The following is a 68,885-nucleotide window of genomic DNA, read 5'->3' as shown; positions in this document are numbered from 1 at the left end:
GACTCCTGACAGTCGGTGGCAACAGAGAGGAGCTCATCAAAAACTGAGACATGAACTCAAGTTGATTTTTAATTTTTTTTTTTTTACCCAAAACAAACTAGATGTGAATTTGTTTTTATCTTTGCCTTGAGCTCTTTTGACTTTTGATGGAGTCTGAACTTTGGATATTTCATCAGTGGAAGAAAATCATGATAATTCAAGTCCATAGAAACTGACTGATGTTATTGAAGTGAAGTGAATAAAGTGAAGGGAAGTTGAAGGGTTAAAATCACAGCTGAGGGGCTCTGTGGATTTGTACTTTTGTGTTTCCATCACAGCTGTTCAACAACAAGTGACAGTGTTACTTCACCACCAAGCTGAATGTGTTGTTGTGTTTCTGCATCATGGTGACACACTTTTTTAATCTGCTGTCACATTAAAATCCAGAGCAAGAAACTTTTCACTCAGAGAAACTGGTCTGAGAAGAAGTCTGGGAAAAATCATCATTCAGAAAAAAGAGTGAGAATAAATCAAAGATGAAGAGTTGAAGTGATGAAAACCTCTACACACAATACTGTTAGTATATTTGAGTTTTCACTTTTTCACTCAAATAAGATTTTTATTTTTCTGGTATTGTGTGTGTGCAGGGGACGGGAGATTGTGACGAGCTCACATGATCGATTGTTGAGTCTATTGATAACCTGGAACATGATCCAGGCAGTGTGATAGGTGTTGTAATCAGGAAGCCTCAGGAGACCAGAGGTGTAGAAGAGTGGGCCAGAGGGAGCAGTGAAGTCAGACCATGTTACTGCACCAACAACTTTCTTTTGTAAAGATGTAGTTTGATGAGAGAACTTGGGAAAGTGTGACACCATATGATATTGCAGTCGTTGATATGTGGTTGAAAAAGGATCAATATAGAGTGAGGAGAGCAGAGAGAGGAAGAAAATGTCTTCATTTGAAAAATAAACCTGTATATTTTGATTATTTGTTAATTAAAACATCAGTGAGACTCTTAAAGTTGATTAATTTGTAGATACCTCTGTGTCTTTAACGTTGAAAACCTCCCACTCAGAGGAAAACCACACAACATCCTGTGTGAGCCAAGGGGGCTGATGGGAGCTTTGAGGAGCCGTTACAAACCACATGGCCTCGTCTCAGCTCACAGCTCGTCCTTGTTTGTCCTCGGCTGCATCAGAGCTCCACTTCTCCCCAGGTTCACCAGAGGAAACACCACAGCACAAAATGCTTTTCCTCCCAGCTGCTGCTCTGTGCTGTCTGTGTTCAGGTGAGTGTTTCCACACAACCAGGAGCCAACACACTCAACCTGTCACTAACACTCACACACTCACCTTCATCTACCTGTCTGTGTCTCTACAGCGCTGGTTACCATGGCAGCAGAGGTGATGCTGATTCAGGACCAGTTATCATTGACCAGGAGAGTTAATGAAAATGTCTCATTCAGCTGTGGAGGAACTGAAGGGTGTGACAGTGTTGCAGTACTCTGGTACCAGAAGAAAGAGACAGAAACATTCAGACTGATTCTCTGGTTTGATAGAGATGATGGCAGCATAAACTCAGGTTACGGCCATCCTCAGGAAGATGATTTCACATCTGTTAAAAAGAACGGCTGGGAGTTGGAGATAAAGAAAGTTAAACCCTCTCATTCAGCCTCCTACTACTGCTCCTGTTATATTCTTGGTCCCCACAGTGAGAAAAGATCCGTGCCGCCTGTACAAAAACCTCCAGATGAACACAAGTCAAACAGTGGTAGTGACAGGAAGAGAGCAGTCGACCACAGACCACGTTCACATGTTTCACCTGCAGCTCAGACGCCTTTTCAAGACTTTTCTATGATATTGATTCATGTTTTCATCAGATATTTCAGCAGGTTTCCTGTTGTTCCCCACAGTGACGACAAAGAAGAAACACACAAGCTCAACGACAAAACAAGATGAAGACAAAACAAGAAAAACTACTAAAACAATAAGAGGTCTGGAGCTCTCCGGATGTTTGACCAGAAACCAAAGTATTGGACAAAGTGAAATGTGACCTGATGGTGGCGCCAGATGAAGATTCAGAGGTTCAGCAAAGTGAGCAGCTTCATCCTGAGGGGAACATGAACGTCTGAACCAGTTTCAATGGGAATATTTGTTGAGATATTTGAGTGTGAACAAAAAGGAAAAACAACAAGAGACCATGTCATGTTGATATGAACATTAGAGAAACACATGATGGAGCTGAAACATGATCCTGGTTCATAATGTGTCGCCTCAGCTGACACATTCAGCAGCAGCAGGTTTTTGTATTAGTCTTTCTCACTGTGGGAGCTGGAAACTACTACTACACCTTTGGCTCTGGGACTAAACTGTTTGTAACAGGTAAGAACAAACTTTTATTTTACTTCAGTTGTTTTATTGAAGAAGTTGAAAATGTGTTTGAAGTCAGAATTTCAAAGAAATATTAATTTTAACAAAAACATAAAACCTGAAGAGAAATTAATAAATTTGTTAATGTACATTAATCTGTAAATTTTCAAAATTTGAATTGCTTTTAATATTTTACCTGTCACATTTTACCAATGAATCAAATTATTTCTAGATTCAATGAAAATTGTACTCCACATTTTAAGTGTTTGAACTAAGACCGTGAGAGTTTTCAACACCGACTCCTTGAGTGTAAAAATATGCGTAAAATAAAAGGATTTGTTTTGAGTGGCTCTACACACAAATCAAAAAATTGTACAACTTCAAAAGTGTCACATATCTGTTGTAAAATGAAGCACTGCATTGAAAATATGTAATGTAATGAAAATTGATGAATATCAATACAATTTTTTTCTTGATGATTTATTGAAATACGAATATGAAAGAAAGAATCCGATAAATAAAATATATTGAAATGAAATAGATGAAATTAACTAGGTATAAATGTCTTACACGTCATGAGTAAAAGTGGAAAATATCAAATAGCCTACAACTTCATAACACAACACGACAAATGCAACTTTTCCAAGTAAAAATACAAATGTATAAAAATATTATAATTACACATATTGGATGATATTTAAAAATTAAGAAAGTAGATTAAATGTAAATAAGGAATTTTAATGATTTCGTATATATAATGTACGTGAATCTAGACTTTTATAATCATGTTACCTTAATTAACAGTAGCCTACAGTTGATTTGTAAAATCTTAAAACTATTGATCCTGAAAGTATGACAGCATTTTATATAGCAATTATATAACTTTTCTTTAATTAAATGTCATTAAGAAAATATAATTATTATGTGTATTTAATTAACACTGATTAATGTGTTTATAATTACATTAACTTTTGTAGCTAAAACTGTTCATCTAATCAAAATGAAAACATTTTATGCAACAAAACTAAGTTTTACTGTTTTAATGTAAGCTGGAACAAAACGCGGTAAAATAAATGGTCGTGTAAAATTAGCCAAAATTAATAAGTAGAAATATTTTAGTCTCTCTGTTTATGTTTGGTTAATTGAAATGGTTTGGTTATCTGAAATGTTTGGTTAATTGTGTATATTGATCTGTCTTAATTTAGATGATAATACATATACCTATTTGATCTGTTAGAATGAAACATTTAAAACGATTTAGATACAGTATATGAAAAAATACATGCACTTACAATACACTGTTTCAATATTCTTTTTACATATGTTGTCAGAAAATATCAATTTAAACAGGTTGATTTTCATAGTAAGGAAAATTATTATATGATTTCTACGATGATACGGTATATCTCACTGTTTATTTATTTGTGTTATTAAATAAATATATGAAAATAATGTGAAGACGATTTAAATAATATCAACTTTTCAAAATCATTCTCCATCTCTGCCTTTCTTGAAGTGGACTCCTCTGTGATGAAACAGTGAACACGTCCATGATACATGATGTGTAGATGCTGCAGCTCAGTAACTCTATGTACAGGTGAACCAGTGTGTGTGTGGACCTCTGTGCTGTATTGATGAGTAGTTGAGTGATCAGAGTCCATGTATTTTCCAGGATCAGACTGAAAGCAGTGCAGTGCTGGAAGCTGCTGTTGACTGTGTGAATGTGTGTCTGTGCTGCTTGTTGCTGCTGTCAAACTTCAGATGAGCAGGTGGTGAAGCCCGTGGTGAGCGTGTACCCAGCAGCAGCCAGAGCCCACCTGGAGGGGAAGAGCTCCCTGCTGTGTGTGGCCTCAGCCATGTCTCCTCCTCTGGTCCAGTTCTCCTGGAAAAGACACAAGGAGGACGGTGAGCCTTCCCCTGCTGATGGAGAGCAGCTGGAGCTCACAGAGTCGGGACGCTCCGCCGCCATCTTGCTGGTGGACCGGCCAGAGGACGCCACGTATAAATACCGCTGCTACGTGAAGCACGAGGGGGGCACGGTGGAGGCCCAAACACTACAAGGTGATGAAGGCTCGGTGACTGTGTTGAGCAGTGATTCAGCTTCATGTGGAGACGCTGTCACAGAGAGCAGAGCAGCAGAGCTCACACATTTCTCACTACAACTCCAAACATCCCACTCCTTTTCTGTTTCAGAGCTTCCAGCTCCAGCAGCTCCCTGTCCTCCAGAGAGAGAGTCAGCACGCCTGGCAGCTCTGCACCAAGCTGACTGTAAGATCACCTGCTGCCTCTCTGCAGGGACAGCTCCACTGCTCTGCTGCACTTAGGGCCCAATATCAGTCTGTTCACTTTCTGCTCATCACTGAGGGACTCAAACATACACTCCCTGATTGTGTTAGAGTGTCCAACAGCACAACAAAGCCCAGTCACAGAGCTTTCACTGCACCATCTGACTAACAACACCTGTTGGGGGCGCTGTACTCAATGTCTCCACTCATTCATATTTCTATACATGAAGAATGAATCTAATGAGTGAGTGAGGTCAAAGGTCACAGAAACAAAAACATCACTGAGTCCAACTTCAAACTGTGTGTTTTTCTTTCAGTGGTTTGAATTGTCAGCACCACTTGACAGCAGAAGGTGATGAAGGCTCGGTGACTGTGTTGAGCAGTGATTCAGCTTCATGTGGAGACTCTGTCACAGAGAGCAGAGCAGCAGAGCACTGACTGATTTCTTGTTGACTCCTTTTCTGTTGCAGTGCTTCTTCCCCTGGATCCTCTCCAGCCTCAGTGCAGGGTGAAGCTGCTCTGTCTGCTCTACACAGTGCTGATAGTGAAGAGTCTGCTGTACTGCTGTGGACTCTCTCTGCTGATGAGCCTCACAAACAAGGGACCGTCCACCAGCTGCACACGTGCTGACTGACTGTTTTCTGCTCCACTTTACTCTCCATCACATCTCATCACTTCATCTCATTTATCTCTTTCATCACAGATTCAAGTCTAATGTGTCTCTTCAATCACATGTTAGAAAATTATTACATCCAACATGTTTTTATTTATATTTTTTATATTCATGCTTAAGTAGATACAGGCGTTATGAGATCAAGTTCAGAGAGCCTATCACTGATCTGCAGCTACAGATAGAATACATGTCAAACACAAATATTTCCATTTGTTAAATTTAAACTCTTTATTGTTCTTTATCCACTTTTAATTGTGACTTATATATCAATATTTAATATTATACTTATATATCAACTTTACTGAATTATAATTTTTCTGGTAAATATCCTTTTGTCTATTGTTTAATTTACTTTCTTATTGTTCTCTTTAATATTTTCTGCAGTGTGGCTGTTGTCAAATTAATTCACTGTAAAATTCTCAATATATCAATAAATTGGAGTTTTTGCTTTTGATTAACAACTTTGTTTTTATTGAATCAAATTTAGTTTTAATATAAAATAATTGTAAACAGACTCAGTTATATTGATCAGATTTATTGACACTTGCAGCTCATTCAAAGATGGAGGTCCAGTCACACACATCCAGCATTGTGTTACTGTTGTGTTAAAAACAAAGTAAACAGCATTTTTCCACCTGTTTGAAATAAAAACACAGAAATTGTGTCTGTGTTAGTTTTACTGAACCATGAACCCAGTTCTTTAAGAGTCATGAGGCGACACTCACATGTGACCATGAACCAACACAAACCTGATGATGCGTTCAAATGCAGCAGGTTTCTGTTGTGTTTTTTACCTGTGAAAATAACTGGGTCATTTTTTCAGGATTTGTTGGGATCGTCTCAAAGTAATAATGTCAATATTCAGCAGAAGCTAATTCCACACAGCACTGAAGTGTTAACTGCACAGAGGTGTGTTGTTGTTGTAATTTGATTCATGTCACTCGACACAATCAGTCAACTCATGTCAGACTACAGAGTTTATCCTAACAGGCTGTGTGGGAGCACACAGGGAAGCAGTGGAGGAGATTTAACAACCAGTGGAGTCTGATTTATTTCATGTTTTAATGCTGTAAAACTGACTCTACTCCATGAGAGAGGATCTGCCAAAAATAATCAGATTTTTGAGTTTTTATCATTAAACTTAAACATGAAGCATCTTTATCAACTTTTACAGTGTGGACGTACAACTCTACGCTGATGACACTGATGTTTACACACACAAATAAAAAGGCAAATTTCAAAACCAGAAATATGAAATCATTTATGAGTCATTTGAAATATACAAGTTAAATAAATAACATTATTTACTTTAAATGAACACAAACGTAAACTTAGTATTTACAGGAAACGGAAAGTGTTTAACATTATACAGACAATACAACAACATTTAATGATGTTTTAAAGATCATGAAATGAATTAATTCAGATATTCATAAGTTTACATCTGACATGTTTTACTCTTCAAAATTAATTTCAAAATGTGTTGAAAATGATACAATTATGTAAATTTACTTCAGCAACTAAACAAAATGTAGAAATTGAGAGTTGTCTTTGATCAACTTGTAGAGACGTCACATCAGAAAACTCTCCTCTGTGTCCTGTTGGAGGCTCCTGACAAACAACCTGCACCAGTTGTGTAGCAGCTCTTTGTTGCAGGGGTCAAATGTAACGTGACCTTCGGCTGCTAAAACTCCACATCCCCATGACAACATGAGCTGGACCAGAGCTCCAGGTGGGTGGTGTTTGTGGGTCTGTGAGCTCAGATGAACTCTGTGTGGGTGGAGGGCTCAGTGGAAACAAGTGTCACTAATAGACAAACCACAGAGATGAGTGTGTTCATGAGTGTGTAGAGCAGCAGATATGAATCTGTTCTCACTAGTTATTAGGACGGACTGAAAAACTTCTGAGAACCAATCAACACTTCCTTTCCCGCAGCAGACGAACCGTGTGGCTTTCTGCTCTGCAGCCTCCACAACGTGAGCTGTGGCTTTTCACCTCAACAACACAACGACAGCTACAAACACACACTCTGATAAAGAGTCAATGCAGGAAGGATCTTTGTAATGTTACACAACATTTAGCAACTTGTAGATAATGTCACCTATGTATATTGTATTTACTTATATATTTGTATCAGTAAAGTTTCAAATTGATATTTCCAACTTAACCTGATGTTGAAGTAACTCACCTGCTGTTTTATTTGTGTGTGTAAACATCAGTGTCATCAGCACTGACTGAGAAATGTGTTAAAGATGTTTAATAATCAAGGTAAATGTCACATCGAGGCTCCTCAATCTGCTCAGGTCCCATTTTATTATCTGACTCTAATTCGTCCAGTGTTTTTAGTCTTTAGAGAGTTCACAAGAGACAAACTACAACCTGAAGACATTTTGACTGAGGTGTTGGTGGACGCACTATGTTAAATTGGGAAAGACTCACAGTCAAAGGCAACAAAGTAGAAATATTTAAACCAACAATTTGAAAAGATTATGATATTAAATTTAATCATATTCATTCAATATTAAAATTTTCTGGGTTTAGGTGATGTCACACCTATAGTCAATATTATATATAAGTATATAAATGAACATTATTTTTAGGAATCAAAATCATCAGTAATTATTCTTGATAATTGTGTTCATAATTAGGTCACCAAATTTTTTGACTATTGACACCCAAGGCAATTCTTTACTATTATGAAGCAATTTACACTTAAATGTTCATTAATCTGTAAATTATTCAAATCTGAATTGCTTTTTATATTTTACCTGTCACATTTTGCCAATGAATCAAATTATTTCTAGGTTCAATGAAAATTCTACTCCAAATTGTAAGTGTTTGACCTGAGACCATGAGAGTTTTCAACACCGACTGAGTGTAAAAATATACGTATAATAAAAGGATTTGTTTTGACTGGCTCTGATTGAAAAGAATTGGACAGTTTCAAAAGTGTCACATATCTGTTGTAAAATGAAGCACTGCATTGAAAATATGTAATGTAATGAAAATTGATCAATATCAATACAGTTTTATTTGATGATTTATTGAAATACAGAATAAAAAACAAAATCACATGATATTGAAATTAAACAATAACACTGAAAGAAAGAAAGAAAGAAAGAAAGAAAGAAAGAAAGAAAGAAAGAAAGAAAGAAAGAAAGAAAGAAGAGAAATTAAAGAGATGAAATTAAATATAAAATTCTGTTATAACAAATCATGAGTAAAAGTGCAAAATATAAAATACAACATCATAATACAACACGACAAATGCAACTTTACCAAGTAAAAATACAAATGTATAGGTATGTGTTTAACCCCTTAATGTCTTAGGGCCCAGCATGCATTAAAAGCAATGGGACCCACAGGCCAATTGGTTTTGAGGGGTTAATTTTTTAGGCTAATAGTAAAATCTGAAAATGAAGAGACACATTAGACTTGAATCTTTGACGAAAGAGATAAATGAGATGAAGTGATGAGATGTGATGGAGAGTAAAGTGGAGCAGAAAACAGTCAGTCAGCACGTGTGCAGCTGGTGGACGGTCCCTTGTTTGTGAGGCTCATCAGCAGAGAGAGTCCACAGCAGTACAGCAGACTCTTCACTATCAGCACTGTGTAGAGCAGACAGAGCAGCTTCACCCTGCACTGAGGCTGGAGAGGATCCAGGGGAAGAAGCACTGCAACAGAAAAGGAGTCAACAAGAAATCAGTCAGTGCTCTGCTGCTCTGCTCTCTGTGACAGAGTCTCCACATGAAGCTGAATCACTGCTCAACACAGTCACCAAGCCTTCATCACCTTCTGCTGTCAAGTGGTGCTGACAATTCAAACCACTGCAGCATCACTGAGAGAAAAACACACAGTTTGAAGTTGGACTCACTGATGTTTTTGTTTCTGTGACCTTTGACCTCACACACTCATTAGATTCATTCTTCATCTATAGAAATATGAATGAGTGGAGACATTGAGTACAGCGCCCCCAACAGGTGTTGTTAGTCAGATGGAGCAGTGAAAGCTCTGTGACTGGGCTTTGTTGTGCTGTTGGACACTCTAACACAATCAGGGAGTGTATGTTTGAGTCCCTCAGTGATGAGCAGAAAGTGAACAGACTGATATTGGGCCCTAAGTGCAGCAGAGCAGTGGAGCTGTCCCTGCAGAGAGGCAGCAGGTGATCTTACAGTCAGCTTGGTGCAGAGCTGCCAGGCGTGCTGACTCTCTCTCTGGAGGACAGGGAGCTGCTGGAGCTGGAAGCTCTGAAACAGAAAAGGAGTGGGATGTTTGGAGTTGTAGTGAGAAATGTGTGAGCTCTGCTGCTCTGCTCTCTGTGACAGCGTCTCCACATGAAGCTGAATCACTGCTCAACACAGTCACCGAGCCTTCATCACCTTGTAGTGTTTGGGCCTCCACCGTGCCCCCCTCGTGCTTCACGTAGCAGCGGTATTTATACGTGGCGTCCTCTGGCCGGTCCACCAGCAAGATGGCGGCGGAGCGTCCCGACTCTGTGAGCTCCAGCTGCTCTCCATCAGCAGGGGAAGGCTCACCGTCCTCCTTGTGTCTTTTCCAGGAGAACTGGACCAGAGGAGGAGACATGGCTGAGGCCACACACAGCAGGGAGCTCTTCCCCTCCAGGTGGGCTCTGGCTGCTGCTGGGTACACGCTCACCACGGGCTTCACCACCTGCTCATCTGAAGTTTGACAGCAGCAACAAGCAGCACAGACACACATTCACACAGTCAACAGCAGCTTCCAGCACTGCACTGCTTTCAGTCTGATCCTGGAAAATACATGGACTCTGATCACTCAACTACTCATCAATACAGCACAGAGGTCCACACACACACTGGTTCACCTGTACATAGAGTTACTGAGCTGCAGCATCTACACATCATGTATCATGGACGTGTTCACTGTTTCATCACAGAGGAGTCAACTTCAAGAAAGACAGAGATGGAAAATGATTTTTTAATTCTTTATATCATTTAAATTGTTACATTTGATCATTAAATAAATTTAGTTTTAGGTATATTTATACAAAAAATAAACTGTAAGATAGGGGGAGGCTGGCCAAAGTTTACGAATACATAATTTAAATTAACATGCCCACTTTAACTATTATAAAACAGCACTGGGAGGACGAGCTTGGTTTTGACATCTGACATTTTGGACGCAGCCTTGGATCGTGTACACTCTTCATCCATATGTGCACGTCACAGTCCTGTGACCCCCTGTGTCACAGATGCAAAATGCTTCCTGCGACTTTATACCATATGTTCTGGGGTTGCCCCAAATTAAATCGATTTTGGTCCTCTTTCTTTGATTTATTTTCTAAAATATTTAAGAAAACTGTTACTCCTTGTCCCCTTATGGCCATCTTTGGGGTAAACTCAGGAAACATATCCTTGACCTCCTGTCAGCGCAAGGCTTTGGCGTTCTCCTCCTTACTAGCACGGCGGTTGATTTTACTAAATTGGAAAAATTCTGCCCCACCCACCCACACACATCTTATCAAGAGTATCATGTGTAATCTCAAATTAGAAAAGATCAGGTAAACTGTTAATGGTGCTCTTCAGAACTTCCATGGGACGTGGGATGGCTTTATTGACTTTGTGAAGCGTTTAGATGGACTTCAGTTGGAGTGATAGGCTTTCAATCGGACCCACTGTAGCTATATGCCCTAGCTGAGGACGAGTGACTGAATGCACAACTGGACCCCCCACCCACAGCCCTTCCCCCTTGTCTTTGTTGTCCCTTCCTGTGTGTTTGTATTTGTGTCTTTTTTTTGTTTTGTTTGTTGGTTTGTTTTGTTTTATTTCATTTCATATTTCATTCTTTCATATGGTTATTTTATTTAACTTGCATTGTTTTGGTATGATTTGATTCTGTATGATCTTGGCATTGTTTTCACCTTGATATTTACAAATTTATTTTATTTAGATATTTTTTAAATGTTGAAGTGAATCCCTTGTGCCCTGACATTTGCTGTTAAAATGCATTCAAGGAAAACTCAATAAAAAGAATTTTGAAAGAAAGAAAAAATAAACTGTAAGATACACACTATAAAAGAAACATATTATCATAGAAATTAGTATAGGAATGTTCCATTAATCTGAAAATCAACGAGTTTAAATCATTATTTTTTTTCATTAAATATTGGAGAAGTGTGCATGTATTTCTTCTTATATTTACAATGTTTTCAGTGTGTGATTCAAACAGATCAAAAATATGTATAATTTGACGGATAAAGAATATACAGAACATACCAAACATTTTATGATTGCTATTTTTATTAGGTAATTATAGACTATAATAAACTCGTCATAATCATGTGATTAAAATATTTAAACCTAAACAAATTTAGATAAATTCTACATTAAAGAGGAACAGAAAGAAACATCTATATAATGACTAATTTTACATGACTCAGTTTGACTGCAGCATTTTTATTTTACATGAAAAATACAGTAAAATTTAGTTACATGCTCTGTTATATAAAATGGCTTCATATTGACGAAATTAATAGTTTGGAGATTTTTCAAATCAACTGTACTGTTAATTTAGGACACATAATTATAAAAGTTTAGATCAGCGTACATTATATAGGCTACACACAATAATTAAAAATTATTCTATAAATTACATTTTACCTTCTTTCTTAAATTTTGAATATCATCCAATATGTGTAATTATAACATGTAATATTTTTAACGAATTCCTCTGTTTCTTCTCAAGTTTTTTTTTTTTTTTTTGTAAATTCTGACCTCAAACACATTTTCAACTTCTTCAACAAAACAACTGAAGGAAAATAAAAGTTTGTTCTTACCTGTTACAAACAGTTTAGTCCCAGAGCCAAAGATGAGATGGTACCAGCCTCCCACAGTGAGAAAGACTAATACAAAAACCTGCTGCTGCTGAATGTGTCAGCTGAGGCGACACATTATGAACCAGGATCATGTTTCAGCTCCATCATGTGTTTCTCTAATGTTCATATCAACATGACATGGTCTCTTGTTGTTTTTCCTTTTTGTTCACACTCAAATATCTCAACAAATATTCCCATTGAAACTGGTTCAGACGTTCATGTTCCCCTCAGGATGAAGCTGCTCACTTTGCTGAACCTCTGAATCTTCATCTGGCGCCACCATCAGGTCACATTTCACTTTGTCCAATACTTTGGTTTATGGTCAAACATCCGGAGAGCTCCAGACCTCTTATTGTTTTAGTAGTTTTTCTTGTTTTGTCTTCATCTTGTTTTGTCGTTGAGCTTGTGTGTTTCTTCTTTGTCGTCACTGTGGGGAACAACAGGAAACCTGCTGAAATATCTGATGAAAACATGAATCAATATCATAGAAAAGTCTTGAAAAGGCGTCTGAGCTGCAGGTGAAACATGTGAACGTGGTCTGTGGTCGACTGCTCTCTTCCTGTCACTACCACTGTTTGACTTGTGTTCATCTGGAGGTTTTTGTACAGGCGGCACGGATCTTTTCTCACTGTGGGGAATCACAGGAGCAGTAGTAGGAGGCTGAATGAGAGTCTTTAACTGTCTTTATCTCCAACTCCCAGCCGTTCTTTTTCTTAACAGATGTAAAATCATCTTTCTGAGGATGGCGTGAGTATTCTCGGTCTATTTTGCCATTACTTCTATCAATATCAAGAATCACTGTGAATGTTTCCGTGTCTTTCTTCTGGTACCAGTATACATAATTATCACTGTCACACCGGTCAGTTCCTCCACAGCTGAATGAGACAGTTTCACCAACTCTCTTGGTCAATGATAACTGGTCCTGAATCAGCTTCACCTCTGCTGCCATGGTAACCAGCGCTGTAGAGACACAGACAGGTAGATGAAGGTGAGTGTGTGAGTGTTAGTGACAGGTTGAGTGTGTTGGCTCCTGGTTGTGTGGAAACACTCACCTGAACACAGACAGCACAGAGCAGCAGCTGGGAGGAAAAGCATTTTGTGCTGTGGTGTTTCCTCTGGTGAACCTGGGGAGAAGTGGAGCTCTGATGCAGCCGAGGACAAACAAGGACGAGCTGTGAGCTGAGACGAGGCCACGTGGTTTGTAACGGCTCCTCAAAGCTCCCATCAGCCCCCTTGGCTCACACAGGATGTTGTGTGGTTTTCTTCTGAGTGGGAGGTTTTTTCAAGGAGAAAGAAAAGTGACAAACTCTGGTGAGTGGATCAGAGAAAATGAAACATTAAGCAGGTTTTTTTTATTTTTTATATTGTATATAAACAATGTTGTGAATGTGCCCACAACATCCTATGTAAAGTTCTGTTTGCTGATGACACCAACTTGCTCCTGTCCAAAACATGGAGATGGAGAAAGTGGAGACTTGGTTCAAATGCAACAAATTATCACTCAACATCAATAAAACAAATTACATTGAATTTCTTTCCATCAGAAATCAAAGTAACACAGTTTATATCCATCTCAACATGAGAAATCTTGGGAGTAAAGTCAACTAAATATTTTGGTGTCCACATTGATGTATTAATTAACAAATTATCAAAATATACAGGTTTCTTTTTCAAATGAAGACATTTTCTTCCTCTCTCTGCTCTCCTCACTCTATATTGATCCTTTTTCAACCACATATCAACGACTGCAATATCATATGGTGTCACACTTTCCCAAGTTCTCTCATCAAACTACATCTTTACAAAAGAAAGTTGTTGGTGCAGTAACATGGTCTGACTTCACTGCTCCCTCTGGCCCACTCTTCTACACCTCTGGTCTCCTGAGGCTTCCTGATTACAACACCTATCACACTGCCTGGATCATGTTCCAGGTTATCAATAGACTCAACAATCGATCATGTGAGCTCGTCACAATCTCCTGTCTCCTGCACACAAACAATACCAGGAAAATAAAAATCTAATTTGAGGGAAAAAGTGAAAACTCAAATGCACTATAGCCTGAGTATTGTGTGTAGAGGTTTTCATCACTTCAACTCTTCATCTTTGATTTATTCTCACTCTTTATTCTGAATGATGATTTTTCCCAGACTTCTTCTCAGACCAGTTTCTCTGAGTGAAAAGTTTCTTGCTCTGGATTTTAATGTGACAGCAGAAAAAAAAAATGTGTGTCACCATGATGCAGAAACACAACAACACATTCAGCTTGGTGGTGAAGTAACACTGTCACTTGTTGTTGAACAGCTGTGACAGAAACACAAAAGTACAAATCCACAGAGCCCCTCAGCTGTGATTTTAACCCTTCAACTTCCCTTCACTTTATTCACTTCACTTCAATAACATCAGTCAGTTTCTATGGACTTGAATTATCATGATTTTCTTCCACTGATGAAATATCCAGTTCAGACTCCATCTGCTGCACCATTTTATTAACGTTTCCCCAAACTTCAGCCCCACATGTTTATTTTCTTAACGTTTTGAATGATAAGTGTGAAGACGAAGCCAGAGGACGGTCCTGTGAAGTGTCCGACTGAATCCACATGTCCCCCCTCTGGACCTGCAGACTGGACCTTTGTCTGGACCAGTGTCGATGCTCATTGTGTCAAATCCATCACACAAACACAGTGGGAGGAGTCGTGGACTGATGTGGCTCCTGTCTACGACTGTGAAGAGATGATTTTCACCACGTGACCAGAACACACAGTCGCTCTTCAAACAGTTGTTCAAGGTGAAAATGATCCGACTGCTCAGAGTCACAGATTGTGTCTGGGATGAACTGTGATGAAAGAAAAGCTCAGCAGCACCAGGAGATCACACATCCTCAGAAACAGAGTCAACGATAGAAACAGAAATCCTGTTCAAAGTGGTGGAACTGACTCTGACACTGATCACACACTTCTTAAAGGAGCAGTCCGTCACTTTGTCTGCTTTGTTTTCACTCTGTGTTTCTCCATTTAAACAAGATTTAACAATATTGTTTCAGTGAAAAGAAGAAAATAAGCTGATGTTTGTATTTATATATGATTTGAAAAGAATATAAACAAATTCACATCTAGTTTATTTTGGGTGAAAGGTTTTGATGAGCTCCTCTCTGTTGCCACCGACTGTCAGGAGTCAAACCTTCACACTGCTGCTCTCTGCTGGACTGGTTGAGACAACACACTGCTTCATCTCCACACACTTCCTGTCTTCTTCACTTGTAGACTGTATTTCTTACAGTTGTATATTGTTTATTATTGTTGATGTAAATCACACACAGGATGAAACTAAACTGTCTGTAGATGTCCATTGTATAAACATGCTGACGACACGGTGCTGGTTGGTCTTTTGTCGTCATGGTAACACAGTTAATCAGTGGACATGTTGTCACTACAGTGGTGAGCTGACCAAGTGTGGTGAGGACAGTGTCCTGGTTATTGATGGAAATGAGACTAAGGAGCTGGTTATTGGGAGACACCACAGCACCTGTCTTTATTTTCCTCTGTTTGATCATCGTCCTGTCGATGTGGTGGAGCAGTTCAAGTGTTTAACAACTCTTTTATTAGAAATAATAATAATAAAGTTTCTAAATCCCAACACCACAGCCGTTGTGAAAAAGCCACATCAGCAGCTCCGTCCCCTCCACCATCAGAAAACAGCAGCCTCCCCCTCCCCCTCCTCACCACCTTTTACTGGCACCATTGAGTCTGTTTTATCCTATGGCCTCACCTCCTGGTTCAGCAGCTACACACTGTGCTGCTGTGTGTCGACTATTTACACTTTACTGAAAGCACTTTAACACACTGAGCTCAGGCTGATGTTCCACCGATATGTCTCATGTTTTTATGTTATCTGTTCTCATTATGTTCTTATTCTAATGTACGAAGTGGACAAGGAACGACAAAAAGAGAAATCTTGAATCTTATTCATTAGAGCAACAGGAGCAGCAGAGGACTCCATTTATAGAAGACATCTAATTAAAGGTGGAGTCAGTGTGATTTACATCAAATATATGGTAATGATAAAATGTACAGCTGTAAAATTAATAAACTAATAAAAATTTAGTCTACAAGTGGAAGTGTGTGTAGATGAAGCAGTGTGTTGTCTCAACCAGCAGAGAGCAGCAGTGTGAAGGTTTGACTCCTGATAGTCGGTGGCAACAGAGAGGAGCTCATCAAAAACTGAGACATGAACACAAGTTGTTTTTTAATTTTTTTTTTTTACCCAAAACAAACTAGATGTGAATTTGCTTTTACCTTTGTCTTGAGCTCTTTTGACTTTTGATGGAGTCTGAACTTTGGATATTTCATCAGTGGAAGAAAATCATGATAATTCAAGTCCATAGAAACTGTCTGATGTTACTGAAGTGAAGTGAATAAAGTGAAGGGAAGTTGAAGGGTTAAAATCACAGCTGAGGGGCTCTGTGGATTTGTACTTTTGTGTTTCCGTCACAGCTGTTCAACAACAAGTGACAGTGTTACTTCACCAATGTGTTGCTGAGTTTCTGCATCATGGTGACACACTTTTTAAAAAATCTGCTGTCACATTAAAATCCAGAACAAGAAACTTTTCACTCACAGAAACTGGTCTGAGAAGAAGTCTGGGAAAAATCATCATTCAGAATAAAGAGTGAGAATAAATCAAAGATGAAGAGTTGAATTGATGAAACTTCTACACACAATACTCAGGCTATAGTGCATTTGAGTTTTCACTTTTCCCCCAAATTGAGATTTATTTTCCTGGTATTGTTTGTGTGCAGGAGACAGGAGATTGAGACGAGCTCACATGATCGATTGTTGAGTCTATTGATAACCTGGAACATGATCCAGGCAGTGTGATAGGTGTTGTAATCAGGAAGCCTCAGGAGACCAGAGGTGTAGAAGAGTGGGCCAGAGGGAGCAGTGAAGTCAGACCATGTTACTGCACCAACAACTTTCTTTTGTAAAGATGTAGTTTGATGAGAGAACTTGGGAAAGTGTGACACCATATGATATTACAGTCGTTGATATGTGGTTGAAGAAGGGATCAATATAGAGTGAGGAGAGCAGAGAGAGGAAGAAAATGTCGGTATCTTCAATTGAAAAATAAACCTGTATAATTTGTTAATTAAAACATCAATGAGACTCTTAAAGTTAATTAATTTATGGATACCAAGACATTTAGTTGATTTTACTCCCTGTGTCCTTAACGTTGAAAACCTCCCACTCAGAGGAAAACCACACAACATCCTGTGTGAGCCAAGGGGGCTGATGGGAGCTTTGAGGAGCCGTTACAAAGCACGTGGCCTCGTCTCAGCTCACAGCTCGTCCTTGTTTGTCCTCGGCTGCATCAGAGCTCCACTTCTCCCCAGGTTCACCAGAGGAAACACCACAGCACAAAATGCTTTTCCTCCCAGCTGCTGCTCTGTGCTGTCTGTGTTCAGGTGAGTGTTTCCACACAACCAGGAGCCAACACACTCAACCTGTCACTAACACTCACACACTCACCTTCACCTACCTGTCTGTGTCTCTACAGCGCTGGTTACCATGGCAGCAGAGGTGATGCTGATTCAGGACCAGTTATCATTGACCAGGAGAGTTGGTGATACTGTCTCATTCAGCTGTGGAGTACCTGACTGGTGTAATTATGTATACTGGTACCAGAAGAGAGAGATGGAAACATTCAGACTGATTTTCTGGATTAAAAGAGATGACGGCACCAAAGGGTCAGGTTACGGCCATCCTCAGAAAGATGATTTCACATCTGTTAAAAAGAACGGCTGGGAGTTGGAGATAAAGAAAGTTAAACCCTCTCATTCAGCCTCCTACTACTGCTCCTGTTGGAAGAGAGTTCCCCACAGTGAGAAAAGATCCGTGCCGCCTGTACAAAAACCTCCAGATGAACACAAGTCAAACAGTGGTAGTGACAGGAAGAGAGCAGTCGACCACAGACCACGTTCACATGTTTCACCTGCAGCTCAGACGCCTTTTCAAGACTTTTCTATGATATTGATTCATGTTTTCATCAGATATTTCAGCAGGTTTCCTGTTGTTCCCCACAGTGACGACAAAGAAGAAACACACAAGCTCAACGACAAAACAAGATGAAGACAAAACAAGAACAACTACTAAAACAATAAGAGGTCTGGAGCTCTCCGGATGTTTGACCATAAACCAAAGTATTGGACAAAGTGAAATGTGACCTGATGGTGGCGCCAGATGAAGATTCAGAGGTTCAGCAAAGTGAGCAGCTTCATCCTGAGGGGAACATGAACGTCTGAACCAGTTTCAATGGGAATATTTGTTGAGATATTTGAGTGTGAACAAAAAGGAAAAACAACAAGAGACCATGTCATGTTGATATGAACATTAGAGAAACACATGATGGAGCTGAAACATGATCCTGGTTCATAATGTGTCGCCTCAGCTGACACATTCAGCAGCAGCAGGTTTTTGTATTAGTCTTTCTCACTGTGGAGGATCCTTGTCCCACCTCATCTTTGGCTCTGGGACTAAACTGTTTGTAACAGGTAAGAACAAACTTCTATTTTCCTTCATTTGTTTTATTGAAGAGGTTGAAAATGTGTTTGAAGTCAGAAATTCAAATAAATATTAATTTTAACAAAAATAAACATCTTTAGGAGAAATAGATGAATCTATTAAAATATCACACATATTGGATGATATTTAAAAATTAATAAAGTAGACTCAATTTAATGAATAGAAGGAAATATAATTATTCTGGATATACAATTAACGTTGATTTATACGTTTATAATTATGTTACCTTAACAGCACAGTTAATTTATAAAATGTTAGAACTGTTCATAATCAAAAATAAATACATTTTATACAACAGAGAATGTAACTAAATTTTTACAGTTGTTTTGATTTAGGCTTAAAAAAATATAGTAGTAAAATAAATGTTATATGAAATCAGTCAAAATTAATATAAAAGTATGTAAGTAGTATAAAGTATAAATATTTTAGTCTGTTTTTTCTCTTTATTTATCTAATATGAATGAAAATTAAAAAAAACATGAACATTTGGTTAATCCTGTATATTCTTGATCTGTCATTATTTATATGATAATAAATATTTTGATCTGCTAGAATGAGACACTTGAAACAATGTATGAAAAAGTCCATGCACACTTTTCCAATATTTTATTGTTGTCAGAAAATATCAATTTAAACAGGCTGATGTTCATAGGAACTTTTTTTAATAGAACTGCTATAGCCTATATCAAAGCGTTTTTTTTTAATTAATATTATTCTTGAAACTAAATAAATATATATAATAATGTGATGATATAATATCATTAAGATGATTTAGATAATGTGAAGATAAAATCATTTTCCATCTCTGTATTTTTTTATGTTGACTCCTCTCTGATTAAATAGTCCATGATACATGATGTGTAAATGCTACAATGCTGAATCATATGATTATGATGAATGTATCATAGCCTATAATTACCTCATGAAATTTAGGAAACATAAAATGTTTGGTTAGTTCTGTATATTCTTTATCTATCACAATTTATATAATAATAGCCTAAATATTTTTTGATCTGTTGAAAACATTGTCAATTTAAGAAAAACACATGCACCCTTTAATATTCAATTAATATGTTGTCAAAAAATATGAATTTAATGTTGATTTTAATATTAATGGAACATAATATCATTTCTATGATATTCTTCTAAGATGATATGTATATTTGATACTGTGTATCTTACAGTAGTAGTAGTTGTTGTTTTTGTATGATTATAGGCTACCTAACACTAAATTAATAAAATGTGAGAATGAAATATAAAAAAGACCATTTAAATAATGTAAAGATTTAAAAATATTTCTTCCATCTCTGTCTTTCTTGAAGTCGACTCCTCTGTGATGAAACAGTGAACACGTCCATGATACATGATGTGTAGATGCTGCAGCTCAGTAACTCTATGTACAGGTGAACCAGTGTGTGTGTGGACCTCTGTGCTGTATTGATGAGTAGTTGAGTGATCAGAGTCCATGTATTTTCCAGGATCAGACTGAAAGCAGTGCAGTGCTGGAAGCTGCTGTTGACTGTGTGAATGTGTGTCTGTGCTGCTTGTTGCTGCTGTCAAACTTCAGATGAGCAGGTGGTGAAGCCCGTGGTGAGCGTGTACCCAGCAGCAGCCAGAGCCCACCTGGAGGGGAAGAGCTCCCTGCTGTGTGTGGCCTCAGCCATGTCTCCTCCTCTGGTCCAGTTCTCCTGGAAAAGACACAAGGAGGACGGTGAGCCTTCCCCTGCTGATGGAGAGCAGCTGGAGCTCACAGAGTCGGGACGCTCCGCCGCCATCTTGCTGGTGGACCGGCCAGAGGACGCCACGTATAAATACCGCTGCTACGTGAAGCACGAGGGGGGCACGGTGGAGGCCCAAACACTACAAGGTGATGAAGGCTCGGTGACTGTGTTGAGCAGTGATTCAGCTTCATGTGGAGACGCTGTCACAGAGAGCAGAGCAGCAGAGCTCACACATTTCTCACTACAACTCCAAACATCCCACTCCTTTTCTGTTTCAGAGCTTCCAGCTCCAGCAGCTCCCTGTCCTCCAGAGAGAGAGTCAGCACGCCTGGCAGCTCTGCACCAAGCTGACTGTAAGATCACCTGCTGCCTCTCTGCAGGGACAGCTCCACTGCTCTGCTGCACTTAGGGCCCAATATCAGTCTGTTCACTTTCTGCTCATCACTGAGGGACTCAAACATACACTCCCTGATTGTGTTAGAGTGTCCAACAGCACAACAAAGCCCAGTCACAGAGCTTTCACTGCACCATCTGACTAACAACACCTGTTGGGGGCGCTGTACTCAATGTCTCCACTCATTCATATTTCTATACATGAAGAATGAATCTAATGAGTGTGTGAGGTCAAAGGTCACAGAAACAAACCCAGTGAGTCCAACTTCAAACTGTGTGTTTTTCTCTCAGTGATGCTGCAGTGGTTTGAATTGTCAGCACCACTTGACAGCAGAAGGTGATGAAGGCTTGGTGACTGTGTTGAGCAGTGATTCAGCTTCATGTGGAGACTCTGTCACAGAGAGCAGAGCAGCAGAGCACTGACTGATTTCTTGTTGACTCCTTTTCTGTTGCAGTGCTTCTTCCCCTGGATCCTCTCCAGCCTCAGTGCAGGGTGAAGCTGCTCTGTCTGCTCTACACAGTGCTGATAGTGAAGAGTCTGCTGTACTGCTGTGGACTCTCTCTGCTGATGAGCCTCACAAACAAGGGACCGTCCACCAGCTGCACACGTGCTGACTGACTGTTTTCTGCTCCACTTTACTCTCCATCACATCTCATCACTTCATCTCATTTATCTCTTTCATCACAGATTCAAGTCTAATGTGTCTCTTTACTCACATGTTAGAAATTATTACATCCAACATGTTTTTTATTTCATTTTTTATATTCATGCTTAAGTAGATACAGCTGTTATGAGATCACATTCAGTGAGTATATCACTGATCTGCAGCTGCAGATATAATACATGTCAAACACAAATATTTCCATTTGTTAAATTTAATCTCTTTATTGTTCTTTATCCACTTTGAATTGTGACCTATATATCAATATTCAATATTTTACTTTTATATCAACTTTACTGAGTTATAATTTTTTTCTGGTAAATATTATTTTTGTTTATTGCTTGTTTTACTTTCTTATGTTTCTTTTTAATATTTTCTGCAGAGTGTGGCTGTTGTCAAATTCATTCACTGTAAAATTCTCAATATATCAATAAATTGGAGTTTTTGCTTTTGATTAACAACTTTGTTTTTATTGAATCAAATTTAGTTTTAATATAAAATAATTGTAAACAGACTCAGTTATATTGATCAGATTTATTGACTCAAAGATGGAGGTCCAGTCACTCACATCCAACACTGTGTTACTGTTGTGTTAAAAACAAAGTAAACAGCATTTTTCCACCTGTTTGAAATAAAAACACAGAAATTGTGTCGGTGTTAGTTTTACTGAACCATGAACCCAGTTCTTTAAGAGTCATGAGGCGACACTCACATGTGACAGAACATGAGCCAACACAAACCTGATGGTGTGTTCAAATGCATAAATAACTGGGTCATTTTTTCAGGATTTGTTCGGATCGTCTCAAAGTAATAATGTCAATATTCAGCAGAAGCTAATCCCCCACAGCATTTAAGTGTTAACTGTACAGAGGTGTGTTGTTGTTGTGTTTTTATTCATGCCACTCAACACAATCAGTCAACTCATGTTCAGACTACAGAGTTTATCCTAACAGGCTGTGTGGGAGCACACAGGGGAGGAGATTTAACAACCAATGGAGTCTGATTTATTTCATGTTTGATATTATAAAGCTGATTCTACACCATGGGAGAGGATCTGCTAAAAAATAATCAGATTTGTGTGTTTCTATCATTAAACTTAAAGGGACAACGAGGAGTTTCTATTCGGTTATAAAAAAGTCTCACGTTAATGTGGATGAATCTCCGCTACCCACACATGTTAATGGGCCCATTTTCGATAAATATATCGTTCTGTCTCTATCGTTATTTTGTTATTATTAGTGGTGGCGGAAATGCTGGTCGAGCCGACCAGCATTTCCTTCGTGGCGAGTCATGAGAATAACGCAGCCAAATCGCCGTTTATGGTCAGAACTACGACGGTATGTGAACCTCTTTGAACCTCTGACTTTAATTATCGATGAATGAAAACATGAGTCCGTCTTGCGCCGGTCAAAGAATTTCACAGTGCGCGCGGAGGCTCATAAATGTAGTGTGAAAACGCTTCGCTTTTCCAAAACTCCTCGTTGTCCCTTTAAACATGAAGCATCTTTATCAACTTTTACACTGTGGACGTACAACTCTACGCTTATGACACTGTTGTTTACACACACAAATAAAAAGTCAAATTTCAAAACCAGAAATATGAAATCCTTTATGAGCCATTTGAAATATACAGGTTAAATACATAAAATTATTAACTTTAAATGAACACAAATGTAAACTCAGGACAGTATTTACAGGAAACTGAAAGTGTCACATTACAGTACAACAACATTTAATGATGTTTTAAAGATCATGAAATGAATTCATTCAGATATTCATAAGTTTACATCTGACATGTTTCAATCACAAAAAATAATTCTAAAATGTGTTGAAAATGATAGAAAATTACTGTAAATTTACTTCAGCAGCAACTAAACAAGACTGAAAGTTTTCTTTGATCAACTTGTAGAGACGTCACATCAGAAAACTCTCCTCTGTGTCCTGTTGGAGGCTCCTGACAAACAACCTGCACCAGTTGTGTAGCAGCTCTTTGTTGCAGGGGTCAAATGTAACGTGACCTTCGGCTGCTAAAACTCCACATCCCCATGACAACATGAGCTGGACCAGACCTCCAGGTGGGTGGTGTTTGTGGGTCTGTGAGCTCAGATGAACTCTGTGTGGGTGGAGGGCTCAGTGGAAACAAGTGTCACTAATAGACAAACCACAGAGATGAGTGTGTTCATGAGTGTGTAGAGCAGCAGATATGAATCTGTTCTCACTAGTTATTAGGACGGACTGAAAAACTTCTGAGAACCAATCAACACTTCCTTTCCTGCAGCAGACGAACCGTGTGGCTTTCTGCTCTGCAGCCTCCACAACGTGAGCTGTGGCTTTTCACCTCAACAACACAACGACAGCTACAAACACACACTCTGATAAAGAGACATTACAGGAAGGATCTTTGTAATGTTACACAACATTTAGCAGCTTGTAGATAATATCACATACGTATATTTGTATTTACTTGAAGTATCAGTAAAGTTTCCAATCACTTGTGAATAATTTCATGTTTCCAACTTTACCTGTGAAGTAACTCACCTGCTGTTTTATTTGTGTGTGTAAACATCAGTGTCATCAGCACTGACTGAGAAATTTGTTAAAGATGTTTAATAATCAAGGAAAATGTCACATTGAGGCTCCTCAATCTGCTCAGGTCCCATTTTATTATCTGACACTAATTCGTCCAGTGTTTTTAGTCTTTAGAGAGTTCACAAGAGACAAACTACAAACTGAAGACATTTTGACTGAGGTGGACGACGTTAAAACTGGGAAAGAGTCACAGACAAAGGCAACAAAGTAGAAATATTTAAACCAACAATTTGAAAAGATTTTGATATTAAATTTAATCATATTCGATATTAACATTTTCTGGGTTTAGGTGATGTCACACCTACAAGTCAATATTTTATATAAATGAACATCTTAGATATTCTCTTAGATATTCTCCTGTATATTTTTATGAATCAAAATCATCAGTAATTATTTTTGATAATTGTGTTTATAATTAGGTCACTAAATTATTTGACTATTGACATCCATGCAATTATTAAAAATTCTTCACTATTTTACATTTAAATGCATTTTACACTTAAATGTTCATTAATCTGTAAATTATCAAAATGTGAATTGCTTTTTATATTTCTCCTGTCACATTTTGCCAATGAATCAAATTATTTCTAGGTTCAATGAAAATTGTACTCCAAATTTGAAGTGTTTGAACTGAGACCATGAGAATTTTCAACACCGACTCCTTGAGTGTAAAAATCTGTGTATAATAAAAGGATTTGTTTTGACTGGCTCTGAATGAAAAAAATTGTACAGTTTCAAAAGTGTCACATGTCTGTTGTAAAATGAAGCACTGCATTGAAAATATGTAATGTAATGAAAATTGATCAATATCAATACAGTTTTTTTTCTTGATGATTTATTGAAACAAAGAATAAAAAACTAAATCACATGATATTGAAATTAAACAATAACACTGAAAGAAAGAAAGAATCCGATTAATAAAATATATTGAAATGAAAGAGATGAAATGAACCATACATCTCTGTTATAACATGTCATGAGTAAAAGTGGAAAATATAAAATACAACATCATAACACAACATGACAAATGCAACTTTACTATGTAAAAATACAAATGTATATGTGTTTAATTCTTTTAGGCCAATCATATAATCTGAAAATGAAGAAACACATCAGACTTGAATCTGTGATGAAAGAGATAAATGAGATGAAGTGATGAGATGTGATGGAGAGTAAAGTGGAGCAGAAAACAGTCAGTCAGCACGTGTGCAGCTGGTGGACGGTCCCTTGTTTGTGAGGCTCATCAGCAGAGAGAGTCCACAGCAGTACAGCAGACTCTTCACTATCAGCACTGTGTAGAGCAGACAGAGCAGCTTCACCCTGCACTGAGGCTGGAGAGGATCCAGGGGAAGAAGCACTGCAACAGAAAAGGAGTCAACAAGAAATCAGTCAGTGCTCTGCTGCTCTGCTCTCTGTGACAGAGTCTCCACATGAAGCTGAATCACTGCTCAACACAGTCACCAAGCCTTCATCACCTTCTGCTGTCAAGTGGTGCTGACAATTCAAACCACTGCAGCATCACTGAGAGAAAAACACACAGTTTGAAGTTGGACTCACTGAGGTTTTTGTTTCTGTGACCTTTGACCTCACTCACTCATTAGATTCATTCTTCATGTATAGAAATATGAATGAGTGGTGGAGACATTGAGTCCAGCGCCCCCAACAGGTGTTGTTAGTCAGATGGTGCAGTGAAAGCTCTGTGACTGGGCTTTGTTGTGCTGTTGGACACTCTAACACAATCAGGGAGTGTATGTTTGAGTCCCTCAGTGATGAGCAGAAAGTGAACAGACTGATATTGGGCCCTAAGTGCAGCAGAGCAGTGGAGCTGTCCCTGCAGAGAGGCAGCAGGTGATCTTACAGTCAGCTTGGTGCAGAGCTGCCAGGCGTGCTGACTCTCTCTCTGGAGGACAGGGAGCTGCTGGAGCTGGAAGCTCTGAAACAGAAAAGGAGTGGGATGTTTGGAGTTGTAGTGAGAAATGTGTGAGCTCTGCTGCTCTGCTCTCTGTGACAGCGTCTCCACATGAAGCTGAATCACTGCTCAACACAGTCACCGAGCCTTCATCACCTTGTAGTGTTTGGGCCTCCACCGTGCCCCCCTCGTGCTTCACGTAGCAGCGGTATTTATACGTGGCGTCCTCTGGCCGGTCCACCAGCAAGATGGCGGCGGAGCGTCCCGACTCTGTGAGCTCCAGCTGCTCTCCATCAGCAGGGGAAGGCTCACCGTCCTCCTTGTGTCTTTTCCAGGAGAACTGGACCAGAGGAGGAGACATGGCTGAGGCCACACACAGCAGGGAGCTCTTCCCCTCCAGGTGGGCTCTGGCTGCTGCTGGGTACACGCTCACCACGGGCTTCACCACCTGCTCAGCTGAAGTTTGACAGCAGCAACAAGCAGCACAGACACACATTCACACAGTCAACAGCAGCTTCCAGCACTGCACTGCTTTCAGTCTGATCCTGGAAAATACATGGACTCTGATCACTGAACTACTCATCAATACAGCACAGAGGTCCACACACACACTGGTTCACCTGTACATAGAGTTACTGAGCTGCAGCATCTACACATCATGTATCATGGACGTGTTCACTGTTTCATCACAGAGGAGTCCACTTCAAGATAGACCGAGATGGAAAATTATTTTAAAATCTTTATATTATTTAAAGGTGATAGCTACAAGTTTAATTCCTCCTGGCCAGTAGGTGTAGAACTCACACTGCCTGCTCTCGCTCCAACCTTCCGTTGTACTGGTTGCCAGTTACAGCAGTAGCTAAAGTTATAATGCTGTTGCCACAGAGATCATTCCATGCCGACGTTGCCAACGTAACCAGATGTAAATATTTATATATTTCGGACCCGCCAAAATTGATTAAACAATTATTTATATACTTTTTTTTTTTAATTCAGTAAAATTAATACTTTTATTCTGCACCCCTCTAGACATTCTGTGGATGTATTATTTTTTTTAAATTAATCCTTTTGATGAAAAAGTTATAGCTATAACCTTTAAATAGTCTTTTTTATATTTTATCCTCACACTTTATCATACATTGATTTAGTTTTAGGTATAATTATACAAAAAACAAATTGTAAGATACACACAATCAAAGAAACATGTTATCATAGAAATTAGTAGGGATATTCCATTAACATGAAAATCAACCTGTTTAAATCAATATTTTCTGAATTAAATATTAAAGAAATGTGCATGTATTTTTTTCTTATATTTACAATATTTTCAATGTGTAATTCAAACAAATCAAAAAAATGTATTATTATCTAAACTATGACCGATAAAGAATATGCAGAATTAACCAAACATTAATGTTTGCTATACAGGCTATATAATACATTCAACATAATCATGTGACTCAAATATTTTAACCTAAACAAATTTAGATATATTTTACATTAAAGAGAAACAAAAAGAATTAACTATAGGAATAATGACTCATTTTACATGCCACCAAATGACCACTGCATTTTTATTTTAGATGAAAAAAACAGTAACATTTAGTTACATTCTCTGTTATATAAAATGCGTTCATATTGACAAGATGAATAATTTTGAGATTTTATAAATCAACTGTACTGTTAGACATGATTATAAAAATTTAGATCAATGTACATTATATAGACAGAATAATTAAAAATCATTATATAAATTACATTTTACCTTCTTTCTTAAATTTTAAATAACATCCACTAGCTATGTGTAATTATAACATGTAATATTTTTAACAAATTCATTACTTTCTTCTGAAGTTGTTCATATTTTTTAGAAAAAATATTTCTTTGAAAATTAAGTCTTCAAATACATTTTCAACTTTTCAACTTCAATAAAACAACTGACATACAATAAAAGTTTGTTCTTACCTGTTACAAACAGTTTAGTCCCAGATCCAAAGGGCCAGTACCACTTGCCTGCTCCCACAGTGAGAAAGACTAATACAAAAACCTGCTGCTGCTGAATGTGTCAGCTGAGGCGACACATTATGAACCAGGATCATGTTTCAGCTCCATCATGTGTTTCTCTAATGTTCATATCAACATGACATGGTCTCTTGTTGTTTCTCCTTTTTGTTCACACTCAAATATCTCAACAAATATTCCCATTGAAACTGGTTCAGACGTTCATGTTCCCCTCAGGATGAAGCTGCTCACTTTGCTGAACCTCTGAATCTTCATCTGGCGCCACCATCAGGTCACATTTCACTTTGTCCAATACTTTGGTTTATGGTCAAACATCCGGAGAGCTCCAGACCTCTTATTGTTTTAGTAGTTGTTCTTGTTTTGTCTTCATCTTGTTTTGTCGTTGAGCTTGTGTGTTTCTTCTTTGTCGTCACTGTGGGGAACAACAGGAAACCTGCTGAAATATCTGATGAAAACATGAATCAATATCATAGAAAAGTCTTGAAAAGGCGTCTGAGCTGCAGGTGAAACATGTGAACGTGGTCTGTGGTCGACTGCTCTCTTCCTGTCACTACCACTGTTTGACTTGTGTTCATCTGGAGGTTTTTGTACAGGCGGCACGGATCTTTTCTCACTGTGGGGATCATCCTTCCAACAGGAGCAATAGTAGGAGGCTGAATGAGAGTCTTTAACTGTCTTTATCTCCAATTCCCAGCCGTTCTTTTTGACAGATGTGAAATCATCTTTCTGAGGATGCCGTGAGTATCTTCGGTCTATGGTGCCATCACGTCTATCAATATCAAGAATCACTTGGAATGTTTCCGTCTCTTTCTTCTGGTACCAGTATACATAATTACTGTCACACCCTTCAGTTCCTCCACAGCTGAATGAGACAGTTTCACCAACTTTCCTGGTCAATGATAACTGGTCCTGAATCAGCACCTCTGCTGCCATGGTAACCAGCGCTGTAGAGACACAGACAGGTAGATGAAGGTGAGTGTGTGAGTGTTAGTGACAGGTTGAGTGTGTTGGCTCCTGGTTGTGTGGAAACACTCACCTGAACACAGACAGCACAGAGCAGCAGCTGGGAGGAAAAGCATTTTGTGCTGTGGTGTTTCCTCTGGTGAACCTGGGGAGAAGTGGAGCTCTGATGCAGCCGAGGACAAACAAGGACGAGCTGTGAGCTGAGACGAGGCCACGTGCTTTGTAACGGCTCCTCAAAGCTCCCATCAGCCCCCTTGGCTCACACAGGATGTTGTGTGGTTTTCCTCTGAGTGGGAGGTTTTTTCAAGAGAAAGAAAAGTGACAAACTCTGGTGAGTGGATCAGAGAAAATGATCATTTCATGGAAGCAACGTTAACCTGAAAATAGTATTTTTATATATATATATTGTATGCAAATGATTTTTTGTGAATGTGTTCCTGTTTGGTGATGACACCAACTTGCTCCTGTCCCAAACATGGAGCTGGAGAAAGTGGAGACTTGGTTCAAATGCAACAAATTATCATATCAATGAAACAAATTGAATTTATTTCCACCAGAAATCAAAGTAACAAAGTTTATATCCATCTCACCATTAAAGATACAGAGACTAAAATCAACTACATGTCTTGGTATCCACAAATGAATCAACTTTAAGAGTCTCATTGATGTTTTAATTAACAAATTATCAGAATATACAGGTTAATTTTTCAAATGAAGACATTTTCTTCCTCTCTCTGCTCTCCTCACTCTATATTGATCATTTTTCAACCACATAATCAACGACTGCAATATCATATGGTGTCACACTTTCCCAAGTTCTCTCATCAAACTACATCTTTACAAAAGAAAGTTGTTGGTGCAGTAACATGGTCTGACTTCACTGCTCCCTCTGGCCCACTCTTCTACACCTCTGGTCTCCTGAGGCTTCCTGATTACAACACCTATCACACTGCCTGGATCATGTTCCAGGTTATCAATAGACTCAACGATCGATCATGTGAGCTCGTCACAATCTCCCGTCTCCTGATCACAAACAATACCAGGAGAAATAAATCTTATTCGGGGGGAAAGTGAAAACTCAAATGCACTATAGCCTGAGTATTGTGTGTAGAGGTTTTCATCACTTCAACTCTTCATCTTTGATTTATTCTCACACTTTTTTCTGAATGATGATTTTTCCCAGACTTCTTCTCAGACCAGTTTCTCTGAGTGAAAAGTTTCTTGCTCTGGATTTTAATGTGACAGCTGAAAAAAACAAAGTGTGTCACCATGATGCAGAAACACAACAACACATTCAGCTTGGTGGTGAAGTAACACTGTCACTTGTTGTTGAACAGCTGTGATGGAAACACAAAAGTACAAATCCACAGAGCCCCTCAGCTGTGATTTTAACCCTTCAACTTCACTTCAATAACATCAGTCAGTTTCTATGGACTTGAATTATCATGATTTTCTTCCACTGATGAAATATTCAAAGTTCAGACTCCATTAATTTTACTTTTTTAAATAAAGTTCTGCTTTGAATGATGAGTGTGTGCAGACGAAGCCAGAGGACGGTCCTGTGAAGTGTCCGACTGAATCCACATGTCCCCCCTCTGGACCTGCAGACTGGACCTTTGTCTGGACCAGTGTCGATGCTCATTGTGTCAAATCCATCACACAAACACAGTGGGAGGAGTCGTGGACTGATGTGGCTCCTGTCTACGACTGTGAAGAGATGATTTTCACCACGTGACCAGAACACACAGTCGCTCTTCAAACAGTTGTTCAAGGTGAAAATGATCCGACTGCTCAGAGTCACAGATTGTGTCTGGGATGAACTGTGATGAAAGAAAAGCTCAGCAGCACCAGGAGATCACACATCCTCAGAAACAGAGTCAACGATAGAAACAGAAATCCTGTTCAAAGTGGTGGAACTGACTCTGACACTGATCACACACTTATTAAAGGAACAGTCTGTCACTTTGTCTGCTTTGTTTTCACTCTGTGTTTCTCCATTTAAACAAGATTTAACAATATTGTTTCAGTGAAAAGAAGAAAACAATCTGATGTTTGTCTTTATATGTGAATTCAAAAGAATAAAAACTAATTCACATCTAGTTTATTTTGGGTGAAAGGTTTTGATGAGCTCCTCTCTGTTGCCAGCGACTGTCAGGAGTCAAACCTTCACACTGCTGCTCTCTGCTGGACTGGTTGAGACAACACACTGCTTCATCTCCACACACTTCCTGTCTTCTCCACTTGTAGACTGTATTTCTTACAGTTGTATATTGTTTATTATTGTTGATGTAAATCACACACAGGATGAAAAAAAAACTGTGTGTAGATGTCCATTGTATAAACATGCTGATGACACGGTGCTGGCTGGTCTTTTGTCGTCATGGTAACACAGTTGATCAGTGGACATGTTGTCACTACAGTGGTGAGCTGACCAAGTGTGGTGAGGACAGTGTCCTGGTTATTGATGGAAATGAGACTAAGGAGCTGGTTATTGGGAGACACCACAGCACCTGTCTTTATTTTCCTCTGTTTGATCATCGTCCTGTCGATGTGGTGGAGCAGTTCAAGTGTTTAACAACTCTTTTATTAGAAAAAATAAATAAAGTTTCTAAATCCCAACACCACAGCCGTTGTCAAAAAGCCACATCAGCAGCTCCGTCCCCTCCACCATCAGAAAACAGCAGCCTCCCCCTCCCCCTCCTCACCACCTTTTACTGGCACCATTGAGTCTGTTTTATCCTATGGCCTCACCTCCTGGTTCAGCAGCTACACACTGTGCTGCTGTGTGTCGACTATTTACACTTTACTGAAAGCACTTTAACACACTGAGCTCAGGCTGATGTTCCACCGATACGTCTCATGTTTTTATGTTATCTGTTCTCATTATGTTCTTATTCTAATGTACGAAGTGGACAAGGAACGACAAAAAGAGAAATCTTGAATCTTGAATCTTATTCATTAGAGCAACAGGAGCAGCAGAGGACTCCATTTATAGAAGACATCTCATTAAAGGTGGAGTCAGAGTGATTTACATCAACAATAATGATAAAATGTACAGCTTTAAAAACAAAATAAAATACAGTCTACAAGTGGAAGTGTGTGGAGATGAAGCAGTGTGTTGTCTCAACCAGCAGAGAGCAGCAGTGTGAAGGTTTGACTCCTGACAGTCGGTGGCAACAGAGAGGAGCTCATCAAAAACTGAGACATGAACATGAACATGATTTTTAATTTTTTTTTTTACCCAAAACAAACTAGATGTGAATTTGTTTTTATCTTTGCCTTAAGCTCTTTTGACTTTTGATGGAGTCTGAACTTTGGATATTTCATCAGTGGAAGAAAATCATGATAATTCAAGTCCATAGAAACTGACTGATGTTATTGAAGTGAAGTGAATAAAGTGAAGGGAAGTTGAAGGGTTAAAATCACAGCTGAGGGGCTCTGTTGATTTGTACTTTTGTGTTTCCGTCACAGCTGTTCAACAACAAGTGACAGTGTTACTTCACCACCAAGCTGAATGTGTTGTTGTGTTTCTGCATCATGGTGACACACTTTTTTATTCTGCTGTCACATTAAAATCCAGAGCAAGAAACTTTTCACTCAGAGAAACTGGTCTGAGAAGAAGTCTGGGAAAAATCATCATTCAGAAAAAAGAGTGAGAATAAATCAAAGATGAAGAGTTGAAGTGATGAAAACCTCTACACACAATACTCAGGCTATAGTGCATTTGAGTTTTCACGTTTCCCCCTAATTGAGATTTTTATTTTCCTGGTATTGTTTGTGAGCAGGAGACAGGAGATTGTGACGAGCTCACATGATCGATCGTTGAGTCTATTGATAACCTGGAACATGATCCAGGCAGTGTGATAGGTGTTGTAATCAGGAAGCCTCAGGAGACCAGAGGTGTAGAAGAGTGGGGCCAGAGGGAGCAGTGAAGTCAGACCATGTTACTGCACCAACAACTTTCTTTTGTAGAGATATAGTTTGATGAGAGAACTTGGGAAAGTGTGACACCATATGATATTGCAGTCGTTGATATGTGGTTGAAAAAGGATCAATATAGAGTGAGGAGAGCAGAGAGAGGAAGAAAATGTCTTCATTTGCTAAATAAACCTGTATATTTTGATCATTTGTTAATGAGACACATAAAGTTAATTAATTTGTGGATACCAAGACATTTAGTTGATTTTACTCTCTGTGCCTTTAATGGTGAGATGGATATAAACGGTTTTACTTTGATATCTGATATAATTAAATTCAATGTAATTTGTTTTATTGATGTTGAGTGATAATTTGTTGCATTTGAACCAAGTCTCCACTTTCTCCAGCTCCATGTTTTGGACAGGAGCAAGTTGGTATCATCAGCAAACAGAACTTTACAGTAAAGATGTAGTTTGATGAGAGAACTTGGGAAAGTGTGACACCATATGATATTGCAGTCGTTGATATGTGGTTGAAAAAGGATCAATATAGAGTGAGGAGAGCAGAGAGAGGAAGAAAATGTCTTCAATTGAAAAATAAACCAGTATAATTTGTTAATTAAAACATCAATGAGACTCTTAAAGTTAATTAATTTATGGATACCAAGACATTTAGTTGATTTTACTCTCTGTGTCTTTAACGTTGAAAACCTCCCACTCAGAGGAAAACCACACAACATCCTGTGTGAGCCAAGGGGGCTGATGGGAGCTTTGAGGAGCCGTTACAAACCACGTGGCCTCGTCTCAGCTCACAGCTCGTCCTTGTTTGTCCTCGGCTGCATCAGAGCTCCACTTCTCCCCAGGTTCACCAGAGGAAACACCACAGCACAAAATGCTTTTCCTCCCAGCTGCTGCTCTGTGCTGTCTGTGTTCAGGTGAGTGTTTACACACAACCAGGAGCCAACACACTCAACCTGTCACTAACACTCACACACTCACCTTCATCTACCTGTCTGTGTCTCTACAGCGCTGGTTACCATGGCAGCAGAGGTGCTGCTGATTCAGGACCAGTTATCATTGACCAGGAGAGTTGATGAAACTGTCTCATTCAGCTATAGAGTATCTGGCCGGTGTGATGACACTGATGTATACTGGTACCAGAAGAAAGAGACGGAAACATTCAGACTGATTCTTTTTATTAGGAGTGTTGGCACCATATACTCAGACTTCGGCCATCCTCAGAAAGATGATTTCACATCTGTTAAAAAGAACGGCTGGGAGTTGGAGATAAAGAAAGTTAAACCCTCTCATTCAGCCTCCTACTACTGCTCCTGTTTGAAGGATGGTCCCCCACAGTGAGAAAAGATCCGTGCAGCCTGTACAAAAACCTCCAGATGAACACAAGTCAAACAGTGGTAGTGACAGGAAGAGAGCAGTCGACCACAGACCACGTTCACATGTTTCACCTGCAGCTCAGACGCCTTTTCAAGACTTTCCTATGATATTGATTCATGTTTTCATCAGATATTTCAGCAGGTTTCCTGTTGTTCCCCACAGTGACGACAAAGAAGAAACACACAAGCTCAACGACAAAACAAGATGAAGACAAAACAAGAACAACTACTAAAACAATAAGAGGTCTGGAGCTCTCCGGATGTTTGACCATAAACCAAAGTATTGGACAAAGTGAAATGTGACCTGATGGTGGCGCCAGATGAAGATTCAGAGGTTCAGCAAAGTGAGCAGCTTCATCCTGAGGGGAACATGAACGTCTGAACCAGTTTCAATGGGAATATTTGTTGAGATATTTGAGTGTGAAGAAAAAGGAAAAACAACAAGAGACCATGTCATGTTGATATGAACATTAGAGAAACACATGATGGAGCTGAAACATGATCCTGGTTCATAATGTGTCGCCTCAGCTGACACATTCAGCAGCAGCAGGTTTTTGTATTAGTCTTTCTCACTGTGGAGGATTGTCTTTGGATCTGGGACTAAACTGTTTGTAACAGGTAAGAACAAACTTCTTCTTTTTTCCTTCAGTTGTTTTGCTGAAGAAGTTCAAAACGTGTTTGAAGTCAGAAATTCAAAGAAATATTCATTTTATCCAAAATAAACAAGTTTAGAAGAAATAAATGAATCTATTAAAATATTACACATATTGGATGATATTTAAAAAATCAATAAAGTAGACTCAATTTAATGAGTAGAAGGAAATATAATTATTCTCGATACAATTAACGTTGATTTATACATTTATAATTATGTTACCTTAACAGCACAGTTAATTTATAAAATGTTAAAGCTGTTCATCTAATCAAAAATAAATATATTTTATACAACAGAGAATGTAACTAAATTTTACTGTTGTTTTAATTTAGGCTTAAAAAAATATAGTAGCAAAATAAATGTTAGGTGATATGAAATCAGCCAAAATTAATATAAAAGTATGTAAGTAGTATAACGTATAAATATTTTAGTCTGTCTGTTTTTTCTCTTGAAATGAAAATTAAAAAACATGAACATTTGGTTAATTCTGTATATTCTTGATCTGTCATTATTTAGATGATAATAAATATTTTGATCTGCTAGAATGAGACACTTACAACAATGTATGAAAAAATCCATGCACACTTTTTCAATATTTTATTGTTGTCAGAAAATATCAATTTAAACAGGCTGATGTTCATAGGAATTTTTAAATATAATTTCTATGATGATTTACGGTAAGTTTATTTTTTTTTTAATTAACATTATTCTTGAAACTAAATAAATACGTATATAATGTGATGATATAGGGAAGATGATTTAGATAATGTGAAGATAAAATCATTTTCCATCTCTGTCTTTTTTGATGTTGACTCCTCTCTGATGAAATAGTCCATGATACATGATGTGTAAATGCTACAATGCTGAATCATATGATTATGACGAATATAGCAAACATAAAATGTTTGGTTAGTTCTGTATATTCTTTATCTATCATAATTTAGATAATAATAGCCTAAATATTTTTGATCTGTTAGAATCACACACTGTAAACATACTAAATTTAAGAAAAACACATGCACACTTTAATTAATATGCTGTCAGAAAAAATGATTTTAGGTTGATTTTAATATTAATGGAACATATTATCATTTCTATGATAATATGTTTCTTTGATACCGTGTATCTTACAATTGTTGTTGTTGCTGTGTTTATATCATTATAGCCTACCTAAAACTAAATTAATTTTCCCATCTCTGCCTTTCTTGAAGTTGACTCCGTGATGAAACAGTGAACACGTCCATGATACATGATGTGTAGATGCTGCAGCTCAGTAACTCTATGTACAGGTGAACCAGTGTGTGTGTGGACCTCTGTGCTGTATTGATGAGTAGTTGAGTGATCAGAGTCCATGTATTTTCCAGGATCAGACTGAAAGCAGTGCAGTGCTGGAAGCTGCTGTTGACTGTGTGAATGTGTGTCTGTGCTGCTTGTTGCTGCTGTCAAACTTCAGATGAGCAGGTGGTGAAGCCCGTGGTGAGCGTGTACCCAGCAGCAGCCAGAGCCCACCTGGAGGGGAAGAGCTCCCTGCTGTGTGTGGCCTCAGCCATGTCTCCTCCTCTGGTCCAGTTCTCCTGGAAAAGACACAAGGAGGACGGTGAGCCTTCCCCTGCTGATGGAGAGCAGCTGGAGCTCACAGAGTCGGGACGCTCCGCCGCCATCTTGCTGGTGGACCGGCCAGAGGACGCCACGTATAAATACCGCTGCTACGTGAAGCACGAGGGGGGCACGGTGGAGGCCCAAACACTACAAGGTGATGAAGGCTCGGTGACTGTGTTGAGCAGTGATTCAGCTTCATGTGGAGACGCTGTCACAGAGAGCAGAGCAGCAGAGCTCACACATTTCTCACTACAACTCCAAACATCCCACTCCTTTTCTGTTTCAGAGCTTCCAGCTCCAGCAGCTCCCTGTCCTCCAGAGAGAGAGTCAGCACGCCTGGCAGCTCTGCACCAAGCTGACTGTAAGATCACCTGCTGCCTCTCTGCAGGGACAGCTCCACTGCTCTGCTGCACTTAGGGCCCAATATCAGTCTGTTCACTTTCTGCTCATCACTGAGGGACTCAAACATACACTCCCTGATTGTGTTAGAGTGTCCAACAGCACAACAAAGCCCAGTCACAGAGCTTTCACTGCACCATCTGACTAACAACACCTGTTGGGGGCGCTGTACTCAATGTCTCCACTCATTCATATTTCTATACATGAAGAATGAATCTAATGAGTGTGTGAGGTCAAAGGTCACAGAAACAAAAACCTAATGAGTCCAACTTCAAACTGTGTGTTTTTCTCTCAGTGATGCTGCAGTGGTTTGAATTGTCAGCACCACTTGACAGCAGAAGGTGATGAAGGCTTGGTGACTGTGTTGAGCAGTGATTCAGCTTCATGTGGAGACTCTGTCACAGAGAGCAGAGCAGCAGAGCACTGACTGATTTCTTGTTGACTCCTTTTCTGTTGCAGTGCTTCTTCCCCTGGATCCTCTCCAGCCTCAGTGCAGGGTGAAGCTGCTCTGTCTGCTCTACACAGTGCTGATAGTGAAGAGTCTGCTGTACTGCTGTGGACTCTCTCTGCTGATGAGCCTCACAAACAAGGGACCGTCCACCAGCTGCACACGTGCTGACTGACTGTTTTCTGCTCCACTTTACTCTCCATCACATCTCACTTCATCTCATTTATCTCTTTCATCACAGATTCAAGTCTAATGTTTCTCTTCATTTCCAAATTATAGTATTAGCCTAACAAAATTAACCACATGTGTGTTTTTACTTCATTAAAGTTGCATTTGTCGTCTTATTTGTGTAATGATGTCTTATTTTGTAATTTCCACTTTTACTCATGACATGTGTAATACTCTTTAGCTGTTTGGTAGATATTTCATGGTTTATTAGATCTCTTCAATTTCAATATATTTTATTAATCGGATTCTTTCAGTGTTATTGTTTAATTCTTGAATGTCATGTGATTTTGTTTTTTATTCTGTATTTCAATAAATCATCAAGAAAAAAACTATTGATATTGATCATTTTTCATTACATTATATATTTTCAATGCAGTGCTTCATTTTACAACAGATATGTGACACAATTTTTTTGGATTTGTGTGAGAGCCATTCAAAACAAATCCACATTTTTACACTCAAGGAGTCGGTGTTGAAAACTTTCATGGTCTCATTTCAAACATTTACAATTTTCATTGAACCTATAGAAATAATTTGATTCATTGGCAAAATGTGTCGTAAAATATAAAAAGCAATTAAAATTTTGATAATTTACAGATTAATGAACATTTAAGTGTAAAATGCTTCATAATAGTAAATAATTTTTAATAATTGCCTTGGGTGTCAATAGTCAAATCATTTTAAACACAATTATCAAAAAGAATAATTAATGATGATTTTGAATCCTAAAAATATACAGGAGAATATCTAACGTACAGCTGATATTCATTTAAAATATTGACTTGTAGGTGTGACATCACCTAAATTCAGAAACGTTTAACATTGAATATGATTAAATTTAATATCAAAATCTTTTCAAATTGTTGGTTTAAATATTTCTACTTTGTTGCCTTTGTCTGTGACTCTTTCCCAATTTAACATAGTGCGTCCACCAACACCTCAGTCAAAATGACTTCAGTTTGTAATTTGTCTCTTGTGAATTCTCTAAAGACTAAAAACACTGGACGAATTATTTATTTATTTTATTTAACCTTTATTTTACCAGGCAAATTGCTTGAGATAAAAAAAATCTCTTTTACGAGCATGGCCTGGCCAAGAAAGCAGCAACAAGATAATATACACACAAAGAAGTGAGGACGAATATGAGAGAGAGAGAGAGAGAGAGAGAGAGAGAGAGAGAGAGAGAGAGAGAAAAGATGAATGACATCCAGAGTTCTACAGTCCGGCAGGGATATGGGGGGAAGAGAAGGAGGATGGGAGGGCTGTGTGGTACAAGGGGAGGCTGTACCAGGGGATCCTGAAGGAAGAGAGATTATGTTAAATCAGCCAGGGCAGAACAGAACAATGCACAACAATACACACTAAAAGAACGCTAATCCAGTGATGCTAAAATACTAAACAGTAAAACATTTACACACTCCATGATTTGCCATTAAAAAACAGTTAAGTCTGGTTTTAAAATCGGAAAGGGTGATGAATGCCTGTAGTTTTAGTGTTTTTTGGAGATTGTTCCAGCCAGAGGGAGCAGAGTACATGAATGCCCTCTTCCCAAACTCAGTACGAGTTCTGGGGACAGAGGCAGATAGAAAGTCCAGAGAGCGCAGTCTGTATGATGAGTTTGATGTGAGAGTGAGGTAGGTGCAGAGGTATGAGGGAAGTAGTCCAATAATTGCTTTATAGATGAAGATGTACCAGTGCAGAAGCCTACGTGCAGACAAAGACAGCCAGTCTACTTTAGCATACAGAGTACAATGATGAGTGAGTGACTTACAGCCGGTAATGTATCTTAAAGCACAATGATAAATGGCATCCAGCATATGCAAAGAAGTAGAGCAGGCATTCATGTACAGTACGTCACCATAATCCAACAAAGGAATAAAAGTAGCTGCAACAAGCCTTTTTTTAGAAACAAAAGAAAAACAAGATTTATTTCTGAAATAAAAGCCCAGTCTCACTTTTAGCTTCTTTACCAGGTTTTCTATATGAGGTTTAAAAGACAGATTGTCATCAAGGATGATGCCTAGGTATTTAAAAGTAGAAACAGTCTCAATAAGGGTACCTTGAGAAGTGTATAAAGTAGGACGATAATTAGTTTTGTCTCTAGATTTAGTAAAAATCATCATTTTAGTTTTATCTGCATTAAGCACCAATTTCAAGAACCGGAGTTGGGCTTCTATTTCCTTAAAAGCAGCTTGCAAGTGATACAGCCATCAACACAGTGCTTCCAAAACAATAAATCACAGTATCATCGGCATAAAAATGGAAATTTGCATTGTCAACATTTTTCCCCAAATCATTTATATAGATTGTAAAAAGCAGGGGACCGAGCACAGAGCCTTGTGGCACCCCCTTATGGACAGCCAGGGTATCAGAGGAGTAGCCATCAACTTTAACACATTGAGCCCTGTCTGATAGATAGTTAGAAAACCAACTAACAGCAGAATCAGAGAGTCCTATATTAGCTAATCTATGCAGCAAAACATTATGGTCCACAGTATTAAAGGCCTTAGAGAAATCAATAAAAAGGGAAGCACAATGTTGTTTGCTATCCAGGGCCATAAAAATATCATTAACTACTTTCGTAGCAGCAGTGACTGTACTATGTGATTTTCTAAAACCAGACTGATTAGTGTCAGATAATAAAATGGGACCTGAGCAGATTGAGGAGCCTCGACGTGACATTTTCATTGATTATTAAAGCAGAAGTGCGATCCGGTCGTTTTGGCTAATGCTGCGTTCCAGGCAGGCTTTTGAAACCGTAAATTACAGCTTCAAGTCACAACTTACGATTTTGTAGCGTTCCAGGCAACCCACTCGTGTTTTTCCGACCTGTTTTACCTGTGAAAGTCACTATAACGGCCACTCGTAACTTCCGACCGGTGAACTCGTACCAGATCGAACTGGTATGACTTCACAGGTCGGAAAAACACGAGTTACGAGTTGCCTTGAACGCACCATAACAGTCCTCGTCGCTACGTCACCACATTCACGGCGTCCCTTGGCTGCACACACAGCCCTGCATGCCGTTCTCTCTCCTCATTGGATAAAAACTGTAGGATACGATAAATGTTTTCTCCTCGGCTCAGAGCAGAGCAGAGTGACTGACAGACCCGTGTTTCAGTCCAAACACTCTATGTAAGTGATTGCTGTCGGAAGATATAACTATTTAAGACTTATATTAACACAAATATATCACTTACTTCTGCTTTAAACATCTTTATTACACGGCTCTATTGAATCCTGCTCTCTGATTGGTCCAGCGCTGCGTTCTGCGGTCTGTTATTTCTGTATAACGGACCGTCGTCATGTTATAACAGACCGTTGCTAGGGACGCCGCTCTGATCAGCGCAGTACAGAAAAGAGAAACTATGCAGGATATTTACCTTGTGTTTCATTTTTACCGTCATTAAACAGCGTCGGACTAATAGTGATGTTAGAGATAAATGATTTGTAACTTGTTACAAGGAGAGTGGAGGCTCCTTCCACATCGCTGCTGGAAACCAAACCTGCTGATCAGAGCCTCTGACCCGGTGTCACAGCTCTCCTCCTCTCGTCTCGGTGCAGCTGGCACCGCGGCTCCGCGACACAAACGCACCCCGTAAACAGTAAAGTTAATCTCTTGTTTATGACAGATACGACTACACACAATAGGCTACACACATTTTAACACGTGTATGGTAATCCATCGATCCACTGATTGATTATCAAAGGCTTCAAATGCACGAACGGGAGGAGGCTCGGCAAAACAGCGGCCGTGACCGGTCTTGCAGATTCGCTAAATGCAATTTTAAATCGATGAAAGTCGTATTTTGGTCAACATTATGTTTCAAATTAATTATTTCACTCGTAAACCGTGTAATAAGCGGGATAATGTACAGTTGGTCGGTTGTTATGGAGAAATAAACCCCTTCATGTTGAATGAAACCTGTCAGGGTTTATTTCTCCATAACAACCTCCGAACTATACATTATCCCTTACTTAACACATTTCTCAGTCAGTGCTGATGACACTGATGTTTGCACACTTCACATTCATGTAAAGTTGGAAACTATTCACAAGTGATTTGAAACTTTACTGATGCTTCAAGTTAATACAAATATACATATGTGATATTATCTACAAGCTGCTAAATGTTGTGTAACATTACAAAGATCCTTCCTGCATTGACTCTTTATCAGAGTGTGTGTTTGTAGCTGTTGTTGTGTTGTTGAGGTGAAAAGCCACAGCTCACGTTGTGGAGGCTGCAGAGCAGAAAGCCACACGGTTCGTCTGCTGCAGGAAAGGAAGTGTTGATTGGTTCTCAGAAGTTTTTCAGTCCGTCCTAATAACTAGTGAGAACAGATTCATATCTGCTGCTCTACACACTCATGAACACACTCATCTCTGTGGTTTGTCTATTAGTGACACTTGTTTCCACTGAGCCCTCCACCCACACAGAGTTCATCTGAGCTCACAGACCCACAAACACCACCCACCTGGAGGTCTGGTCCAGCTCATGTTGTCATGGGGATGTGGAGTTTTAGCAGCCGAAGGTCACGTTACATTTGACCCCTGCAACAAAGAGCTGCTACACAACTGGTGCAGGTTGTTTGTCAGGAGCCTCCAACAGGACACAGAGGAGAGTTTTCTGATGTGACGTCTCTACAAGTTGACAAGACAACTTTCAATTTCTACATTTTGTTTAGTTACTGAAGTAAATTTACATAATTGTATCATTTTCAAATTATTTTTTGGGATTGAAACATGTCAGATGTAAACTTATGAATATCTGAATGAATTCATTTCATGATCTTTAAAACATCATTAAATGTTGTTGCATTGTCTGTGTAAAGTTATACTTTTAGTTTCCTGTAAATACTGAGTTTACATTTGTGTTCATTTCAAGTAAATAATGTTATTTATTTAACTTGTACATTTCAAATGGCTCATAAATGATTTCATATTTCTAGTTTTGAAATTTGCCTTTTTATTTGTGTGTGTAAACAACAGTGTCATCAGCGTAGAGTTGTACGTCCAAATTGTATAAATTAATAAAGATGCTTCATGTTTAAGTTTAATGATGAAAACACACAAATCTGATTATTTTTGGCAGATCCTCTCCCAAGGAATAGAGTCAGTTTTACAACATCAAACATGAAATAAATCAGACTCCAATGGTTGTTAAATCTCCTCCACTGCTTCCCTGTGTGCTCCCACAGCCTGTTAGGATAAACTCTGTAGTCTGAACATGAGTTGACTGATTGTGTTGAGTGACATGAATAAAAACACAACAACAACACACCTCTGTGCAGTTAACACTTCAGTGTTGTGTGGAATTAGCTTCTGCTGAATATTGACATTATTACTTTGAGACGATCCGAACAAATCCTGTAAAAATGACCCAGTTATTTTCTCAGGTAAAAAACACAACAGAAACCTGCTGCATTTGAACACATCATCATGTTTGTGTTGGCTCATGTTCTGTCACATGTGAGTGTCGCCTCATGACTCTTAAAGAACTGGGTTCATGGTTCAGTAAAACTAACACAGACACAATTTCTGTGTTTTTATTTCAAACAGGTGGAAAAATGCTGTTTACTTTGTTTTTAACACAACAGATGTGTGTGACTGGACCTCCATCTTTGAATGAGCTGCAGGTGTCAATAAATCTGATCATTATAACTGAGTCTGTTTACAATTATTTTCTATTAAAACAAAATTTGATTCAATAAAAACAAAGTTAATCAAAAGCAAAAACTCCAATTTATTGATATATTGATAATTTTACAGTGAATGAATTTGACAACAGCCACACTCTGCAGGAAATATTAAAAAGAAACATAAGAAAGTAAAATAAACAATAAGCAAAAGGATATTTACCAGAAAAATTATAATTCAGTGAAGTTGATATATAATATTGAATGTGTCACAAAAAAGTGGATAAAGAACAATAAAGTAAAGAGAATACATTTAACAAATGGAAATATGTGCATTTGACATGTATTATATCTGTAGCTGCAGATCAGTGATAGGCTCTCTGAACTTGATCTCATAACGCCTGTATCTACTTAAGCATGAATATAAAAAATAAAAATAAAAACATGTTGGATGTAATAATTTTCTAACGTGTGAATAAAGAGACATATTAGATTTGAATCTGTGATGAAAGAGATAAATGAGATGAAGTGATGAGATGTGATGGAGAGTAAAGTGGAGCAGAAAACAGTCAGTCAGCACGTGTGCAGCTGGTGGACGGTCCCTTGTTTGTGAGGCTCATCAGCAGAGAGAGTCCACAGCAGTACAGCAGACTCTTCACTATCAGCACTGTGTAGAGCAGACAGAGCAGCTTCACCCTGCACTGAGGCTGGAGAGGATCCAGGGGAAGAAGCACTGCAACAGAAAAGGAGTCAACAAGAAATCAGTCAGTGCTCTGCTGCTCTGCTCTCTGTGACAGAGTCTCCACATGAAGCTGAATCACTGCTCAACACAGTCACCAAGCCTTCATCACCTTCTGCTGTCAAGTGGTGCTGACAATTCAAACCACTGCAGCATCACTGAGAGAAAAACACACAGTTTGAAGTTGGACTCATTGAGTTTTTTGTTTCTGTGACCTTTGACCTCACTCACTCATTAGATTAATTCTTCATGTATAGAAATATGAATGAGTGGAGACATTGAGTACAGCGCCCCCAACAGGTGTTGTTAGTCAGATGGTGCAGTGAAAGCTCTGTGACTGGGCTTTGTTGTGCTGTTGGACACTCTAACACAATCAGGGAGTGTATGTTTGAGTCCCTCAGTGATGAGCAGAAAGTGAACAGACTGATATTGGGCCCTAAGTGCAGCAGAGCAGTGGAGCTGTCCCTGCAGAGAGGCAGCAGGTGATCTTACAGTCAGCTTGGTGCAGAGCTGCCAGGCGTGCTGACTCTCTCTCTGGAGGACAGGGAGCTGCTGGAGCTGGAAGCTCTGAAACAGAAAAGGAGTGGGATGTTTGGAGTTGTAGTGAGAAATGTGTGAGCTCTGCTGCTCTGCTCTCTGTGACAGCGTCTCCACATGAAGCTGAATCACTGCTCAACACAGTCACCGAGCCTTCATCACCTTGTAGTGTTTGGGCCTCCACCGTGCCCCCCCTCGTGCTTCACGTAGCAGCGGTATTTATACGTGGCGTCCTCTGGCCGGTCCACCAGCAAGATGGCGGCGGAGCGTCCCGACTCTGTGAGCTCCAGCTGCTCTCCATCAGCAGGGGAAGGCTCACCGTCCTCCTTGTGTCTTTTCCAGGAGAACTGGACCAGAGGAGGAGACATGGCTGAGGCCACACACAGCAGGGAGCTCTTCCCCTCCAGGTGGGCTCTGGCTGCTGCTGGGTACACGCTCACCACGGGCTTCACCACCTGCTCAGCTGAAGTTTGACAGCAGCAACAAGCAGCACAGACACACATTCACACAGTCAACAGCAGCTTCCAGCACTGCACTGCTTTCAGTCTGATCCTGGAAAATACATGGACTCTGATCACTCAACTACTCATCAATACAGCACAGAGGTCCACACACACACTGGTTCACCTGTACATAGAGTTACTGAGCTGCAGCATCTACACATCATGTATCATGGACGTGTTCACTGTTTCATCACAGAGGAGTCGACTTCAAGAAAGGCAGAGATGGAAAAATGATTTAAAATCTTTTTCTGATATTTAAATTGTCTTTCTTATATTTTATTCTCACAATTTACTCATCTAGTTTTTGGTATAATACAAAAATAAACCCAACAACTGTAAGATACACAGTTTAAAAGAAACATATTATCATAGAAATGATATTATGTTCCATTAATATTGAAATCAACCTAAAATCATATTTTCTGACAACATATTAATTAAATATTAAAGTGTGCATGTGGTTTTCTTAAATTGACAATGTTTTCAATGTGTGATTCTAACAGATCAAAAATATTTAGGCTATTATTATCTAAATTATGATAGATAAAGAATATACAGAACTAACCAAACATTTTATGTTTGCTATATTCGTCATGATCATTGTAGCATTTACACATCATGTATCATGGACTATTTCATCAGAGAGGAGTCAACATCAAGAAAGACAGAGATGGAAAATGATTTTATTTTCACATTATCTAAATCATCTTTATGATATTATATCATCACATTATTATATATATTTATTTAGTTTCAAGAATAATATAAATTAAAAAAAAAATAATAATAATAATACTGTTTGAAATACCGTCATCACAGAAATTACATTAAAAATATTCCTATGAACATCAGCCTGTTTAAATTGATATATTCTGACAACAAAAAAATATTGAAAAAGTGTGCATGGATTTTTTCGTACATTGTTTCAAGTGTCTCATTTCAGCAGATCAAAATTTTTATTGTCATCTAAATAATGACAGATCAAGAATATAGGCTACAGGATTAACCAAATGTTCATGTGTTTTTTAAATTTTCATTTCATAGGGTTAGGGTTAGATAAATTAATAGAAAAAACAGACTACTTGCATACTTTCATATTAATTTTGACTGATTTCATATAACATTTATTTTACTACTATATTTTGTTTTGAGCCTAAATGAAAACAACAGTAAACATTTTGTTACATTCTTTGTTGTATAAAATGTAATTATTTTTGATTAGATGAACAGTTTTAACATTTTATAAATTAACTGTGCTGTTAAGGTAACATAATTATAAACGTATAAATCAATGTTAATTGTATATCCAGAATAATTATATTATTATTATATAGCCAAATTATACATTATTTTATATTATCTTTATTAATTATTATTAATATTATTAATTTTCAAATATCAAATAGGCCTATGTGTAATATTTTAATAGATTTATCTATTTCTCCCAAAGTTGTTTATTTTTGTTAAAATGAATATTTATTTGAATTTCTGACTTCAAACACATTTTCAACTTCTTCAACAAAACAACTGAAGGAAAAAAGAAGAAGTTTGTTCTTACCTGTTACAAACAGTTTAGTCCCAGAGCCAAAGATGTAGTATCCACACAGTGAGAAAGACTAATACAAAAACCTGCTGCTGCTGAATGTGTCAGCTGAGGCGACACATTATGAACCAGGATCATGTTTCAGCTCCATCATGTGTTTCTCTAATGTTCATATCAACATGACATGGTCTCTTGATGTTTTTCCTTTTTGTTCACACTCAAATATCTCAACAAATATTCCCATTGAAACTGGTTCAGACGTTCATGTTCCCCTCAGGATGAAGCTGCTCACTTTGCTGAACCTCTGAATCTTCATCTGGCGCCACCATCAGGTCACATTTCACTTTGTCCAATACTTTGGTTTCTGGTCAAACATCCGGAGAGCTCCAGACCTCTTATTGTTTTAGTAGTTGTTCTTGTTTTGTCTTCATCTTGTTTTGTTGTTGAGCTTGTGTGTTTCTTCTTTGTCGTCACTGTGGGGAACAACAGGAAACCTGCTGAAATATCTGATGAAAACATGAATCAATATCATAGAAAAGTCTTGAAAAGGCGTCTGAGCTGCAGGTGAAACATGTGAACGTGGTCTGTGGTCGACTGCTCTCTTCCTGTCACTACCACTGTTTGACTTGTGTTCATCTGGAGGTTTTTGTACAGGCGGCACGGATCTTTTCTCACTGTGGGGGATCATACTTCCAACAGGAGCAGTAGTAGGAGGCTGAATGAGAGAGTTTAACTTTCTTTATATTTAACTCACAGCCGTTCTTTTTCCTAACTGCTGTGAAATCACCTTCCTGAGGATGGCCGTAACCTCGGTCTATGGTGCCATCATCTCTGTCAATGTAGAGAATCACTGTGAATGTTTCTGTCTCTCTCTTCTGGTACCAGAATAAATAATCTAAGTCACACTGGTCAGTTCGTCCACAGCTGAATGAGACAGTCTCACCAACTCTCCTGGTCAATGATAACTGGTCCTGAATCAGCACCTCTGCTGCCATGGTTACCAGCGCTGTAGAGACACAGACAGGTAGCTGAAGGTGAGTGTGTGAGTGTTAGTGACAGGTTGAGTGTGTTGGCTCCTGGTTGTGTGGAAACACTCACCTGAACACAGACAGCACAGAGCAGCAGCTGGGAGGAAAAGCATTTTGTGCTGTGGTGTTTCCTCTGGTGAACCTGGGGAGAAGTGGAGCTCTGATGCAGCCGAGGACAAACAAGGACGAGCTGTGAGCTGAGACGAGGCCACGTGGTTTGTAACGGCTCCTCAAAGCTCCCATCAGCCCCCTTGGCTCACACAGGATGTTGTGTGGTTTTCCTCTGAGTGGGAGGTTTTCAGAAAAAGGAACGTGACAAACTCTGTGGATCAGAAAATGATCATTTCATGGCAGCAACATTAAAGTGGAAACAGGTATTTTATTTATATTGTATATAAATGATTTTGTGAACGTGTCCAACATCCTACGTGAAGTCCTATTTCCTGATGACACCAACTTGCTCCTGTCCCAAACATGGAGCTGGAAAAAGTGGAGATTTGGTTCAAATGCAACAAATTATCACTGAACATCAATAAAACAAATTACATTGAAACAAAGTAACACCGTTTATATCCATCTCAACATTAAAAATCTAGAGAGGAAAAACCAACTAAATCTCTTGATATTCACATTGATGCCATACAAATTTTCAAAATATACAGGTTCATTTATCAAATGAAGACATTTTCTTCCTCTCTCTGCTCTCCTCACTCTATATCAAGGCCGTAATTACCATATACATTGGGGGGGACACCCCCCCCCACAATATTCAGATATGCTCAAAATGTACCCCCCAATATATAGCTATTAAAAAATTAAAATAAAAAAATAAGAAAGTATCCCATGTGTTTATATAATCTATAGTCCGTACTTTCTGGACTATAGAGCGCACCTGAGTATCAGCCGCACCAGCTAAATTTTAAAAGAAAATACATATATAGGCCGCACTTGAATATAAGCGTCAGGTTTTCATGTTGTAACGAGATATTTCCACAGACAGACAGTAGGGAACTGTGACAGTCTGTTCTGCTTACGCTCCTCTCCTCCATGTGCATTTGTTTACAACGAAGCCGGCGTTACATAACATATAGCTACGATGTTACGGCGCGTGTGTTTGTGCAGTCTTAACCGTCATAAACAAAAGATTACGGGTTACGGAGCGCGTTTGTGTCGCAGTGCAGAGACGAGAGCTGGGACACCGGGGCGAGGAAAAAAGTAGCGGCTTATAGTTCGGACAGTACGGTATATAAAGTGTATATAGAAAGAGAGAGATTTGGTCCCCCCCAATGTTGACTCCATTGTTACGGCCTTGCTCTACAGTATATAGATCCATCTTTTGAGGGGGGGTCATTTATCACTTCAACTCTTCTTTGATTTATTCTCACTCTTTTTTCTGAATGATGATTTTCCTTATCTCTTATTTGAGGGAAAAAGCAAAAACTCAAATGCACTATAGCCTGAGTATTGTGTGTAGTATTGTGTGTCACAGTCGTTCTGAGCCTTCAAAAATAATGTGAGAAATAAATTACTGCCCACTTATGTGTAATTGATATTTGGTTAAAATTCTGAGTTTTATGTGATCAATGCTGTGTGTGAGAGAGTGAGTGAGTGTACTGTAAGTGGAGGGGCCTGTCTGTTGTGTTGCATCTTTTGCTTCTTTGTGGTTCCCTTTGTGCATTTGCTCATTACTGTAATCTATAATGTGAGATATATTGTTCTCTTGCATGAATAAAATGTGTTTTTTGTCACTATGTGTTCTGTTGTTGTGAGACATGCCCAAAGAGGAATTTCCACTCAGTGAATAATAATTTTTCGTAATCGTAATAAAAAACATATTAATCTGAATCTGAATCAGCTTCTATGTTTCAGTGTGTGATTGGTCAAACTGAGACCTTAAGTCTCCAACGTGCTGTTTGTGTTCAGTCTTCAAATGTCTGCTGTAGAAGAAGAAGATGAAGGTCACTGTCAGCTGCAGAGGGGGGGACATTTATCACTTCAACTCGTCAGAAAAAAAGGATGTCACCATGATGCAGAAACACAACAACACATTCAGCTTGGTGGTGAAGTAACACTGTCACTTGTTGTTGAACAGCTGTGATGGAAACACAAAAGTACAAATCCACAGAGCCCCTCAGCTGTGATTTTAACCCTTCAACTTCCCTTCACTTTATTCACTTCACTTCAATAACATCAGTCAGTTTCTATGGACTTGAATTATCATGATTTTCTTCCACTGATGAAATATCCAAAGTTCAGACTCCATCAAAAGTCAAAAGAGCTGAAGGCAAAGATAAAAACAAATTCACATCTAGTTTGTTTTGGGTAAAAAAAAAATTGAAAATCAACTTGAGTTCATGTCTCAGTTTCTGATGAGCTCCTCTCTGTTGCCACCGACTGTCAGGAGTCAAACCTTCACACTGCTGCTCTCTGCTGGTTGAGACAACACACTGCTTCATCTCCACACACTTCCACTTGTAGACTGTATTTTTTTTTTTTTTAGATGTAGTACATTTACAGTAATTCTTATTTTTGATGTAAATCTCTCTGACTCCACCTTTAATGAGATGTCCTCTATAAATAGAGTCCTCTGCTGCTCCTGTTGCTCTAATGAATAAGATTCAAGATTCAATATTTCTCTTTTTGTCGTTCCTTGTCCACTTCGTACATAAGAATAACAACATAATGAGAACAGATAACATAAAAACATGAGACATATCGGTGGAACATCAGCCTGAGCTCAGTGTGTTAAAGTGCTTTCAGTAAAGTGTAAATAGTCGACACACAGCAGCACAGTGTGTAGCTGCTGAACCAGGAGGTGAGGCCATAGGATAAAACAGACTCAATGGTGCCAGTAAAAGGTGGTGAGGAGGGGGAGGGGGAGGCTGCTGTTTTCTGATGGTGGAGGGGACGGAGCTGCTGATGTGGCTTTTTGACAACAGCTGTGGTGTTGGGATTTAGAAACTTTATTGTTTTTTTTCTAATAAAAGAGTTGTTAAACACTTGAACTGCTCCACCACATCGACAGGACGATGATCAAACAGAGGAAAATAAAGACAGGTGCTGTGGTGTCTCCCAATAACCAGCTCCTTAGTCTCATTTCCATCAATAACCAGGACACTGTCCTCACCACACTTGGTCAGCTCACCACTGTAGTGACAACATGTCCACTCATTAACTGTGTTACCATGACGACAAAAGACCAGCCAGCACCATGTCGTCAGCATGTTTATACAATGGACATCTACAGACAGTTTAGTTTCATCCTGTGTGTGATTTACATGAACAATAATAAACAATATACAACTGTAAGAAATACAGTCTACAAGTGAAGAAGACAGGAAGTGTGTGGAGATGAAGCAGTGTGTTGTCTCAACCAGTCCAGCAGAGAGCAGCAGTGTGAAGGTTTGACTCCTGACAGTTGGTGGCAACAGAGAGGAGCTCATTAAAAACTTTCACCCAAAATAAACGTCAACTTTTTTATTCATTTCAATTCAGATGTAAAGTCAATTTCTTCTTTTGACTGAAACAATATTGTTAAATCTTGTTTAAATGGAGAAACACAGACTGAAAACAAAGCAGACAAAGTGACGGACTGCTCCTTTAAGAAGTGTGTGATCAGTGTCAGAGTCAGTTCCACCACTTTGAACAGGATTTCTGTTTCTGTCGTTGACTCTGTTTCTGAGGATGTGTGATCTCCTGGTGCTGCTGAGCTTTTCTTTCATCACAGTTCATCCCAGACACAATCTGTGACTCTGAGCAGTCGGATCATTTTCACCTTGAACAACTGTTTGAAGAGCGACTGTGTGTTCTGGTCACGTGGTGAAAATCATCTCTTCACAGTCGTAGACAGGAGCCACATCAGTCCACGACTCCTCCCACTGTGTTTGTGTGATGGATTTGACACAATGAGCATCGACACTGGTCCAGACAAAGGTCCAGTCTGCAGGTCCAGAGGGGGGACATGTGGATTCAGTCGGACACTTCACAGGACCGTCCTCTGGCTTCGTCTGCACACACTCATCATTCAAAGCAGAACTTTATTTAAAAAAGTAAAATTTGGGACTTAATTTTAATGGAGTCTGAACTTTGGATATTTCATCAGTGGAAGAAAATCATGATAATTCAAGTCCATAGAAACTGACTGATGTTATTGAAGTGAAGTGAATAAAGTGAAGGGAAGTTGAAGGGTTAAAATCACAGCTGAGGGGCTCTGTGGATTTGTACTTTTGTGTTTCCATCACAGCTGTTCAACAACAAGTGACAGTGTTACTTCACCACCAAGCTGAATGTGTTGTTGTCTTTCTGCATCATGGTGACACACTTTTTTTTATCTGCTGTCACATTAAAATCCAGAGCAAGAAACTTTTCACTCAGAGGAACTGGTCTGAGAAGAAGTCTGGGAAAAATATCATTCAGAAAAAAAGAGTCAGAATAAATCAAAGATGAAGAGTTGAAGTGATGAAAACCTCTACACATAATACTGAGGCTATAGTGCATTTGAGTTTTCACTTTTTCCCCCAAATTAAGATTTTTATTTCTCCTGGTATTGTTTGTGTGCAGGAGACGGGAGATTGTGACGAGCTCACATGATCGATTGTTGAGTCTATTGATAACCTGGAACATGATCCAGGCAGTGTGATAGGTGTTGTAATCAGGAAGCCTCAGGAGACCAGAGGTGTAGAAGAGTGGGGCCAGAGGGAGCAGTGAAGTCAGACCATGTTACTGCACCAACTACTTTCTTTTGTAAAGATGTAGTTTGATGAGAGAACTTGGGAAAGTGTGACACCATGTGATATTGCAGTCGTTGATATGTGGTTGAAAAGGGATCAATATAGAGTGAGGAGAGCAGAGAGAGGAAGAAAATGACTTCATTTGATAAATAAACCTGTATATTCTGATAATTTGTTAATTACAACATCAATGAGACTCTGAAAGTTAAATATATTTTGGATACCAAGACATTTTATTGATTTTACTCTCTGTATCTTTAATGATGAGATGGATATAAACTGTGTTACTTTGATTTCTGATATAATTAAATTCAATGTAATTTGTTTTATTGATGTTGAGTGATAATTTGTTGCATTTGAACCAAGTCTCCACTTTCTCCAGCTCCATGTTTTGGACAGGAACAAGTTGGTGTCATCAGCAAACAAGAACACATTCACAAAAAATCATTTACATACAATATAAATGAAATACCTGTTCCCACTTTAATGTTGCTGCCATGAAATGATCATTTTCTCTGATCCACTCACCAGAGTACGTCACTTTTCTTTCTCGTTGAAAAAACCTCCCACTCAGTGGAAAACCACACAACATCCTGTGTGAGCCAAGGGGGCTGATGGGAGCTTTGAGGAGCCGTTACAAACCACGTGGCCTCGTCTCAGCTCACAGCTCGTCCTTGTTTGTCCTCGGCTGCATCAGAGCTCCACTTCTCCCCAGGTTCACCAGAGGAAACACCACAGCACAAAATGCTTTTCCTCCCAGCTGCTGCTCTGTGCTGTCTGTGTTCAGGTGAGTGTTTCCACACAACCAGGAGCCAACACACTCAACCTGTCACTAACACTCACACACTCACCTTCATCTACCTGTCTGTGTCTCTACAGCGATGGTTACCATGGCAGCAGAGGTGCTGATTCAGGACCAGTTATCATTGACCAGGAGAGTTGGTGAAACTGTCTCATTCAGCTGTGGAGGAACTGACCAGTGTGATGACACTGATGTATACTGGTACCAGAAGAGAGAGACGGAAACATTCACAGTGATTCTTCATATTAGGAGAGATAATGGCGACATATACCGAGGTTACGGCCATCCTCAGAAAGATGATTTCACATCTGTCAAAAAGAACGGCTGGGAATTGGAGATAAAGACGGTTAAACGCTCTCATTCAGCCTCCTACTACTGCTCCTGTGATTCCCCACAGTGAGAAAAGATCCGTGCCGCCTGTACAAAAACCTCCAGATGAACACAAGTCAAACAGTGGTAGTGACAGGAAGAGAGCAGTCGACCACAGACCACGTTCACATGTTTCACCTGCAGCTCAGACGCCTTTTCAAGACTTTTCTATGATATTGATTCATGTTTTCATCAGATATTTCAGCAGGTTTCCTGTTGTTCCCCACAGTGACGACAAAGAAGAAACACACAAGCTCAACGACAAAACAAGATGAAGACAAAACAAGAACAACTACTAAAACAATAAGAGGTCTGGAGCTCTCCGGATGTTTGACCATAAACCAAAGTATTGGACAAAGTGAAATGTGACCTGATGGTGGCGCCAGATGAAGATTCAGAGGTTCAGCAAAGTGAGCAGCTTCATCCTGAGGGGAACATGAACGTCTGAACCAGTTTCAATGGGAATATTTGTTGAGATATTTGAGTGTGAACAAAAAGGAAAAACAACAAGAGACCATGTCATGTTGATATGAACATTAGAGAAACACATGATGGAGCTGAAACATGATCCTGGTTCATAATGTGTCGCCTCAGCTGACACATTCAGCAGCAGCAGGTTTTTGTATTAGTCTTTCTCACTGTGGGAGCTGGCGAGTGGTACTACACCTTTGGCTCTGGGACTAAACTGTTTGTAACAGGTAAGAACAAACTTTTTTTTTCCTTCAATTGTTTTGTTGAAGAAGTTGAAATTGTGTTTGAAGTCAGAAATTCAAAGAATTATTCATTTTAACAAAAATAAACAATAAATAGAAGAATCTATTAAAATATTACACATATTGGATGATATTTAAAAATTAATAAAGTAGACTCAATTTAATGAATAGAAGGAAATATAATTATTCTGGATATACAATTAACGTTGATTTATATGTTTATAATTATGGTACCTAAACAGCACAGTTAATTCATAAAATGTTAAAACTGTTCATCTAATCAAAAATAAATATATGTTATACAACAGAGAATGTAACTAAATTTTACTGTTGTTTTAATTTAGGCTCAAAACAAAATATAGTAGTAAAATAAATGTTATATAAAATCAGTCAAAATTAATATAAAAGTATGTAAGTAGTATAAAGTATAAATATTTTTAGTTTGTCTGTTTTTTCTCTTTATATCTAATATGAAATGAAAATTAAAAAACATGAACATTTGGTTAATCCTGTATATTCTTGATCTGTCATAATTTAGATAATTAATATTTTGATCTGCTAGAATGAGACACTTGAAACAATGTATGAAAAAATCCATGCACACTTTTTCAATATTTTATCGTTGTCAGAAAATATCAATTTAAACAGGCTGATGTTCATAGGATTTTTTAAAATATAATTGCTATGATGATTTACGGTATATCAAACAGTTTATTTTTTTTAATTAATATTATTCTTGAAACTAAATAAATATATATAATAATGTGATGATATAATATCATAAAGATGATTTAGATAATGTGAAGATAAAATCATTTTCCATCTCTGTGTTTTTTGATGTTGACTCCTCTCTGATGAAATAGTCCATGATACATGATGTGTAAATGCTACAATGCTGAATCATATGATTATGATGAATGTATCATAGCCTATAATTACCTCATGAAATTTAGCAAACATAAAATGTTTGGTTAGTTCTGTATATTCTTTATCTATCACAATTTAGATAATAATAGCCTAAATATTTGATCTGTTGAAAACATACTCAATTTAAGAAAAACACATGAACACTTTAATATTTAATTAATATGTTGTCAGAAAATATGATTTTAGGTTGATTTTAATATTAATAGAACATAATATAATTTCTATGATAATATGTTTCTTTGATACTGTGTATCTTACAGTTGTTGTTGTTGCTGCTGTGTTTGTATTATAATAGCCTACCTAAAACTAAATTAGTATATGATAAAATGTGAGGTTAAAATATAACAAAGACAATTAAAATAATTTAAAGATTTAAAATAATTTTGCATCTCTTCCTTCCTTGAAGTCGACTCCTCTGTGATGAAACAGTGAACACGTCCATGATACATGATGTGTAGATGCTGCAGCTCAGTAACTCTATGTACAGGTGAACCAGTGTGTGTGTGGACCTCTGTGCTGTATTGATGAGTAGTTGAGTGATCAGAGTCCATGTATTTTCCAGGATCAGACTGAAAGCAGTGCAGTGCTGGAAGCTGCTGTTGACTGTGTGAATGTGTGTCTGTGCTGCTTGTTGCTGCTGTCAAACTTCAGCTGAGCAGGTGGTGAAGCCCGTGGTGAGCGTGTACCCAGCAGCAGCCAGAGCCCACCTGGAGGGGAAGAGCTCCCTGCTGTGTGTGGCCTCAGCCATGTCTCCTCCTCTGGTCCAGTTCTCCTGGAAAAGACACAAGGAGGACGGTGAGCCTTCCCCTGCTGATGGAGAGCAGCTGGAGCTCACAGAGTCGGGACGCTCCGCCGCCATCTTGCTGGTGGACCGGCCAGAGGACGCCACGTATAAATACCGCTGCTACGTGAAGCACGAGGGGGGCACGGTGGAGGCCCAAACACTACAAGGTGATGAAGGCTCGGTGACTGTGTTGAGCAGTGATTCAGCTTCATGTGGAGACTCTGTCACAGAGAGCAGAGCAGCAGAGCACTGACTGATTTCTTGTTGACTCCTTTTCTGTTGCAGTGCTTCTTCCCCTGGATCCTCTCCAGCCTCAGTGCAGGGTGAAGCTGCTCTGTCTGCTCTACACAGTGCTGATAGTGAAGAGTCTGCTGTACTGCTGTGGACTCTCTCTGCTGATGAGCCTCACAAACAAGGGACCGTCCACCAGCTGCACACGTGCTGACTGACTGTTTTCTGCTCCACTTTACTCTCCGTCACATCTCATCACTTCATCTCATTTATCTCTTTCATCACAGATTCAAGTCTGATGTGTCTCTTTATTCACACGTTAGAAAATTATTACATCCAACATGTTTTTATTTTTTATATTCATGCTTAAGTAGATACAGGCGTTATGAGATCAAGTTCAGAGAGCCTATCACTGATCTGCAGCTACAGATATAATACAATAATACACAATATTTACATTTGTTAAATTTAAACTATTTACTTTACTGTTCTTTATCCACTATTAATTGTGACTTATACATCAATATTCAATTTTATACTTATATATCAACTTTACTGAAGTAGCCTTTTTTCTGGTAAATATCCTTTTGTTTTTAGTTTTTTACATTCTTATGTTTCTTTTTAATATTTTCTGCAGAGTGTGGCTGTTGTCAAATTCATTTGCTGTAAAATTCTCAATATACCAATAAATTGGAGTTTTTGCTTTTGATTAACAGCTTTGTTTTTGTTGAATCAAATTTAGTTTTAATATAAAATAATTTTAAACAGGCACAGTTATATTGATCAGATTTATTGACACTTGCAGCTCATTCGAAGATGGAGGTCCAGTCACACACATCCAGCATTGTGTTACTGTTGTGTTCAAAACAAAGTAAACAGCATTTTTCCACCTAAAAACACAGAAATTGTGTCGGTGTTAGTTTTACTGAACCATAAACCCAGTTCTTTAAGAGTCATGAGGCGACACTCACATGTGACAGAACATGAGCCAACACAAACCTGATGATGCGTTTAAATGCAGCAGGTTTCTGTTGTGTTTGTTACCTGTGAAAATAACTGGGTCATTTTTACAGGATTTGTTTGGATCGTCTCAAAGTAATAATGTCGATATTCAGCAGAAGCTGGTTCCACACAACACTGAAGTGTTAACTGTACAGAGGTGTGTTGTTGTGTTTTTGATTCATGTCACTCAACACAATCAGTCAACTCATGTTCAGACTACAGAGTTTATCCTAACAGGCTGTGTGGGAGCACACAGGGAAGCAGTGGAGGAGATTTAACAACCAATAGAGTCTGATTTATTTCATGTTTGACTATGTAAAACTGACTCTACTCCATGGGAGAGGATCTGCCAAAAATAATCAGCATCTTTATCAACTTTTACAGTGTGGACGTACAACTCTACGCTGATGACACTGTTGTTCACACACATAAACAAAAGAGCAAATTTCAAAACCAGAAACATGAAATCATTTATGAGCCATTTGAAATACACAGGTTAAATGGATAACATTATTTACTTTAAATGAACACAAATGTAAAGTCAGGGTAGTATTTAGGGTGAATTCGCCTAATGTGGGACACTTAAGCTTAAATGGGTGTAGGTCTTCCTACAGCAAAAGAAAGTTAATGTAAATGTGGTCTCACACAAGCTGTGATATTGCATGATCAAAATCACATGACATCTCAAATGTCCAATCATAGATTTGGGAGGGACAGCCTTCAAACCGGAGGCAACCTGTGTGAAGACAACCAAAATGCTAGTTACTTAGGGTTTGGACAAAAATAATGTTAAGGCCATAATTTATTTAAAAAAACAAAATTATTGCAATTTTTTGTCTAAATGTGTTTATAATATGTTGATGCATTAAAATATATCTTAATATGGTGTAACCATTCTCAATATTTAGAATTTTGACCAACATTTCTACTGTCCCACTTTAGGAAACATGTCTTCCTAATGCGGGACAGGTGGTTCTTCCTAATGTGGGACAGTGCTTTTCCAGGTAAAACTGTGTAGTTGAATAGGTTGAACAATAACAATGGTTGTTTACATGGTTTTATTGTTATAATGCATTGTTTTGAATATTTTACAACAAAAGAAAATTATATTTATTAACTGGAAGTAGTCATAATAAATACTGTTAAAGGGGTAAATGGCTCTGAATTTTTTTATTTCTTGTTTCTAAATCTTGTCTTTTTTGATAGTGTAACATTACACAGACAATACAGTACAACAACATTTAATGATGTTTTAAAGCTCATGAAATGAATTCATTCAGATATTCATAAGTTTACATCTGACATGTTTCAATCTCAAAAATTAAGTCTAAAATGTGTTGAAAATGATACATAAGAACTGTAAATTTACTTCAGCAACTATAAACAAAATGTAGAAATTGAGAGTTGTCTTTGATCAACTTGTAGAGACGTCACATCAGAAAACTCTCCTCTGTGTCCTGTTGGAGGCTCCTGACAAACAACCTGCACCAGTTGTGTAGCAGCTCTTTGTTGCAGGGGTCAAATGTAACGTGACCTTCGGCTGCTAAAACTCCACATCCCCATGACAACATGAGCTGGACCAGAGCTCCAGGTGGGTGGTGTTTGTGGGTCTGTGAGCTCAGATGAACTCTGTGTGGGTGGAGGGCTCAGTGGAAACAAGTGTCACTAATAGACAAACCACAGAGATGAGTGTGTTCATGAGTGTGTAGAGCAGCAGATATGAATCTGTTCTCACTAGTTATTAGGACGGACTGAAAAACTTCTGAGAACCAATCAACACTTCCTTTCCCGCAGCAGACGAACCGTGTGGCTTTCTGCTCTGCAGCCTCCACAACGTGAGCTGTGGCTTTTCACCTCAACAACACAACGACAGCTACAAACACACACTCTGATAAAGAGTCGATGCAGGAAGGATCTGTGTAATGTTACACAACATTTAGCAGCTTGTACATAATATCACATGTGTATATTTGTATTTAACTAATGTTTCAAATCACTTGTGAATAACACATTTCCAACTTAACCTGAATGTGAAGTAACTCACCTGCTGTTTTATTTGTGTGTGTAAACATCAGTGTCATCAGCACTGACTGAGAAATCTGTTAAAGGTGTTTAATAATCAATAAAAAATGTCACATTAAAGCTCTTCAATCTGCTCAGGTCCCATTTTATTATCTGACACTAATTCGTCCAGTGTTTTTTGTGGTTAGATAGTTCACAAGAGACAAATTTCAACCTGACATCTCAGAATCTGGAGAATCAAACTGGACATTTTGACTGAGGTGTTGGTGGACGCACTGATTATGATGTTAAATTAGGAAAGAGTTTCAGACAAAGGAAACAAAGTAGAAACATTAAAAGCAACAATTTGAAGAGACTTTGATATTAAAGTTAAATAATGTGATGTCACACCAACAAGTCAGTATTATACATATGAACATCAGCTGTACATTAGATATTCTCCTGTATATTTTTAGGAATCAAAATCATAAATAATTCATTTTGATAAGTGACTTTATATTTAACACACTAAATTATTTGACTGCAAACAAAAAAAAAAGAACTTTATTATTATGAAGTATTTTACACCTAATATGCTCATTAATCTGTTACTTAATAATCAAAATTTAAATTACTTTTTAATTTTTAACTGTTACATTTTGCCAACAGATGAAATTATATTTTAAGTTCAATCAAAATTGTACTCCACCAACTTCGAACTGTGTTTGAACTGAGACCATGAGAGTTTTCAGCACTGACTCCTTGAGTGTAAATCAAAAAAATATATATACAGTATGTATACAAAAAGATTTTCTCAGATTGACTCTATACACAAATCCCCCAAAAATGTGCACACAAAATTAAAAGTGACTTGTATCTGTTGTAAAATGAAGTGTTGCATTGAAAATAAGTGATGTAATGAAAAATGGACAATACAGTTTTTTTATTGATGTTTTATTGAAAGGAAGAATAAAGATCAATGAAAAAAGGACCTTAAAAACCAAAATCACATTATATTGTAATTCACAATAACATTGAAAGAAAAATGTATTGAAATTACAGAGAAAGAGAAAAATGAAATATCTAAACAGCTATTTCTGTTATTACACATGTCATGAGTAAATGTGGAAATTATAAAATGAAACAACATAACACAAGACGAAAAATACAACCTTACTAAGTAAAAATACGCATGGATATATGTGTTTAACCCCTTGAAGTCTCAGGGCCCAGCATGCATTAAAAGCAATGGGACCCATAGGCCAGTGGGTTTAAGGGGTTAATTTGTTTAGGCTATTTGTATAATATGGAAATAAAGAGACACATCAGACTTGAATCTGTGATGAAAGAGATAAATGAGATGAAGTGATGAGATGTGATGGAGAGTAAAGTGGAGCAGAAAACAGTCAGTCAGCACGTGTGCAGCTGGTGGACGGTCCCTTGTTTGTGAGGCTCATCAGCAGAGAGAGTCCACAGCAGTACAGCAGACTCTTCACTATCAGCACTGTGTAGAGCAGACAGAGCAGCTTCACCCTGCACTGAGGCTGGAGAGGATCCAGGGGAAGAAGCACTGCAACAGAAAAGGAGTCAACAAGAAATCAGTCAGTGCTCTGCTGCTCTGCTCTCTGTGACAGAGTCTCCACATGAAGCTGAATCACTGCTCAACACAGTCACCAAGCCTTCATCACCTTCTGCTGTCAAGTGGTGCTGACAATTCAAACCACTGCAGCATCACTGAGAGAAAAACACACAGTCTGAAGTTGGACTCACTGAGTTTTTGTTTCTGTGACCTTTGACCTCACACACTCATTAGATTCATTCTTCATGTATAGAAATATGAATGAGTGGAGACATTGAGTCCAGCGCCCCCAACAGGTGTTGTTAGTCAGATGGTGCAGTGAAAGCTCTGTGACTGGGCTTTGTTGTGCTGTTGGACACTCTAACACAATCAGGGAGTGTATGTTTGAGTCCCTCAGTGATGAGCAGAAAGTGAACAGACTGATATTGGGCCCTAAGTGCAGCAGAGCAGTGGAGCTGTCCCTGCAGAGAGGCAGCAGGTGATCTTACAGTCAGCTTGGTGCAGAGCTGCCAGGCGTGCTGACTCTCTCTCTGGAGGACAGGGAGCTGCTGGAGCTGGAAGCTCTGAAACAGAAAAGGAGTGGGATGTTTGGAGTTGTAGTGAGAAATGTGTGAGCTCTGCTGCTCTGCTCTCTGTGACAGCGTCTCCACATGAAGCTGAATCACTGCTCAACACAGTCACCGAGCCTTCATCACCTTGTAGTGTTTGGGCCTCCACCGTGCCCCCCTCGTGCTTCACGTAGCAGCGGTATTTATACGTGGCGTCCTCTGGCCGGTCCACCAGCAAGATGGCGGCGGAGCGTCCCGACTCTGTGAGCTCCAGCTGCTCTCCATCAGCAGGGGAAGGCTCACCGTCCTCCTTGTGTCTTTTCCAGGAGAACTGGACCAGAGGAGGAGACATGGCTGAGGCCACACACAGCAGGGAGCTCTTCCCCTCCAGGTGGGCTCTGGCTGCTGCTGGGTACACGCTCACCACGGGCTTCACCACCTGCTCATCTGAAGTTTGACAGCAGCAACAAGCAGCACAGACACACATTCACACAGTCAACAGCAGCTTCCAGCACTGCACTGCTTTCAGTCTGATCCTGGAAAATACATGGACTCTGATCACTCAACTACTCATCAATACAGCACAGAGGTCCACACACACACTGGTTCACCTGTACATAGAGTTACTGAGCTGCAGCATCTACACATCATGTATCATGGACGTGTTCACTGTTTCATCACAGAGGAGTCGACTTCAAGATAGGCAGAGATGGAAGAAATATTTTTTAAATCTTTACATTTTTTAAATGGTCTTTTTTATATTTTATTCTCACATTTCATCATGAAATTAATTTAGTTTTAGGTGTAATTATACAAAAAACAAACTGTAAGATACACACTATCAAAGAAACATATCATAGAAATTAGTAATATTCCATTAATATGAAAATCAACCTGTTTACAACGATATTTTCTGAATTAAATATTAGAGAAGTGTGCATGTATTTTTTCTTATATTTACAATGTTTTCAATGTCTGATCCAAACAGATCAAAAATATTTATAATTTGACGGATGAAGAATTTACAGAACATACCAAACATTAATGTTTGCTATTTTTATTTGGTAATTATAGGCTACAATACACGTCATAATAATGTGATTCAACTATTTAAACTCTTAAAACTCTTCTTTAGCAGCTTGTAGATAATTCTACATTAAAGAGAAACAGAAAGAAACATCTATGTAATGACTAATTTTACATGATTGAGTTTGACTGCGGCATTTTTATTTTACATGAAAAATACAGTAAAATTTTGTTACATTCTCTTATATAAAATGCGTTCATATTGACGAGATGAATAGTTTTGAGATTTTACAAAGCAAGGAGACATAATTATAAAAGTTTAGATCAGCGTACATTATATAGGCTACACAAAATAATTAAAAATCATTCTATAAATTACATTTTACCTTCTTTCTTAAATTTTGAATCTCATCCAATATGTGTTATTTTTAACGAATTCCTCTATTTCTTCTCAAGTTGTTTATTTTAATTTTTTTAGAAAAAATATTTCTTTGAAAATTCTGACCTCAAACACATTTTCAACTTCTTCAATAAAACAACTTAAGGAAAATAAAAGTTTGTTCTTACCTGTTACATACAGTTTAGTTCCAGAGCCAAAGGGCCAGTACCACTCGCCTGCTCCACACAGTGAGAAAGACTAATACAAAAACCTGCTGCTGCTGAATGTGTCAGCTGAGGCGACACATTATGAACCAGGATCATGTTTCAGCTCCATCATGTGTTTCTCTAATGTTCATATCAACATGACATGGTCTCTTGTTGTTTTTCCTTTTTGTTCACACTCAAATATCTCAACAAATATTCCCATTGAAACTGGTTCAGACGTTCATGTTCCCCTCAGGATGAAGCTGCTCACTTTGCTGAACCTCTGAATCTTCATCTGGCGCCACCATCAGGTCACATTTCACTTTGTCCAATACTTTGGTTTCTGGTCAAACATCCGGAGAGCTCCAGACCTCTTATTGTTTTAGTAGTTTTTCTTGTTTTGTCTTCATCTTGTTTTGTCGTTGAGCTTGTGTGTTTCTTCTTTGTCGTCACTGTGGGGAACAACAGGAAACCTGCTGAAATATCTGATGAAAACATGAATCAATATCATAGAAAAGTCTTGAAAAGGCGTCTGAGCTGCAGGTGAAACATGTGAACGTGGTCTGTGGTCGACTGCTCTCTTCCTGTCACTACCACTGTTTGACTTGTGTTCATCTGGAGGTTTTTGTACAGGCGGCACGGATCTTTTCTCACTGTGGGGAATCATACTTATAACAGGAGCAGTAGTAGGAGGCTGAATGAGAGGGTTTAACTTTCTTTAACTCCAACTCCCAGCCGTTCTTTTTAACAGATGTGAAATCATCTTTCTGAGGATGGTCGTAACCTGAGTATATGCGGCCATCATTTCTACCAAAAATGAAAATCAGCTGTAATGTTTCCGTCTCTTTCTTCTGGTACCAGAGTACATAATCATTGTAACACTGGTCAGTTCCTCCACAGCTGAATGAGACAGTATCATCAACTCTCCTGGTCAATGATAACTGGTCCTGAATCAGCATCACCTCTGCTGCCATGGTAACCAGCGCTGTAGAGACACAGACAGGTAGATGAAGGTGAGTGTGTGAGTGTTAGTGACAGGTTGAGTGTGTTGGCTCCTGGTTGTGTGGAAACACTCACCTGAACACAGACAGCACAGAGCAGCAGCTGGGAGGAAAAGCATTTTGTGCTGTGGTGTTTCCTCTGGTGAACCTGGGGAGAAGTGGAGCTCTGATGCAGCCGAGGACAAACAAGGACGAGCTGTGAGCTGAGACGAGGCCACGTGGTTTGTAACGGCTCCTCAAAGCTCCCATCAGCCCCCTTGGCTCACACAGGATGTTGTGTGGTTTTCCTCTGAGTGAGAGGTTTTCAACGTTAAAGACACAGAGAGTAAAATCAACTAAATGTCTTGGTATCCATAAATTAATTAACTTTAAGAGTCTCACTGATGTTTTAATTAACAAATTATCAGAATATACAGGTTTATTTTTCAAATTAAGACATTTTCTTCCCCTCTCTGCTCTCCTCACTCTATATTGATCCTTTTTCAACCACATATCAACGACTGCAGTATCATATGGTGTCACACTTTCCCAAGTTCTCTCATCAAACTACATCTTTACAAAAGAAAGTAGTTGGTGCAGTAACATGGTCTGACTTCACTGCTCCCTCTGGCCCCACTCTTCTACACCTCTGGTCTCCTGAGGCTTCCTGATTACAACACCTATCACACTGCCTGGATCATGTTCCAGGTTATCAATAGACTCAACGATCGATCATGTGAGCTCGTCACAATCTCCCTTCTCCTGCACACAAACAATACCAGGAAAATAAAAATTTAATTCGGGGGGAAAAAGTGAAAACTCAAATGCACTATAGCCTGAGTATTGTGTGTAGAGGTTTTCATCACTTCAACTCTTCATCTTTGATTTATTCTGACTCTTTTTTTCTGAATGATATTTTTCCCAGACTTCTTCTCAGACCAGTTTCTCTGAGTGAAAAGTTTCTTGCTCTGGATTTTAATGTGACAGCAGATAAAAAAAGTGTGTCACCATGATGCAGAAACACAACAACACATTCAGCTTGGTGGTGAAGTAACACTGTCACTTGTTGTTGAACAGCTGTGATGGAAACACTAAAGTACAAATCCACAGAGCTCCTCAGCTGTGATTTTAACCCTTCAACTTCCCTTCACTTTATTCACTTCACTTCAATAACATCAGTCAGTTTCTATGGACTTGAATTATCATGATTTTCTTCCACTGATGAAATATCCAAAGTTCAGACTCCATCAAATGTTCTGCTGCATCATTTTATTCACATTTCCCCAAAGTTCAGTCCCACTTGTTTGTTTAATCTTATGTAAAGTTACATTTCAGATAAAGTTCTGCTTTGAATGATGAGTGTGTGCAGACGAAGCCAGAGGACGGTCCTGTGAAGTGTCCGACTGAATCCACATGTCCCCCCTCTGGACCTGCAGACTGGACCTTTGTCTGGACCAGTGTCGATGCTCATTGTGTCAAATCCATCACACAAACACAGTGGGAGGAGTCGTGGACTGATGTGGCTCCTGTCTACGACTGTGAAGAGATGATTTTCACCACGTGACCAGAACACACAGTCGCTCTTCAAACAGTTGTTCAAGGTGAAAATGATCTGACTGCTCAGAGTCACAGATTGTGTCTGGGATGAACTGTGATGAAAGAAAAGCTCAGCAGCACCAGGAGATCACACATCCTCAGAAACAGAGTCAACGATAGAAACAGAAATCCTGTTCAAAGTGGTGGAACTGACTCTGACACTGATCACACACTTCTTAAAGGAGCAGTCTGTCACTTTGTCTGCTTTGTTTTCACTCTGTGTTTCTCCATTTAAACAAGATTTAACAATATTGTTTCAGTGAAAAGAAGAAAATAATCTGATGTTTGTCTTTATATCTGAATTCAAAAGAATAAAAAACAGTTGACATCTAGTTTATTTTGGGTGAAAGGTTTTGATGAGCTCCTCTCTGTTGCCACCGACTGTCAGGAGTCAAACCTTCACACTGCTGCTCTCTGCTGGACTGGTTGAGACAACACACTGCTTCATCTCCACACACTTCCTGTCTTCTCCACTTGTAGACTGTATTTCTTACAGTTGTATATTGTTTATTATTGTTGATGTAAATCACACACAGGATGAAACTAAACTGTCTGTAGATGTCCATTGTATAAACATGCTGATGACACGGTGCTGGCTGGTCTTTTGTCGTCATGGTAACACAGTTAATGAGTGGACATGTTGTCACTACAGTGGTGAGCTGACCAAGTGTGGTGAGGACAGTGTCCTGGTTATTGATGGAAATGAGACTAAGGAGCTGGTTATTGGGAGACACCACAGCACCTGTCTTTATTTTCCTCTGTTTGATCATCGTCCTGTCGATGTGGTGGAGCAGTTCAAGTGTTTAACAACTCTTTTATTAGAAAAACAAAATAAAGTTTCTAAATCCCAACACCACAGCCGTTGTGAAAAAGCCACATCAGCAGCTCCGTCCCCTCCACCATCAGAAAACAGCAGCCTCCCCCTCCCCCTCCTCACCACCTTTTACTGGCACCATTGAGTCTGTTTTATCCTATGGCCTCACCTCCTGGTTCAGCAGCTACACACTGTGCTGCTGTGTGTCGACTATTTATACTTTACTGAAAGCACTTTAACACACTGAGCTCAGGCTGATGTTCCACCGATATAGTAGTAAAATAAATGTTATATGAAATCAGTCAAAATTAATATGAAAGTATGCAAGTAGTCTGTTTTTTCTCTTAATTTATCTAACCCTAACCCTATGAAATGAAAATGTAAAAAAACACAGGAACATTTGGTTAATCCTGTATATTCTTGATCTGTCATTATTTAGATGATAATAAATATTTTGATCTGCTAGAATGAGACACTTACAACAATGTTTGGAAAAATCAATGCACACTTTTTCAATATTTTTTTGTTGTCATAATATAGGCTATCAATTTAAGCAGGCTGATGTTCATAGGAATATTTTTAATATAATTTATGTGATGATGTACGGTAGCCTATTTCAAACAGTATTATGATTTTATTTTTTAAAATTAATATTATTCTTGAAACTAAATAAATATATATAATAATGTGATGATATAATATCATAAAGATGATTTAGATAATGTGAATAAAATCATTTTCCATCTCTGTCTTTTTTTGATGTTGACTCCTCTCTGATGAAATAGTCCATGATACATGATGTGTTAATGCTACAATGCTGAATCATATGATTATGACGAATATAGCAAACATAAAATGTTTGGTTAGTTCTGTATATTCTTTATCTATCATAATTTATATAATAATAGCCTAATTATTTTTTGATCTGTTCTGGTGAAAACATTGTCAATTTAAAAAAAAAAAAAATGCACACTTTAATATTTAATTAATACGTTGGCAAAAAATATGAATTTAAGGTTGATTTTAATATTAATGGAACATAATCATTTCTATGATAATATGTTTATTTTAAAGCAGAAGTAAGTGGTACGGTCGTTTTCGCTAATGCTGCGTTCCAGGCAGGCTTTTGAAATCGTAAATTACAGCTTCAAGTCACAACTTACGACTTTGTAGCGTTTCAGGCAACCCACTCGTGTTTTTCCGACCTGTTTTACCGGTGAAAGTCACTATAACGGCCACTCGTAACTTCTGACCCGTGAACTCGTACCAGATCGAACTGGTACCACTTCACGGTCGGAAAAATACGAGTTTCCTTGAACGCACCATAACAGTCCTCGTCCCTACGTCGCCACATTCACGGCGTTCCTTGGCTGCACACACAGCCCTGCATGCCGTTCTCTCTCCTCATTGGATAAAAATTGTAGGATACGATAAATGTTTTCTCCTCGACTCAGAGCAGAGCAGAGTGACTGACAGACCCGTGTTTCAGACCAAACACTCTATGTAAGTGATTGCTGTCGGAAGATATAACTATTTAAGACTTATATTAACACAAATATATCACTTACTTCTGCTTTAAACTGTGTATCTTACAGTTGTTCGGTTTATTTTTGTATTATACCAAAAACTAGATGAGTAAATTAAAATATAAGAAAGACAATTTAAATATCACGAAAAGATATTAAAAAATCATTCTCCATCTCTGCCTTTCTTGAAGTTGACTCCTCTGTGATGAAACAGTGAACACGTCCATGATACATGATGTGTAGATGCTGCAGCTCAGTAACTCTATGTACAGGTGAACCAGTGTGTGTGTGGACCTCTGTGCTGTATTGATGAGTAGTTGAGTGATCAGAGTCCATGTATTTTCCAGGATCAGACTGAAAGCAGTGCAGTGCTGGAAGCTGCTGTTGACTGTGTGAATGTGTGTCTGTGCTGCTTGTTGCTGCTGTCAAACTTCAGCTGAGCAGGTGGTGAAGCCCGTGGTGAGCGTGTACCCAGCAGCAGCCAGAGCCCACCTGGAGGGGAAGAGCTCCCTGCTGTGTGTGGCCTCAGCCATGTCTCCTCCTCTGGTCCAGTTCTCCTGGAAAAGACACAAGGAGGACGGTGAGCCTTCCCCTGCTGATGGAGAGCAGCTGGAGCTCACAGAGTCGGGACGCTCCGCCGCCATCTTGCTGGTGGACCGGCCAGAGGACGCCACGTATAAATACCGCTGCTACGTGAAGCACGAGGGGGGCACGGTGGAGGCCCAAACACTACAAGGTGATGAAGGCTCGGTGACTGTGTTGAGCAGTGATTCAGCTTCATGTGGAGACGCTGTCACAGAGAGCAGAGCAGCAGAGCTCACACATTTCTCACTACAACTCCAAACATCCCACTCCTTTTCTGTTTCAGAGCTTCCAGCTCCAGCAGCTCCCTGTCCTCCAGAGAGAGAGTCAGCACGCCTGGCAGCTCTGCACCAAGCTGACTGTAAGATCACCTGCTGCCTCTCTGCAGGGACAGCTCCACTGCTCTGCTGCACTTAGGGCCCAATATCAGTCTGTTCACTTTCTGCTCATCACTGAGGGACTCAAACATAC

The 68,885-nt window shown here is 38.8% G+C and overlaps 6 protein-coding genes and 1 pseudogene across 7 annotated transcripts; 4 read left to right on the top strand and 3 right to left on the bottom strand.

Moving 5' to 3' along the window:
- Positions 1–1,125: 1,125 nt before the first annotated feature.
- LOC146960026 (uncharacterized) lies at positions 1,126–5,615 on the top strand. Its single transcript, XM_085772691.1, has 7 exons — positions 1,126–1,267; positions 1,360–1,749; positions 2,001–2,104; positions 2,270–2,360; positions 4,110–4,409; positions 4,542–4,616; positions 5,104–5,615. Exons 1-7 carry the CDS (start codon positions 1,126–1,128, stop codon positions 5,265–5,267), a joined length of 1,266 nt encoding a protein of 421 aa, XP_085628817.1. The 3' UTR covers positions 5,268–5,615.
- A 2,957-nt stretch (positions 5,616–8,572) lies between these two features.
- On the bottom strand, positions 8,573–13,119 carry LOC146960025 (immunoglobulin lambda-1 light chain-like). The gene is made up of 7 exons (XM_085772690.1): positions 12,789–13,119; positions 12,588–12,619; positions 12,374–12,468; positions 12,121–12,208; positions 9,686–9,985; positions 9,479–9,553; positions 8,573–8,980 (listed from the first exon to the last, which is right to left on the bottom strand). Exons 1-7 carry the CDS (start codon positions 13,106–13,108, stop codon positions 8,817–8,819), a joined length of 1,074 nt encoding a protein of 357 aa, XP_085628816.1. The 5' UTR covers positions 13,109–13,119; the 3' UTR covers positions 8,573–8,816.
- A 4,601-nt stretch (positions 13,120–17,720) lies between these two features.
- LOC146960024 (immunoglobulin lambda-1 light chain-like) lies at positions 17,721–21,548 on the top strand. The gene is made up of 5 exons (XM_085772696.1): positions 17,721–18,033; positions 18,653–18,703; positions 20,302–20,601; positions 20,734–20,808; positions 21,304–21,548. The coding sequence occupies exons 1-5, from the start codon at positions 17,721–17,723 to the stop codon at positions 21,465–21,467; spliced, it is 903 nt and encodes a 300-aa protein (XP_085628822.1). The 3' UTR covers positions 21,468–21,548.
- Positions 21,549–25,178: 3,630 nt separating this feature from the next.
- Positions 25,179–26,617, bottom strand: LOC146960023 (uncharacterized). Its single transcript, XM_085772694.1, has 3 exons — positions 26,165–26,617; positions 25,958–26,032; positions 25,179–25,456 (listed from the first exon to the last, which is right to left on the bottom strand). The coding sequence occupies exons 1-3, from the start codon at positions 26,502–26,504 to the stop codon at positions 25,293–25,295; spliced, it is 579 nt and encodes a 192-aa protein (XP_085628820.1). The 5' UTR covers positions 26,505–26,617; the 3' UTR covers positions 25,179–25,292.
- Positions 26,618–36,235: 9,618 nt separating this feature from the next.
- LOC146960022 (uncharacterized) lies at positions 36,236–37,611 on the top strand. The gene is made up of 3 exons (XM_085772697.1): positions 36,236–36,712; positions 36,845–36,919; positions 37,417–37,611. The coding sequence occupies exons 1-3, from the start codon at positions 36,373–36,375 to the stop codon at positions 37,578–37,580; spliced, it is 579 nt and encodes a 192-aa protein (XP_085628823.1). The 5' UTR covers positions 36,236–36,372; the 3' UTR covers positions 37,581–37,611.
- A 15,482-nt stretch (positions 37,612–53,093) lies between these two features.
- LOC146960021 (immunoglobulin lambda-1 light chain-like) lies at positions 53,094–56,514 on the top strand. The gene is made up of 4 exons (XM_085772698.1): positions 53,094–53,136; positions 53,229–53,344; positions 54,128–54,218; positions 55,812–56,514. Exons 1-4 carry the CDS (start codon positions 53,094–53,096, stop codon positions 56,195–56,197), a joined length of 636 nt encoding a protein of 211 aa, XP_085628824.1. The 3' UTR covers positions 56,198–56,514.
- Positions 56,515–60,352: 3,838 nt separating this feature from the next.
- On the bottom strand, positions 60,353–63,071 carry LOC146960020 (uncharacterized; annotated as a pseudogene). Its single transcript, XR_015035540.1, has 4 exons — positions 62,899–63,071; positions 61,453–61,752; positions 61,246–61,320; positions 60,353–60,748 (listed from the first exon to the last, which is right to left on the bottom strand). The product of XR_015035540.1 is annotated as an uncharacterized LOC146960020 (transcript).
- Between the last annotated feature and the right edge of the window lie 5,814 nt (positions 63,072–68,885).

Source organism: Trachurus japonicus, unplaced genomic scaffold, assembly GCF_045865225.1.
Source record: "Trachurus japonicus isolate A0001 unplaced genomic scaffold, Traja_1.0 AP030757.1".
Lineage (NCBI taxonomy): Eukaryota > Metazoa > Chordata > Actinopteri > Carangiformes > Carangidae > Trachurus > Trachurus japonicus.
The sequence above is the reverse complement of the archived record's forward strand: the minus strand, read 5'-3'. Positions and strand labels throughout refer to the sequence as shown.

Coding starts and splice junctions, on each gene's coding strand:
- LOC146960023 (XM_085772694.1), bottom strand. CDS start 26,504: ATGTGTGTCTGTGCTGCTTGTTGCTGCTGTCAAACTTCAGCTGAGCAG. Junction 26,033..26,164: donor GGAGGCCCAAACACTACAAG/GTGATGAAGGCT, acceptor TTTCTGTTTCAG/AGCTTCCAGCTCCAGCAGCT. Junction 25,457..25,957: donor AGCTCTGCACCAAGCTGACT/GTAAGATCACCT, acceptor TTTCTGTTGCAG/TGCTTCTTCCCCTGGATCCT.
- LOC146960021 (XM_085772698.1), top strand. CDS start 53,094: ATGCTTTTCCTCCCAGCTGCTGCTCTGTGCTGTCTGTGTTCAG. Junction 53,137..53,228: donor TCTGTGCTGTCTGTGTTCAG/GTGAGTGTTTCC, acceptor GTGTCTCTACAG/CGATGGTTACCATGGCAGCA. Junction 53,345..54,127: donor ACCAGTGTGATGACACTGAT/GTATACTGGTAC, acceptor TGACACATTCAG/CAGCAGCAGGTTTTTGTATT.
- LOC146960022 (XM_085772697.1), top strand. CDS start 36,373: ATGTGTGTCTGTGCTGCTTGTTGCTGCTGTCAAACTTCAGATGAGCAG. Junction 36,713..36,844: donor GGAGGCCCAAACACTACAAG/GTGATGAAGGCT, acceptor TTTCTGTTTCAG/AGCTTCCAGCTCCAGCAGCT. Junction 36,920..37,416: donor AGCTCTGCACCAAGCTGACT/GTAAGATCACCT, acceptor TTTCTGTTGCAG/TGCTTCTTCCCCTGGATCCT.
- LOC146960025 (XM_085772690.1), bottom strand. CDS start 13,108: ATGGCAGCAGAGGTGAAGCTGATTCAGGACCAGTTATCATTGACCAAG. Junction 12,620..12,788: donor TGCTCCTGTGATTCCCCACA/GTGAGAAAAGAT, acceptor TGTTTTCATCAG/ATATTTCAGCAGGTTTCCTG. Junction 12,209..12,373: donor ATCCTGAGGGGAACATGAAC/GTCTGAACCAGT, acceptor TGACACATTCAG/CAGCAGCAGGTTTTTGTATT.
- LOC146960024 (XM_085772696.1), top strand. CDS start 17,721: ATGGCAGCAGAGGTGATGCTGATTCAGGACCAGTTATCATTGACCAGG. Junction 20,602..20,733: donor GGAGGCCCAAACACTACAAG/GTGATGAAGGCT, acceptor TTTCTGTTTCAG/AGCTTCCAGCTCCAGCAGCT. Junction 20,809..21,303: donor AGCTCTGCACCAAGCTGACT/GTAAGATCACCT, acceptor TTTCTGTTGCAG/TGCTTCTTCCCCTGGATCCT.
- LOC146960026 (XM_085772691.1), top strand. CDS start 1,126: ATGGCCTCGTCTCAGCTCACAGCTCGTCCTTGTTTGTCCTCGGCTGCA. Junction 1,750..2,000: donor TGAACACAAGTCAAACAGTG/GTAGTGACAGGA, acceptor ATGTTTGACCAG/AAACCAAAGTATTGGACAAA. Junction 4,617..5,103: donor AGCTCTGCACCAAGCTGACT/GTAAGATCACCT, acceptor TTTCTGTTGCAG/TGCTTCTTCCCCTGGATCCT.